General features: G+C 34.0%; 1 protein-coding gene across 3 annotated transcripts; it reads right to left on the bottom strand.

Annotated features, from left to right (window-relative positions):
- Positions 1-25275: 25275 nt before the first annotated feature.
- Positions 25276-54305, bottom strand: LOC101260910 (inositol hexakisphosphate and diphosphoinositol-pentakisphosphate kinase VIP1-like). Of its 3 annotated transcripts, none has more exons than XM_069294896.1 (30): positions 54214-54305; positions 54074-54133; positions 53960-54006; positions 53803-53886; positions 53657-53720; positions 53393-53546; positions 52912-52982; positions 52231-52335; positions 51198-51290; positions 50786-50860; positions 50309-50394; positions 49260-49466; positions 49080-49179; positions 48912-48982; positions 42342-42423; positions 37229-37387; positions 37096-37138; positions 36708-36790; positions 36433-36495; positions 36272-36346; positions 35433-35549; positions 34937-35178; positions 34725-34769; positions 34533-34599; positions 34239-34310; positions 33465-33724; positions 33258-33315; positions 26985-27152; positions 26236-26310; positions 25276-25728 (listed from the first exon to the last, which is right to left on the bottom strand). In XM_069294896.1, exons 1-30 carry the CDS (start codon positions 54286-54288, stop codon positions 25465-25467), a joined length of 3165 nt encoding a protein of 1054 aa, XP_069150997.1. In that variant the 5' UTR covers positions 54289-54305; the 3' UTR covers positions 25276-25464. The 3 variants fall into 3 exon arrangements, with proteins under 3 accessions (XP_069150997.1, XP_069150998.1, XP_069150999.1); XM_069294897.1 differs by having other exon boundaries at positions 54232-54303; XM_069294898.1 differs by lacking the exon at positions 51198-51290 and having other exon boundaries at positions 54214-54304.
- Positions 54306-72089: the final 17784 nt, after the last annotated feature.

The raw sequence follows: 72089 nt of genomic DNA on the forward strand, positions 1-72089 counted from the left end.
CCTAAACATTATAGTACTTGTCCAACACTAGCTTGTATCCCACATGATGAGAATAGGCAATAACCAACATAGATCATACTAGCTAGGCATGGAATCCGGAGTCAACCCTACTTTGATATAGGTGTTCTACTTGCCAATGGTAGAACTAGGACACAACCCATGTAGGCACATGGTTAAGGAATATCAAGGGTTTCTTTGTACTCTAGTCTCATATTACAACTAGAGCCACTCCCAAGATACTGACTCAGTGCTAGCCTTTGTCTCATAGTAATTCAATAAAGGAGCATATGAAGATGTCATGACCCGCAAGCACCCCCTAGAAGTTAGGAAGAACCCTTGGGTCATGACAGGGCGTACTTGACCCTTTGGGATCTTGTACAAGCCCTTTAAATATCGTTCATTATATAAGACATGAAAAGTAGTGTGGAATTAAAAAATTTCATGAATAATTAAATAAAGGAAACATTTTTCATAAAATACTAAGGAGATCTCATCGTCACAAGCCAATCTTCAAGAGATGACATAACGTCTTCCGGACAAGGCCCTTTACATTGAAAGAAAATACATAATAAGTGTTGAAATAAGAAACTAAGAGAATAGGACTATGTCCTCGGATATATAAGGACATACTTTGTCTTGAGAGAGTAGATTCCCAAGCTTCGCCTTCAATTCTTCAAAAGCCTCCAACCTATATTTATTAAGTATAGAAAAGTATGGGGTTAGTACAAATAATGTACTAAGTATGGCATATGAAAAAACATGCAAAAAGGGTCATTTTAGTGTAAATACATTTTCATGCCAGTTAAGTAAAACATTCATGTACATAGAAGTGAAACAACATAAGAATCATCATTTAACACTTAGAGAAGAATTCCCAAACTTTAAGCAAAAAGGAGCATTTTACAGTAAACTTCCAAACCTTATAGTGAATTCATTTTTTGACTTTACAGTGAACTATCCCTATTCCAAAATAGTGAACTCCCAAGGCCAAGAAAAGTGGAAGTGAACCCATTTCCCTAGGATTTTCTCTAACTATGTTAATCCTAAGACTCACCAAGGTAAGATATGATGGAAGTGCACATACACCTCCTTCAATACACACCAAAGTGATCCTCAAGACTACCCCTTTTGTCTTGCTCACCTTGCAAGAACAAGCCCCCACTCAATGAAAAGACATTCGAAGAAAACTTAAGCAACACACTAAGACTTCCCTTTCGGTATGTCTACTTAGTGCAATTAGTAGATGGCGTACCATTCCACCACCTACCCTAAGTAGTACCCTCTTTTATAAGGCATAGAACCAAGACTCCCCTTTCGGAAGGTCTACTTAATGCAATGGATAGATAGCATCCCATACAACCACCTACCTAAGTAGTACGTTCTGTTAGAAGTCTTAGTTCATTCAATTCACTTAAGGCTCTCCAAGACTCTCCTTTCGGAATGCCTACCTAGTGCAATGGATAAATAGAATCCCATTCCACTACCTACCCTAAGTAGTACACTCCTTTAGAAGACTTAGCGCTTTCATTACTTTTGTGGGGTTTATATTAACCGACATAGACCATGAGAGCTACACATGGAATCCTGACATTAGCCCCTATCGGATGAGGGATCCTCACTTGCCTAGAGTAAGGTCATTCTCTTAGCCTTTACATGGCTTACCCAATAGCTACACTGATGTGGGCGCATAGTTAAGGGATAAGGAGATTGCTATTAAGTAACTCATTCTCTGAGGAGTACTCATCTCAAGAGGTACTTTGGAATACAACATCTCAACTCGTGAAGTGTAACCACCCCTTCTTCATATCCTCTCGGTGCTAGGCATAATCCCCCACAGATTTTAAACATTATATACTATAAGTTAAGGATAACTAGTGAACACCACATCTCAACTCACGAAGATAATTCATCCTCCGACCTATTTTTGAAAGCTCTTAGGATGTAGTGAGGTTGCTACGAAACACTTCATCTCAATTCACGAAGAGAACCCAAAAACTCCCCTTTTGACTTAACTTAGTTTCATTCATTGATTCATCTGTGAGTGTGTGAGTACATGTGAGCACACCATGCACATCAACATCATTTCATTTACATTTAACTTCTATATATGATTAGACCTTCATTCATCATGTTACACACTTAAACATGCTCAACATATACACTAACTTTATTTATGCATAATCTAGGCAAAAAGATACAATTCAAGCTTCATAATACATATCAACATGAACCTCATCATTATCACTTCATCTCACACACTAGGACTTCAAGGCCATACTCACAATACATACCAAACATAACCAAATACAACAAGTAAACACCGCCACCAAGAAGGTGGACCATACTACTCAAGAGCATTTCATAATAAGAGTTAATCAACATAACCAACTTACCCTTTAATCTAAGCTCCCATCACCTATAACCTTTTACTCAATAATTGATAATAAATTAGCCCTAGGTTAGTATCTAAACAACAAAATCAACTCAAAGAAACCAAAGCTCAAAGACTACAAATTTATGCTCATTTAACCCATTCCTTAAGTCAAAATTTAACATAAAACTTTAAAATGTATTCATTGAAGTTTTAGCATTAAAATCACCAACTAACATTAGAAACATCATTTTTACATCATTCAAAATGTTTTCATGCAAGAACCATATTTAGAGTTAAAGATAGAAGAAGTTAGGGTGGAAAACCTTTTTAAAAAAATTCATTAGAGGAGACTCCTTGAATGGAAGGGAGTTCAAGGATGCATACCATACCTCAAATAGAATAAAACCCACTAATTTTTATGAAGAAACACATCCAAACCAATCTCCTAGTTCTCCTTACTTAAAAACCCTAAAAATATCATCCTAGGGTCATAAAAGACTTGGGTGAATTTACAAAACACCCCAAGCCCTCACAGTGAAAACGTTGTAGCTTTTGGCAGGACCCATCGACGGACCTAAGCAACCGGGCATCGACAGGATGATTGCCCGTGCCGCATGAGCGTTGCTTGTGTCTTCAGCTGGAAAATTTAGGGTTGGACTCCAGGACTAAGTCCCAAACTATGCCCCAAGACGACGGGGCATCGATTGACCCAAGGGGCATCGATTGCCTCCGTCATTTGAGGCTGGTTTTGGGGAAGTTTTGGAAGGCTTCCTAGGTGTTGGGGTCCTCTTCTAGGGCCCCTCGTGGGTTCTAAGTGGGATCGTACGTAGACTTTAAACCCCTATACTAAGTCATTTTGGTCTTAAGAACATCCAACATCAATTTAGATTAAAATGAAAACGTAAAATTCACTCAAACACATCAAGACACGTTAACACTTTCTAAGACACACCTTCTGAATGCCATGGACGTTCTTGAACATTTGATCTCCAAACATAACCAAACTTTACACACTGTCTAAGAACATCAATGTAACTCATTTTAAAACAAAATTAAATCAAGAAAAAATCACGATCTCTAGTTTGCCTTAGTTCATATTAGGGTGCTACAGAAGAGGTAGCATATCTTGTTCATAACAAAATCATACAACAACATACCAAGGAGGGTACACTAAGGTTGCCTACAATGGTTATTAAGATAGCTCAATGACTTTCCTAATGAATATTTTATACCTCTCTAGCCAACAAACCCTAAGTTCATCATTCACACGAGAAGGATACTACTACGACTTTCAACTTCAAGGATATACATAACCTTCTTTCTAAAAGGTTTCACATAAATGACCTTCTTTACCTTATTCAAGATCATATTCAAATCATACATTTTCACTCATGACAAAGGTTTTTTAGCCTACTAAGTCAAGGATCATATTCATATTCTTTCATGTATCAAGTAAGAGACATAGGTCTACCTGAACAAGACACACTTCATTATTATTTTATCACATGTACAATATCATTCATGTAGCACATAGGGTCAACTAAGTATACTTACAAGTCACCCTACACACTTCTATCGAATCATCAACATAACGCATCATAATGTTCATATAGTCAACTAAAAATATTCACACTTCAACATCAAGTATACACATACAAGGCATCCCTATAGTCTATCATGATCACATGTAATCACTTAGAAGAACACATACTTTGACTTCATCTCTACACATAATTCATCAAGATCTTCATGATACTCACATATTCAAGTTATAAAATGATAATATCATAATTCATAAAGTAATGCCGACGATGCCATATTATTTTACAATTCATAAAGTATTGTCGAAGAGGCCACATTATTCAAAAAGTATAGCACATATGCACCGCCACCATAAGTGGACCGTACAAAACATCATTATAATTCAAGACATATACTACACAATATAGAGAATATTAGGTCAACATACCACCAATCCAACCTCACAACTCCAATCCATAGTCAATTCAACCAACTCAATACACAAAGGTTCCTACCAATAACCTTGATCACCAATTCAATTAAATCATCACAATATACAATGAATACAAGATAATACAATATTAATTCATCAATTTAGGACATCCTATATATAATTCTGACATGATTCTTTCATAATTCAATATCCCAAAATAAACTACAAAAGAATTCAATAGTATAGACATGATGAAATCATCCATAATATAGTCAAAACTAGGATTGCATGGTTTGCATGGGTTCATAGAGTTTTTAGTCTAAAATCATAAAATGAACATCAATTCAATCATAATACATTTATTCAAAACGTTTTATGAAGAATCCATGGCTAGACTTCAATTTGGAAATTCATACTTTGATAAAGTCTTGGAAAACCACTTTGAAGGTTGGATCCTTGAAGAAAGATATTCAAGTATGAAAACCATACCTTATGTGAATCAAATCTCATGAAATTGATGGAGAAAATCTTGGAAATCAGTCTTCTCCCTTGGAGCATCAAACCTTCATCAATGCAGATTTTTGGAGAGGAGGAATGGATGGATTTTGTGTTTGAGTTAAGGTTTTAGCTTTGCTAGGTGAATTTAGGGGATTAAAAAGATTCAATAACATTAAATAATTAATCCCTAAGTTATCCAAAATACCCCTACACATAATGGATATTTTAGCCAATTCAAATTTGACTTAAAAACGAGCGACCAAATGTAGAACATTATTGCGCGTCGCGGAGGCACTTCAAGTTCTTGGTTCTAGAAAATTTTGAGACAGAATGGTTAGATATGTCCGCACTGTCGAGCAGCCATTGCCAATTCTTGGCTAGCATGGCAAGTTGCTTGACCCATGTTGGGGCCCTCCTTAGGGACCCCTAGGCAGGTCCCTAGGGTCGTTCTAAGAATATTCAACCCTTTACATGTCAAGATATGTGTAGGAACCATCAATACTCATTTTCACCCTCAAACCATACCCCAAAACTCCAATACAAAACACTACGACAGACTAGTTCAACTTCGACTAGTTTTCGGACGCCTTGAATGTTTCACTTCCAAACTCTTTAAATTGACTTCTAACACTATTATTAACCATTTTAGAACTTTATAACCATATTACACATATGTTAGGATCTAGATTCACCTAATTCATTTTAGAGGTGTTAGAGATATCTTATAAAAACTACTCAGTTTCAAGTATTTGAGGATTTGGTTGGATCATGGACACTTGGGCACAAAACAAAAGAAAAACGGAGAAAAAGAAATGAAGATGAAAAGGTGAGAATCTCCTAGAACATTTGCGATCCATTGCATAGAGAAGGTTAGTCTTCTATTACAGCAACTAAGCTCTGAAGGAAGTGAATCAAAAGGCAATGAAAAAGAGCAGTTGGCGTTTTGCTGATTAGTTCCGCAATGCAGAAGATTTTCGCCCATCTATCCAGAACACATAGACAAGGAGGTCAATGTGCAAGTGATAAACCAAACGAAGGGAGACTCACCGAATCACTCGGTGAATCATGACTAACTGCACTGAAAAGAGTCGCCAGCAGAATTCTTAAGTCTATAAACTATGAACTCTTTTATTATTAAGATATAAATAATTAGAGAATGAAACAATTTTACTTGATATTTTATTCTAGTATTGTTCTTAAGTTTTCTCTCAAGTTTGGAGAGGGTTTTTTATGGATGTATAAAGTAAGAAGCTCTTCTTCCAATTTCGGAAGTGGGTCTTCTCCATTTACCTTTGCTTGTTTTAAGGTTTAATCTCTTATAACCACTTGATTCCTTTATAATTTTAAGTATATTTGATTATAATTTGATGTGTAACCAAAAAAAACCATTCATGGGAAGTGATTTAGCAATTATGAGTTTATTAATTTCTTGGGTCTTGCTTAATTGTAGCTTAGATTGCATTTTAATTGTGATTTCACCTATTAGTTGTGGTTTACTCTAATGGGTTTGTATATACATATACAAATCCACCATATGTTTTCAACTTTACCGAGATAAAGGTCGTGAAACTAAGACCACTAGAATGATCTCCTATGGAGTGGTTCGACACGAGGTTTATCCCGAGAGGGTGAGCCCTAGTCCCATATCCGAGAACTCCGACCGAAAGAGAGAGAGAGAGAGTGGTTAAGTATTAGGCTAGATAATTTAGATGAGTGGGTGTCTGGGAGAAACCCATTTGATATAGGGTAAGTTGTCCAAGAGGGAACTTACTTTCACCTAAAGCTTAGCATAGTCATCATTGTCTTAAAAAATTAGCTACTGAAAGCATGTACCCACCACTTTTATCATCACATGTAACGATTACATACCAAGAATTATCTCACATACTTGTTTCTCATTTATTTATTGCATTATTCTACTTGTGACAAAGAAATATTAATATTTGACACGTTAATGTCACAAACTGAATTTAATTTGTTTTTATATTCAAAAATGGCTTAACGTATCACTACTTAGAATGGAATTATAAGTAGCTACTATTTTCACTACCACTCCCTTGGGACACGACCCCAACCTTTAGTTGGGTTACTAAACTAGCTTTGGTTAGTGGACACTCAGACTGTAGGCTAGTGACGTTGATCACAAGAAATAAATAAGAAAAGAATCAAAATGGCGCCATTGTTGGGGAGTGGTGTCACGTGATGATGTAGTTATTTAAAGTTTATAGTTCCTTGTAGTGTAGGTTTACTAACCTTAATTTTGATTTTGCTTTGCTTATTTGTTTTCTACAATAGGGGAACATCAATGGATGACCATTATGGATATCACACGGGCCACCCTCTGCTGAAGTTATTAAACTTCAGGGATAATAATTTGACTTTTAAAGAAGAGGGAAAAGAGACAATTATAGAATTGTAGTTGAGGTTCAAAGAAATATTGCAAACATGCCCATTCCATGGAATGCTAGATAAGACACTGCTAGATTGCTTCTACAGAGGTCTAGAGCTCAAGAATAGCAGAATAGTTGAACACATTTTTGGAGACAGAATGATGAGTCTACCCTATAGAGTTGTTGCAAACCTACTAGACAACAAGGTTGAAACAACCGAAAAGGCTCAAAAGAAATACGAGTGGGGTAAACTACTGATACATGTAGAAGTTTTGTCCAAATAGGTAGTGGGGTTGGAAGAAAAATCAAGAGGAAAGTACCAAAATTTCAACCTTTGAGAATGCACCCAAGGAAAGGATAAAAGTACTCGATCAAGTAACGATCCCCATTCAATCATTCAAAAGAAACTTGAAGAGAAATATAAAAAGTTCAATGACATGAAAGACAACATTAAGATGCTTAAAGAGACTACCACTGCAAACTACATGACAATTCAGCTACAAGATGCATAGATAAACCACTTAATTACATTTAATACCCATCATTCGCCGAGGATTCACCCAACTACACCATGGGTAACTCTGAGGATGAAGGGTAAATACTTAGTTGCATCATGCCACTACGTTAACTAAAGCATTATTTGGGAGGAACCCGAAATCCTTTAATTACTTTCCATTATATTGATAAAAATAATAGTGTATTGATTGTGCATGTGAAGTAAAGGAAGTAAGTGGAAAGTTGCAAGGTGACTAGAACAGGTCATTTTAGCGGAGTGCTTACAAGTTAGGCATTACAAATCACTTGAGCCATTTGATTTGATTCCCCTCAAATATAGAGCCTATAATATTCAGCGAAGGGGAGAGATTATTATTGTGTCGCCGATTTATTGGATGAACTCAATATAGACCGCTTACATGATACGGGCAACAGATAGAAATCATGTTATGTTTGGCGAATAACATAGACACTCGATGCCTTGTTGATCCCTTGTGCAAAAAAAATTTACATCGCCAAACAGGAGAAAGCTAGACAATCACAGGTAACAAGGTTAAAATTTCTATATCATGCCCTTCCTTTCGCTTTATCCCTTTTTCACAAACTCACACTGCATCTTAGTAGTCAAATTTCTTATATTTTCAATGTATTTTAAGTGTCAAGTTGTTCTCGAATTTGGATCGCATTGCTTCCTAGCACATCATTACAATATATTTTAGCAGCAATGGTTAACAATCATACCTATAAGTTATTTTATTGAAATTTGTACTCATTTAGATAATAATTAATAGTGTGAAATTTGCTAAGCCTTTGAGTTGATGGGATAGCATATATTTTCAATCATTACTCGATATTTCCTACGTAGTTGTTAAAATCCCTCTTGACTGTGATTTGAGTTGAATTGTTATGTGTTGGGATTGTGGAAATGTTATGGGTATTCGGCAAAATTGATGTTGAAAAGGTTTGAATCGCATTATCATGGGTTGTAGGGTTGAATTTGAAAGAAAAGAGTGAAAATAGGCACGTTGGGATATATGTCAATCTGAGTGCAGCTTATCGAAATTCTTAGTGGTTCTCCTTAACGTCACCATTTTGCCTTTAACTGAATGCTTTATGTATTGGCTGATTTTTAAATTTTGACAGTCAGATTGAGTTACGAATTACACTCGGTGACTCGCTAGAAAATTCCTTATTTGCCCTTTCTCTGCACCCTTATATCATTTATATGTCTTTATAATGAAGACCTTAACACAATCAACACGTTAAAAATTAGCTTGGCAAAGTAACTCTACATCAAAACCTCTCTTTCCCCCGTTCTATTTTATTTTCTAACTTATCATCAAAGTTTTTTCAGAAATGGCTAAACCAAAAGTCACAATAAGAATGATCCACCCAGGAACATAAGAGCACAAGAGCTTAAAGATAAGGAAAAGAGAGCGGAGCTAGCAGGATAGAGGAAATACAACAAGGAATTCAGGGCTAAAAGACGAACTGCCATCGACCTTAATATGCCTCCATGGGCTCAAAGGTTCATTAATGCTACACATGCCTTTAGGGCAGCTCATCAGATAGACATAATTATTGCAACTAATATAGCTGCAGAAGATAAAGCAAATAAAAAGGATTAAGAACAAGATGATAACGCTCCGAGGTCCCTTGTCGAGTTCCAGGCGGATGCATCAGGAACTGATGCCCCAGCAGGAGGAGAGGTTGCATAGAAAGAACCTTTCTTCACCCCTGCATGTGTCTTAACTTTATTCAATTCTAGATATTGTCGTTATTTCCATTTGAGGACAAACGTTTTCGCATATGGTGGGGTGAAGTCTACCCTTTTGACCTTGTTTTGGATTGTTTGCTTATTATGAATATTATCAGTTTTGTGAACATTTGGGTGGTCTATGTTTAAAATTAAATTTTATTGCTTTCACAATTGTTTGAGATCATGGCTCTCTTTTTGGGTCCTAATTTCATAATAATTTTGATCATTCCAAAAAATTCTCACTTTTGAAAATCTCACCACCTCTTGTGTTGAAAGTGGTTGTTCTTGTATAAATTTTTGTCTCAATTTCTATCAATGATGATGACTTGTAAAGTGCTCTCAATTGAACAAACATGAATGTCCGGCCATATGAGATGAATGAAGTTACATAGACAATGTGTAAACTCTTTGCATCTCGTTGTGATTAGCCAATTATTTAATTGGTTCTGTTTGCAATGACCATTGCACACTAGCGAAAGAGTGTACTCTTGTGTGAGTTAAGTGTCGATGCCTTGTGTGATGATCTTACTTTGAACTTTGCATAAATAAAGCTAGAATTTGCCCCATTATTCTGATTGATTTAGAAAGGTCCTCTCGAGATGATCTTAGGCAACATTCAAAGAGTGTAAGCCAACTATGACATATACCTCTTTTGTGGCCTACCCGTGAGCGTGTGAAACTTTGTTGAACACACTTTGAGCCTTACCTATTCTTTTGAAAACCTTGATAAAACCTAGACCTTACGTTATTCATCACCTATAATCCTCTTGAGATTTTATATAACTAAAAAGTTAACATAGGCCAAAAACCTAAGTTGGGGTTTGGTAAGAAGGTAAAGGAGAAGTCAAGAAGTGCAAGAAAAGTCTGGGAAGCCCATGGTATTGTAGGGAAATAGAAATCCTCCATATCTATAAAAATAAATAAGAAAAAGAAAAAGAAGTAAAAAAGAATACAAAAGAAGGTTGTGGAATAACAACATAAAAAGAAATCGGATTTCCAAGTATTCCATGGATAAGAATAAAAATATGACTTAAAGGCAGTTGACTAAGGATTGATAAAGGAAGAAAGGGGATTTTTTAGAAAGTCACATCTCATTGAGGAAAAAGTCACCAAGCCTAAATGACCATGCCCTTTGCACTCAATCCCCATTACAAGCCTTAGAAAGCTATCTTGAGTGAGCGGAACCGAAAGTCAATTGAGAAACAAGGGCAAAATTAAAGGTGAAAACATGCATTATATTCCTCTTTGTGAGTGTAACCATAGCATCAGATTCTTGATCCTAAGCTGATAAACCTATTTTTGTGAAAATGGAATCATTATTTGTGTAAGGGCATGTAGATACTTTTTGTTGAGCTTGAACTTGCATTTGTAAAGAGTATTGTGAGCTAGATAATCTTTGGTAATTGTGTGTCACAAATTAAATATTTGAGTATACAATTGAGCTATGCATGAGTAATTTGAGTATTGTTGTGCATATTCATGATTGTAACACTATTTCAGACATCCTACTTAAACGTCTAGACATGAGTTTTACTTGAGAACAAGCAAAAGTGTAAGTTGGGTGTGTCTCAAATTGGACTTATCTAAGGCCTTATTTTAATGCAAAAAATGTCTTCGGTTGTTTATTCTATCATTATATTTGATAAAGCTCCTAAGTTTCATGTATTTCAGGATTTAGTAGAATCATGGATACTTGGGCACAAAACAGAAGCAAAATGGAAAAAAGAGTTGAAGATGCAAAGGTGCGAATGACAAGAACACTTGGTGGTCTTCTGTATAGGGAAGTTGCGCCTTCTATTACAGCAAGTGAGCCTTGACGGCATTGGACAAAAGGCGACGAAAAGGAGCAGCCGGCGCTTTGCCAATCAAATCCACAAAGCAGAAGATTTCTGCCCATCGATCCAGAACACATTTATAAGGAAGGAAATGTGTAAGCGGGGATGAACTGCATGAAGGGTGATTCACAGAATCACTTGGAAAATCACAACTAACTCCCTCGAAAAGATTCGCCAGCACAATTCTGAAGTCTACAAATACTAAACTCTTTTATTATTAAGATATAGAAAATTTGAGAGTTAACCTATTACACTTGATATTTTATTCAAGAAACATTGTTCTTAAGTTTTCTCTCAAATTTGGAGAGGGTTTTTTTGTGTAAGCTCGAAAAAAGAAGCTCTTCTTCCAATTTTGCAAGTGGGTCTTCTCCATTTACCTTTGTTTGCTACTTTTAAGGTTTAATCTCTTAAACCCACTTGATTCCTTTATCATTTTAAGTATATTTGATTATTACATGATGTGTGGCTAAAACCCCTCATTCTTGGGGTGTGATTTAGCAATTATGGAATGATTATTTTTTTGGGTCTTTCATTATTGTAGCTTAGATTGCATTTTAATGGTGATTTCACCCAGTGGTTATGGTTTAATCTAAAGGGTTTGTAGTTACAAATACAAAGTCACCCGTGTGTTTCGGGTAAATGTAGGTTGGTGTTCTGTTCCCCCTACTTTTCATTTTCCCATGAAGATAATTGAATATCATCTACTAGAGGAGAATAGGTTTTAGACTTGTTTGAGAACATCAAATATTGTTATTAATTATTATAATTATAGTTATTATTGTTATAGATATATGTAAACAGACGCATAATTTTTTTACGCTAGCATTTTTTCTTAGTGTGACTATATAAAATGAGCTTAATGCACAAGTGGGATTTGTATAGCGTATCTAGACTTGTTTGGGACTGATACTTATAGTATTTCAAATACGTGCATGTTGAGATATTAAAAATAAAGCATGGTTTTGACAAAATTTTGCCTTTCTCATGCATTGATGATTTTATGCATAGGAACCATACTTAGTACAAGTGTTTTGTACTTTTGGATTGCTCGAGAAAGAGAGGTTGTGAAACTATGACAACGAGAATGATCTCCTAATGAGTGGGTTGACATGAGGTTCAGTCTGAGAGGGTAGCACTAGTGCCATATCCAAGCACTCCCATCGATAAAGCGAGTGTGGAAAAGGCGTGAGTTGGATATTTTAGACGAATGGGTGTCCAAGAGGAACCCATTTGATATGGGTTAAGTTGCCCCAGAGGAAAATTGCATTCACCTAAATCTTGTCCTAGTGATCATTGTCTTGCGAAATCAGCTACCAAAAACATGTACCCACCACTTTTATCTTCACATATAGTGATCACACCCTAAGACTCTCTCTCGTGCTTGTTTCTCATTTATTTTATTGCATTCTTCTACTTGTGACAAACAAATCTTGATATTTGACACTTTGGTGTCACAAACTGAATTTAATTGTTTTTATATTCAAAAATTTCTTAAGCTATCACTATTTAGAATACAATTCTAAGTAGCTACTATTTTCGCTACCACTCCCTTGGGACACGACCCCAACCCTTGGTTGATTTCTAAACTAGCTTCAATTTGTAGAAGCTCAGACCGTAGGCTAGTGTTAATGATCTCGAGAAATAAGAAAGGAAAGAATCAATGTTTCACCAGACGGTTTCATCAAAGCAAAAGTCACTCATCTCATGTCCTCCAACAAGTTGAAGAAGCGGACCTACAACATCAAAACTGAAAAAATAGAGCTTGATCCATATGACCACTAATTGGTACTAGGTTAGGACTATTAGAGATATATCTTAGAGTGATTGTATATTATTCATATTCCTTATTTACAGATTTAGTTTCATAGTTTTAGCTTATTCATAATAGTAAAGATCTAAATTTGTATCTTAGATTGATTGTATTGATTTCTTTTCGGATCTGTATGGATCCATCCTCTCTTATAAATACTCTATTCATTATTAATAAATCAACTTTTACCTCTTCAGTAAACTACTTTATGGTATTATAGATATTCCGCTTAAAAGCCAATACATCTTTTGGGCAATAACTTATTTTTAGCAGTCATGGCCCCTTCGAATAGCACCTTTGATTTCCTCCCTAACCCAACAAATGAAATCACTTAAAATATTTTAGCACCTTCTAACAACATCATCTCCTTGAACAATAATGACCAACTTATATCCATTAACGCCGCAGTCCAAAACCCATTGAAACTCACCACTACCAACTACCAATCTTGGCGATATCAATGGAAAACACTGCTTAATGCCAAAGATTTTCTTGAATTTATAAATGAACTACAACATCTCACAATTCGAAATAGCTAGGAGAAGCTTAGAGCTGGAAATAGTCATTTTCGAAAATAACTAAAAATCTAGAAATTTACTAAAGTTGGAAAAAAATGAGTTTTGTTCAACTTCAAATGGTCATAACTTCTAGCTTAGGATAAGTTAGGAGTACTTGCAGATATGGTTGGAATTTCTTTCGAATGATCTTTCCAACGTCGCTGAGTTTGCATGATTCTAGGTTCCTATGAATATGTTATACCCTTTGGAAGTTGGGTTGTTAGATTAAGGAAAGTATAAATCAAGATTTTTGAAGTTTAATTTAGTATTTACCTTATCTAGTTATCCTAATTCATTTTTAGGAGTTTAATTGGGGTAAAGTTAGATTTTGGTCTATTTTAAATAAGTGAATTTCAAGTTAGGGATTGGAGAAAGGAGATTAGCATTCAAGATTTGTTCAACATTAGTTGATATTAGCTTGTGGATTTTATCAGGGGAAATCCGTATAAAGTATATGAGATTGCATAAAGTTGGATTAGTTTACCCACGCACCAGTCATGATTCAATTTCAAAGAAGTTAATAGCTATAAAAGTAAGTCCTTGAATTATTGTAGGTTGTGTTGATTGGAGTTTTGTTGAAACTGATTCACGTTTTTAGTTGTTATTTTTAGTAGAATATGATGTACTTGATCATATAATAGATTCTGAGTGTTAGGGAAAAGAACCCATGGATTTGGAGGGTTTAGAGATGAAAATGAAAAAGAAATTTTGTCAGGCAAATCTGGGTTGTAATAGCACATCGCGGAGCTAGTTCCAATTTTGGGAAAACAATTTTCGCGTCCCGGGGACATCATGGACCGTTCTGTCTCAAAAGTTATTTTCAAAACTGAAATTTAAAAGCTTCTTCGCATCGTGGACCCACCCTCAGATTTTGATTAGGAACATTTACTCATGTTTAGCTATCTAAAATCATTCCAAAACATCATGAAATCATTCCTATCACGATCCTTGAATCCATAATTCAATTCAAGAAAATTTACGAGTCAAGTTAAGAAGTTAAGAGTCAAGTCAAGAAGTCAACATTTAAGTCAAGATAAGTTATTAATGTTTTAAAAGTCTTTAACAAATGTTTTAACTTTGTTTAAAGATTTAGTTTCAAAGTTAAGGAAAGTGTGATTTAAGTTTAATTTCTTCAAAGAAGTATATGGGAACTAAGTATTCCCAAGAAGTTTAAAATGTTCACATTTAAATAAGAATGAAAACTTAGATTTCCAGAGATCCTTTAAGCTAGATTTCAAAAAAGAGTATATTCTTTCATAATAAAGCAAGAAGAAAACATTGATTTCCAAGGTAGCCTTTGAGCTATGTTTTTAAGAACTAATCTCAAATCACAAAAGGTAGTATGTTTTTTTCAAATATAAGAGCTCATATAAAATTTTTGGGAGTAGTATTTAGCACCTATATGAGGGAGAATTCAGACAATTCACAGAATCCATAAACCATGTAACCACCATTGGTAGAAAAAGGTCATACTTTTTAGATGATTCCTTTAGTTTTTTATAGCATAGACTAGTGGATCCACTTAATAGTTCAGGTTCTATAAACTTATGGAAAGGTATAGAACGGTCTTGGTAGCATGAGGGAAAATGCTATATCATCACAATAGCTCTTACGTGATGGTTGTCTGTTTGAGAAACTTCCACAGAAGTTAATTGTATTTTTATATACACAGTTTATTTTTATATTTACACACATCTCATAGTTATATTGTATCATTTCATACATACATAATTGATATCATATTTTAAACAACTTTTTTTGTATTGCTCTTATTTTAAAACTACTTTATATTAAAATGAGTTCAGTTATGTTGAGTTTAGTCAAGCCAAGTAAGTTAGTTTGACTTTCAAGCCTATGTTGTGTTTATAATTCCAACTCGCATACTTGTACATTTAATGTACAGATGTCAGTTGGCTTGCATATTATTATGATGCAGACATCGGTAACTAGGATTGGAATCCAGCCTATCATTAATCCAGTGAGTAGGTCAGAGTCTGTTGGTGAGCGTATTTGCAGTCCATAGAAATCCATTTATTGCTTTTAGTTTTATTTTCAGTTCATTTCGATGCTATGGGGTTTATCCAACATCCATCTCAGTTGTTTATAGGTTTCATAGTTAGTCAGATACTTAGTTATGAGTCTTTTAGCTTTGTATTTCATATGTTTTTCTATGAGACTTGAATATTCATTTTGGCAAGTTGAATGCTTCTTTTAAGACATTCTCATTTTATTTCACAAGTTCTTTATTTAGATTATTCTTGTGTCTCAAGTCTTTCGCTGAGTAAGTAAGTCAAGCCAAGGGTTGCTTGGGGCCAACAATGGTTCTAAAGTTCCAGTCCCGCCCAAGGTGTAAGGTCAGGTAGTGACAAACTTTATATCAGAGCACAGAGTTTAGAGTCTTAGGGAGTTTATGAAATCGTGTCTATAGAGTCCTAGTTATCAATGTGAAGCGCGACACATCTATAATTTGGAGGGTGCAGCACTTAGGAAATTTTCTCACTTCTTTTACACTCATTTCGTGCGTTAGAGTTTGATATCTAAAAATTCTCTCTCTAATTCGTGCTTGTGCGTGTTTAAGATAATAATGCCTCCATGAAGAACTGTAAGATGTCGTCTTGCTAGACAAAATGCTGAGGAGCAAGGGGTACCTAATGCACCCAAAGTGCAACCCCAAGGAGAAGTTACTAATGTTGATTTTAGGTGAGAAATAAGGATGTTCATCTAAGGTGTGACTAATAAGGTTGGACAACATAGAGGAGCTAGACAGGAAGTGACTGATACTTCTAGGATCCTAGAGTTTTTAAGGATGTACCCTCCGAGCTATAGTAGTTCAAGCACTACAGAGGATCTGGAGAACTTTATTGAGGAGTTGAAAAAAGTATGTGATATGATGCATGTTTTTGATATTGAGAGAGTTGAACTAGTTGCATAACAACTAAAGAGTGCTGTTAGGACTTGGTTTGATCAGTGGAAAGGGCAGAGAGTTGCAAGAGTCCAAGGTACATAAGTTCCTCACACTTGAGAAGTATTCTCTAAATGTTCATGAATATGGGTTGAAGTTCATCCAACTATCCCGATATGCTCCAAAGATGTTTGCGAACATGAGGAGTAGAATGAGCATGTTTGTTGCTGGGCTGTATCATTTGTCGAGTAGAGAAGGTAGGGCTACAATGCTGAGAGGCGACATGGATACTTTGCGGTTGATAGTCTATGTGTAACATGTTGAGGAAGAGAAGCTAAGGAATAGAGTAGTGTTTAAGAACAAGAGGGTAAGACAAAGAATGAGTCCATGTAGTAGAAGAGTAATGTCAACTGGTCATCCTTCCAACAGAAAAAGAAAGTACCTACTCCATCATCTACTAGTGCACCTACACCTAAGAATAGATATGAGTACAATAGTTAGAACTTCAAAGCTAAACACACGTATTCTTAGGGTAGCATGGCACAAGCGAGTAGTAAGCCTCCTATATGGGCAAAGTGTGGTATGATCATTCAGGTACTTGTCGTGAGAGCTACACTAGTTGTTTCAAGTGTGGTCAAAATGGGCATTTCATGTGAGAGTTTCTAAAGAAAAAGCAGGGAAATGGTAATGGAGGAAATAGAGCCCAATATTCTTCAATTGATCCACCAGAAAAAGCTGCACCTATAGAGGCTACTGTTGGTATTGGACGGACAACAAACCTCTTGTATGTTATCAGTAGTCTCCAAGAGAAAGAGGAGTCACCAGATGTTGTTAATGGTATGCTCCAAGTCTTTGACTTTACTGTTTATGCTTTGCTAGATCCAGGAGCGAGTTTATCTTTTGTAGCTTCTTATATTGCTATGAATTTTGATGTTATTCCTGAGAAACTTAGTGAACCATTCAGTGTTTCTACACTTCTTCATGAGTCTATTCTAGTAGATAGAGTTTATCGTGATTGTCTCATTTCCACTAATCACAAGAGTACCATGTTGATTTAATTGAGTTAATAGTAGATTTCATTTTCATTCTTGGTATGGACTGGATTCACACATGTTATGCCTCGGTTGATTGTATGACTCGAGTTGGAAAGTTATTTTCCAAATGAGTAAGTCTTAGAGTGGAAAAGCAGTTAAGAAGTGTTGAAGAGTCATTTCATTTCATACTTAAGGCAAGGAAGTTAGTTTTTAAGGGGTGTCTCTATCACTTAGTCCGAGTTAATAACTCCAGTGTTGAGATACCTCATATTCAATTAGTTTCAGTAGTAAAAGAGTTTCCAGATGATCTTCGAGGAGTCCCTCCTAACAGAGATATAGACTTTGGTATAGACATTCTTCCAGATACTAATCTTATATCTATTCTGCCATACGAAATGGCATGAGCAGAGTTGAAAGATCTTAGGAGCACTTGAAAGATCTCCTTGATAAGGGTTTTATTCGATGAAGTGTCTCACCTTGGGGTGATCCTATATTATTTGTGAGGAAGAAGGATGGTTCCTTTAGAATGTGTATAGATTATCGTTAGCTGAACAAGGTTACCATCAATAACAAGTATCCTCTTCCAAGGATTGATGATTTATTCGATCAATTTCAGGGTACCACCTGTTTTTTGAAAATAGACCTGAGGTGTGGCTACCATTAGTTAAAAAATGAGGGAATGTGATATTCCAAAGATAGATTTCAGAACCCGATATATCCATTATGAGTTTTCGGTCATGTCTTTTGGTTTAATAAATGCACCAACAGTATTCATGAACCTTATGAATAGAGTCTTCAAACCTTATTTAGATATGTTTGTTATCGCTTTCATTGATGACATACTAATCTATTCAAGGAATAAAGAAGACCATGCTAGTCAACTTAGAATAGCTCTCCATACTTTGAAAGATATAGAGTTGTATGCCAAGTTCTCAAAGTGTGAGTTTGGGCTTGAGTCTCTGGCATTCTTAGGCCACGGTCTATTAGGGAATTAAACTTGATACTCAGAAAATTGAGCCAGTGGCCTAGACCCATATCTCCAACTGATATTAAGAGTTTCTTAGGTTTAGCTGGCTATTATAGGAGGTATGTAGAGGGGTTATAATATATTTCATCCCCTTTGACCAAGTTGACCCAGGAGACAGTTAAGTTTCAATTGTCTAAAGCTTTAAGCTTTCAAGAATTGAAAAACAGGTTGACTACTGCCCCAATTTTGACCTTACCAAAAGGTACTCAAGGTTTTGTGGTGTATTGTGATGCATCTAGAGTCGGCTTAGTGTGTGTATTAATGAAGAATGAAAAATTTATAGATTAGGCCTCCAGATAGTGAAAGTTCATGAGAACAATTATCTAACCCATTACTTAGAGTTGGTTGTCGTAGCATTTGCTTGGAAGATGTGGCGTCATTGTTTGTATGATGTCCATGTTGATGTATTCACTGATCACAAGAGTCTACAATATGTGTTCACACAAAAAGAGTTTAATCTCAGATAAAGAAGGTGGTTAGAGTACTCTTTACCACTCGGGTAAGGCTAATGTTATTGTTGATGCCTAAAACAGGTTGTCTATGGGTAGTACCATCCATGTTGAAGTATAAAAGAGATATTTAGCGAAAGATATGCATAGACTTGCACACTTGGGAGTCGGACTAATGGATTCCATAGAAGGAAAAATAGTTGTGATAAATGGGGCTGAGTCATCATTACTATCAGAAGTAAAAGGTAAGTAAGACCAAGATCACATTTTGCTTTAATTGAAGGCAAATGTTCATAAGCAAAGTGATGGCTCTTAAACAAAGGGGAGATGGCGTCTTGAAATACAAAGGCAGATTGTGTGTAGCAATGGTGGATGAACTCCAAGAGAGAATCATGGAGAAGCTCATACCTCTAGATATTCCATTCATCCGGGTTCCAAAAATATGTATCGCAGTTTGAGAGAAGTCTATTAGTGGAATGGTATGAAGAAGGGCATTGCAGAATTTGTTTTTAAGTGCCCGAATTGCCAACAAGTTCAAGTAGAGCACCAAAGGACCGGTGGTTTGGCTCAGAATATAGACTTTCAAAACGGAAGTGGAAGATGCTTAATATGGATTTCATTACATTCTTGCTAAGGTCTCGTAGGTAGTATGATTCTATTTGGGTAATTTTTGATAGAATGACAAGGTCCGTCCATTTTCTACCGATAAAAACTACCCATTCAGCAGAAGACTGTGTCAGGTAATATATTCAGGAGTTAGTAAGGCTTGATGGAGTCCCAGACTTCATTATTTCATATAGAGGTGCATAATGTACTACACAATTCTGGAGATCTTTTCAGAAAGGCTTGGATTCAAAGGTGAACTTAAATACTGACTTCCATCCTCAGAAAAATAGGCAAGAAAGGCGCAATATTCTGACCTTGGAGGATATGTTGAGGGTGTGTGTGATAGATTTCAAAAGGAATTGGGAGGATCACGTACCTCTCATCAAGTTTTTCTTACAATAATAGTTAATACTCTACAATCCAAATGGCTCCTTAAGAAGCTCTTTATGGGAGAAGATGCAGATCTCCTATTGAATGGTTTGAAGTTGATGAAGCTGGGTTAAAAGGACCAAATTTGGTTAATAAAGCTATGGAGAAGATGAAAGTGATTCAAGAGAGGTTGAAAACAGAACAGTGTCGTTAGAAATTCTACACTGATGTTAATTGAAGGATGTTGGAATTTGAAGTAGACAACTGGGTATATCTAAAAGTTTCACCCATGAAGGGTGCTATGAGGTTTGGTAATAAAGGGAAGCTTAGTCCCCGGTATATTGGACCTTATTGAATATCCAAGAGGATTGGCAATATAGCTTATGAGTTGGAGCTACAACAAGTATTAGCAGCGGTTCATCAGGTATTTCACATATCCATGTTGAATAAATGCATGGGAGATTCTTCCTTGATCATGCCAACTAAAAAATATTGAGATCAAAGATAGCTTATATTATGAGGAGATTCTTGTTCAGATTTAGATCGCCAAGTTCACAAATTGAGAACAAAATAGATGGCATCAGTCAAAGTCCTTTGAAGGAACCAATTTGTTGAGGAAGATATTTGGTAATTGAAAGAAAAAATTGAGGAAGACATCCAAATCTCCTTGAATTAGGAGAAAGTGCATACCAAAGTACTAATTGTCCTCCTAGAACTCTTTAAATTATAAGTGAGCATGTTGTTTGTTTCTATTTGCTTGTTGGATGTATGAACTTGATGTTATTCCCTCAATTATTCTATTCCTGACTATGGGTAATCAATGAGCCCTTAGCCTAGCAAGAGTAATCTCATTCGAGAATGAATATTTCCAAGGGGGAGATATTGTAACATCTCGCAATTCAAAATAGCTGGGAAGAAGCTAAGAACTGGAAATAGTCAATTTTAGAAATAATTAATAATTTGGAAATTTACGTCAGTTAGAAAAAAAGAGTTTTGATCAACTTCAAACAGCCATAAATTCTAGCTCAAGATGAGTTAAGAGCACTTCCAAATATGGTTGTAATGATCTTTCTAACGCTATCGAATTTGCACGATTCCGAGTCCATATGACTGGTTATGCCCTTTGGAAGTTGGGCTGCGAGATTAAAGAAAGTCTAAATCAGAATTTTTGAAGGGTAATTTAGTCTTCACTTCAACTAATTATCCTAATTCTTTTTTAGAAGTTTAATTGGCGTGAAGTCAGATTTTGTTCAGTTTTAGAAAAGTGAATTAGCACGCTAGGGCATGGAGAGAGGAGAAAGGAGAAAAACGTTCAAGATTCGTCGAGATTAGCTTGTGGATTTCGTCGGGGGTGATCCCTACAAGGTATGAGAGATCACATAGCGTTAGGTTACTTCACCCATGCGCCAATCATGATTTAATTTCAGCAAAATTATTAGATTTTAAAGTAAATCCTTGAATTCATGTGGATTACGTTGATTAGAGTTTCTTGAGATTGATTCACGTTTTTAATTATACTTTTGAGTAGAATTTGACGTACTTTGGTCATATAATCGGCTCTAAGTGTTTGGGAAAATAACTCATGGAGTTTAGAGGGTTTAATGCTAAAAAACAAAGAAGAAATTTTGTCGGGCAAATCTGTTTTACGGGTAGTGGTGGCGCATAGCACACCTAGTTCCCAATTTTGTGAAAAATCATTTTGCGTCACGAAGCCATCATGGACCGTTCGGCCTCAAAAGTTATTTCAAAACCACAATCTAAATGTTTCTCCGCTTCATGGACCCAACTTAGATTTTTATTTTGATCATTTTCCCATTTTCCGACATTTAAAATCATTCCTAAATATCATGAGATCATTCCAATCACAAATCACGATCCTTGAATCCATAATTGAATTCAAGGAAACCTAAGAGTCAAGCCAAGAAATTAGGAGTTAAGTCAAGATAAGATAAGTACTTAAAGTTTTCAAAAGTCTTTCACAAATGCTTTAGCTTTGTTTTAAGAGTTAATCTTCAAAGTTAAGCAAAGAGTTCAGATTTGAAGTTCATTTCTTCAAAGAAGTATATGAGAACTATGTATTTCCAAGAATTTTAAATTGTTTTCACATTTAAGTAAGAAAGGAAACTGAAATTTCCAAAGATCCTTTGAGCTAGTTTCAAGAAAAGAGTATATGCTTTCATAATAAAGCAACAGGGGAAACTTTGATTTCCAACGTAGCCTTAGAGCTAAGTTTTTGAGCACTAATAACAACTCATAGAAGGAAGTATGTTTTTAAAACATAAGAGCTAATATAATATTTTAAAGATGATTCCTTTAGTGATTTTTAGCATAGACAAGTGGATCCACTTCGTACTTCAGGTACCTATGGCAAGGTATAGGACGGTTCTAGCAGCATGAGGCAAATCGTTGTATCATCACAATAGCTCTTATGCTATGGTTTTTGGTTAGAAAAAGTCCCACAGAAGTTAATTGTATTTTTATATGCACAGCTTATTTTCATTTTTGCCTACATCTCAGAGTTATATTGTATCTTTGCATACATACAAAGTTTATATCATGTTTTAAACAACTTTTCTTTATATTGCACTTGTTTTAAAACTTCTTTATATTGAGATGGGTTCAGTCATGTTGAGTTCAGCTGAGCCAACTTAGTTTTCCAGATTCCTTTCAGCCTATGTTGTATTTAGCATTCCAACTCGCATACTCGTACATCCATGTATTGATGTCAGTTGGCTTATATCTTATTGTGATGCAGACACATGTAACTAGGATCGGCATCCAACGCATCGTTGATCCAGTGGGCAATTCAGAGTCTGTTGATGAGCCTCTTTTCATTCTGGAGGACTCCTCGTATTGCTTTCAGATTTACTTTTAGTTACTTAGGATGTTGTTGGGTTTGTCTCAACATACATCTAAGTTGTTTAGTTAATAGATAGTTAGACAGTTAGATGAGTCTTTTAGCTTTGTATTTCAGATGTTTTTCTATAAGACTTGGGTAGCCATTTTGGCCAGTTGAATGATTTTTTAAAGACATTCTCAGTTTATTTCACAAGTTCTTTATCCAGACTAATTCTTGTGTTTTAAGTGTTCCGCTGAGTAAGTAAGTCATGCCAAGGGTTTACTTGGAGTCAGTAATGGTTCTCAAGGGTAAGTCCCACCCAGGGTATTTGCTCGGGGCCTGACATAAACCACCATCCATCACAACTATCTAAGTCTATGAACGACAAGACCATCTTATTAGTAGTTCCATGGTTGCATCCCTTTCACCAGAAACTATACCATTTGTTACTGATGATAAAACTTCCTATGCGCTTTGGCAAAACCTTGCCACTACTTATGTGAAACAGTCGTGTGCTCACATAATAAGTCAGAGAGAAGACTTGAATACTATTTAAAAGGTAAATCTCTCTAATACTGTGTAATTGCATAAAAGAAAAGAGATTTGCACCAAGCTTGTTTCACTTAATGTTCACATCTCCGCTGATGAAGTTTTTCTTCATGTTGTACATGACCTTCCTTTCGAGTATGATAACCTTTTCTCTGCACTTTGTGCTTGTGAAACAGCCATAACCTTTCAAGATCACCATGACAAATTGATTGAGTCGAAGCTCATTTGACTCGTCGGTCATCCCAAACTGTGGCGCCAATCATGGTGAATTTTGTTGCTAAACCTCCTGCCTCTACCAACCGAAATTCCGATCGAGGTACCAATAACTCATGATCCATCAAAGGAATTTCCCTCCTTCCAATCATAATGGAAATGGAGATTATCGAGATCATTCTGGTGGTCAAAATATTCAACTCAGGGTCACCTATCAACTGTGCGACAAACTTGGCAATCACGTGAAGCAATGCAAGAAATTACTCTCCATTTTATCTGTTATCACAAATTCTAGACCCAATGGTTTTTTCAAGTAACTTCAACCGATCCAAGGATCAGCAACCCAAAGCTAACTTTGATACATAATCAACCAACGCAAATCCAAATTGGCTTGTCGATTCCGGTGCCTCTCACCATGTTACCCAAGAATTACAAAACCTTTCTCTTCACTCTGAATATTGATGATAAATCTCATAAGATAACCTATGCAAGATCTACTCTTATACCCTTTTCGTCTACCCCTCTCAATTTAAGTAATGTTTTATGTGTGCCTCATAAGAAAAAGAATATTATATTTACAAATTGTGCAGCGATAATCGTGTTTCGGTTGAATTCTTACCTTACTCGTTTGTTGTGAAGAATTATTGTACAGGGGCACCACTGGTAGCTAGGAAGCCTAACGGCGGTGTGTATCTATGGACTTCCAAGTACACTCTCCAAGCTATATCTAATGTTGTAGTCAACACCATTTCCACCACCATCGCTCACAGCTTGAATCGACTACATCCATGACAAGAAAGATCTATTTGAGAGGATGTATATATTGGTGTTGGTGTTAGTGTATTCCAAAAAAATCTATGGATGTAATTACACGAATGACAGCCCTCCGCGTCATTTTTTCAAGAGCATGGGTTCAATAAGAGGAATGACGTAAAAGATAAAATGTCAGTCAAAATCTTTTCCGATGAGGATATTTTGAGAATTCTTAGGAGATCCTCAACATTATTAAGTTGTTTGAATGAATTTTCAATGGTGTTTTAATGGCTAATAGTTGATTTTGAAAATGGGAATAAAGTAATTTACTTAATGATTTTGATTTTGTGGAGATTAGGAAAGAGAATTATATCTAGAAATTATGGTGTGTTAATAGAAAATGTAATTATGGTGTTTCCAGACCGTGATGGTGAAATTCGATGACTACCATGGATGCTCTACTAAGTTTCTAAGAAGAAGAAAAGAGATGTGATAAAAAAAAATAAAGAAAAAAATAAAAATGAAAAGAATATTTTACAATTAGTTTTGATATTTATTTTTTATCTTCACTCTTTGAGAGAGTGGAATAAACTCACTTTGCCACATAAGCATTTAGGGAGGTAATAATTTCCATTTTAAATAGTTCAGTGGGATAATAGGACTCCCGTAAAGTAAAAGTTTGTAGTTGAAAATCCGATAACAGATTGCGGGCTCATTTGGTCATTTTTTCTCTATAAATTTCTCTCAAGAACATTGGCATATACAGAAGAGGGTACAACCCAAGCCAAGACTATGCTAAAAATCTCAACTAAAGCAGTTTTATGCTGATTCACTGAACATTTATGTGATTTTGAGGTGGCGCTTCATTGCAAAACATTCCATTTTACTTGTGTGAATGAATGATAATGATGGTATCAAGGAAAAAAGGAAGACATTTTCAAAAAATGATATCCCACAACTCTCCAGCTACTATTGATTCCTCAATACCTTTGAGGAGACAATCTCAAACCTCGGTTATCAAATTGCCAATGAAACAGGAAATAATAAGGCACTACTTCCCAGTAGTGTTCCCATACTTGTGAAAGGGCCATAAGTTAGCGAGGCGCTCTAGAACTAATGCACTTTTTGAAAAGTAGCCTGAGAAACCTTGAGGGGTTGATGGTGGGGGGAAATCTTCAGCCGGCATGGCGAATGGATGAATCATATTTTCCATATTATCCCATGTAAGATGTGATCCCACTTCTTGAAGCCTTTCAGGAACCATAACTGGCAATATGTGCTCCTGATGCCATGAAGTCGCTTCCTTGTCATTTTTCTGCATGCAAACAAAGTAAATCAAACGACTCAAATTTCTACATTTAATTTTCTGCAAACTTATCAATGTGGTAATGATCCATTACTGTCACCACTATTCAGAAAATTATTAGTCCTTCAATGGACATGGTTTAGTTTCACATGCAGTCGCTAAACTTAGCCACAATAACAACAAAGTCAAACTCATTCTCACATATAATTTAACAGAAATATATCCACTATAACACCACAGAACTACTTTTCTTCACATTAAAACTAGTAAAATCACAAAATATTACCAGTTGTATCTGTAAAATCGCCTTGATGAGTACGTTTTGTTGTAATAGTGGGTAAATTTAGAAAATTTACTATTTTATAGTGGGAAAGTTCAATCACTTTAATGTTAAAAAATATGACCTTTTTGTTATAGTGGATACAGTTATGCGACCATACGTGCGAATAGCTCTAGGACTTCACAGGGTGGATATAGTAATCGTTTTTTTAATTACTTGAAAAGGATTCAAAGTACCTCTAATGATGATAGATCTGCTCCACGACTGAAAGTCATTTCTATGCGAAACCTTTTTGGATCTTCCAAAGCCACCTGAAACAAATAAGATAGGAAATGAATCCGGTAGACATTTCCCACACGAGTTTCTCATTTCCAACATAAGAAAACACAAATCTTGATTTGTACTTCACACATTTACTTCTAATAGTAAAAAAAATATTTCTGTCGAAACAAGTTGCCTTTTAAACACAGTTTGAATGGGAACACTGGAAGATGTAAAATCTGCTGGATTTATACTTGTATTAAGTTGCCTATTATAATCTATTCTTAGGTCTCAAAATAATGCATATTTATTTAGCTGCATTATCTTTTCCATTGATCCATACCCTAAGGCCATTAAAATCAAGAATCATCCCTAACTTTATACCAACGGAGAAGGCAGAGGGTCTTATTATGCTGAATGGGTTTGGAAAGAACACCTTTTTATCTAATCGAATATAAATGAAAAGGTTGAATGTTATTCTCAGTTATTATACATCTAACATTCAAGATAACACTTGTTATTTGTGGAATAGCAAGAACCAGAGGAAAAGGCAATGATGCACCATCACTACCTTCTCAAAACACAAAGTAAAGCAGTTTTTTAACTTCAAATCAATTCTGTGGATGCAAAAAAAAAAAAAGACAGGTATACACTTCAATAACTAGAAATACTATGGTCTTTTTTTTATTTGTGCTTCAGTTAAGGATCAATAGGGTGTACCAACCTCTGTGTTCTCAAACATCCTCAATACAATATGACTCATGTAGTCAAGCTCCTTGGTTCTGAACAAGCGATCTAAAGCATTGTCACACACAAGGCTGGCCTCTCCATGAAGAGACTCATCCAAGTTGCAGTAACGAATAACATTCATCAAGGAATGTATATGTGACTCCTGGCTCGTCAAACATTTGTAAAACTAGAATGTTAGACAAGGGAAAATGATGAAAACAAATTAAAATTAATGGTAAAGCTAAAACAGACAAGACAAGAAAAAAAACAAAAATTGAAAAGGGTATGTGACTCTAGGCCGTCAAACAATTGTAAAACTAGAATGTTAGACAAGGGAAGATGATGAAAACAAATTAAAATTAATGGTAAAGCTAAAACAAACAAGACAAGATAAAAAAAAAATTGAAAAGCATTATAAGAATTAAACAATAATTTAATCATAGAAGATTAGCAGAATTGATATTTTAAGGAAGGAAATACAAAGCTATGGGAAAATAGAGTTTGTAACATAACGTAAATCCAGTTGAAGAAAGATCATAAAAGGTTTTTGAGGCACTAGTCATGTAATATCATAACTTCATCCTGCTGCTGGCATCAAGTGTTTTTTAGACTTTAAAAGTCAGAATCAAGTGGAAATAATTCATGTTTGACCACATAAAAGTTGACTTGAACTCTTCTCCCTGCTATATCATCATGACTTTTCATAAATAAACTATCCGAGTCCACAAAACTGATTGTGTATCCTTAAGGAATTTAATCACATCGATGTACCCAAGGTCCTGGATTATTCCCTCCAGATAAAACGGATAAACTATTGAAGAACTAGTGGTACCTCAAACTTCGATAACTTCGTCGAACTCAAATAGCAGCAATGAGATCATAAAAAGACTCCATTTCGTTTTTAAGAAAATGTATTAAAAAAAGGAAAAATTTGATACAGAAATTTGAGAGGAAAATCTATTTATTTCTAGTCAACAAAGGGTAGTATGAAAAAGTGTTAATAAAGCCTTACCGGAGAGGTCACAACCCTTTGGAAAAGGGACAACCTTTTAGAAAGGTCACAACCCTTTGAAAAAGGCACAACCTTTGAAAACAATCACAACACTTCAGAATAGACACAACCTTTCGTAAAGGAAAAATATTTGAAAAAGTCACAATATTAGGATCGAATTCACGCACACACACTAGATTAATGAAGAACACATAGAGAGAGAGAGAAAATCCAATATTTCGTGGTAACACCCCGTGAGTAAACTTCCACGGCGGTGAGGTACATTTATATTAATAAATCAGAGTATTTTTGGTTACAGAGAATAAATAGAGAATAAATAGAAAAGCCTAAAATAGAGAATAAATAGGAAAGCCTAAAATTAGTCAGGCTCCACTACCTAACACACAACCGTTCATTTCTCATTCACACCTTTAAAACCCAACAATTTCCCACATAAATGGGGAATGACTACCGTTGAAACATATGCATGACAAACTATGTGATTCGTAAGTAAGGATTAATTGCATTTGGATAAGTAGGTTTTCCTTTAAACTTTCAATAATGAATATATATCAGATATACTCGGTCAATCAGTAGATTTGATATCTTTGAACCGTCGAGCTTTGGTGTGTATCTAAACAACATAACTCTCACAATCAACCCTTTAACTATTATTTGGCTCTCCTTATTTTGTTCATTTCAATCACGAACACATCTTGGTTTATAAGTGCACAAGGAATTGTCTTACCAAATTTTTCTTGAAACGGCTTACACTTAACACTTACATAGCTGATTTCTAAATGTGTTATCCCGTAGATACACCATTTGATATACCATGTATCAAATTTAGAAATCATTATAAAGTCTTAATGTGTTTATCCTTGTTACTGAACATTTCTTCATCATGGGAATGGACCATAAATAATTTTGATAATGTTGAACCGTCATCAATGACTATGTTTGATCTCCTTGAACCTAGATCTTGGGATCTCTAGTCTTCTAGGTAGAATCACCGTCACAATGACTTGTCCTTGACCATAGTCTCATTTCCTTTGATGATCTATCTATTCCTTCTCTAATTAGGCATTTTACAAGTGGATCTAATACATTATCCTTTGACTTAACATAGTCAACTGTTCCACTAGAGAGTTACTCTCTAACAATATTATGTATACGTCTTATATGAAAAGATTTTTCGTTATACATCATGCTTCCCTCCCTACCTATTGTAGCTTAACTATATTAGTGTATGCATACAGGTGCCAAAGCCTTGGGCTAAAAAAGTGTCTTCCAAGAAATTCCGAAGTCATTAAGTTTCTTCACCAGCCTTATCTAGAGCGATAGAGAGATAAACTCCAATTTCATCATGGAGCGAGCGATACATGCTTATTTGAAAGATTTTCAGGAGACTGCTTCTCCACTAAGAGAAAATACATACTCACTCGTGAATTTTACTTTATTTGACCCGATGATCCAATTTGCATCACTATATCATTACAATCGTGCTGAATATTTGTTATAATGCAAAGTACTCCTAAACTCTTTTCATTATCATCCAATTATTTTGATTTAAATTACTTATGAAACAACTCAATTTACTAATAACACATGTGATCGCATGCAGTTCATGATATACATCATACTTCTCATTATTCTAGCATAATCCAATTGTGAATCACTTTCATCTTCATTCTTTTAAAGTGCTAAACTCACATTTATTGGAGTCTTGATAGTATTGAAATTCAAATACCTGAACTTGTGAAGTACCTTTTCAATGTAATGAGAGTGTGAAAATGTTAAACCTTGTGGAGTTCTAAGTATTCTTATACCTAAAATTCACATAAAAAACTCCGAAGTTTTTCATCTCAAAGTTGTTTTCTACCTTATGCTTTTAGTAACATTTATGTCAGAAGTGTCTCAATTCATGATCAACATGTCATGTGCATATAAACAAACAATGACCTTGTGATTTGGAGTGTCTTTAATGTAAGTACACTTATCACATTAATTAACCTTAAATCTATTTGTCAATTTGATTTGGTCAAACTTTTCACGACATTGTTTGGGTGCTTGTTCTAGTCCATAGAGTGACTTAACAAATTTCGCACACTTTCTTTTCTTTAAAAAGATCACAAACCCTCGGGTAGCGGCATGTAAATTATGCCTCCAATTCTCCATTTAAGATAGTTTTTTTTTTCATCCATTTGACAAATTTGAAGATCCTACACCGCTACTAGTTCAATTGACATATGAATGCATGTAATCCTAGAAAGTGGCCATTATGTATCAAAAAAGCAAGACCTTCATCAACTTCCATTTTCCTTTTGAAGATCCACTTTAAATTTGAACCCAAAGGATTATTTCCTCGAGAAAGAGCAACCAACTCTCAGGTATGGTTTCTCAAGATTCAATCGATCTCACTACTGACAACCTCTTTCCAAATCAAATTCGAAGTAAGTAGACTATCTTTCAAGAGTTATTGTATGTATATACTTTAAGGGGCGATAAGCAATTCTCTATCAGGATAAAACAAGGTTTGAACATAAAAAACTTAGCTCTCTTTATGAACAGACAACTCTTTGTTGCTCCCAATCTGAACAGACAAAACTTTTTGTTCTTCCTTAATGATAGCTTCCTCCCACAAGTTTTATAGTAAACATGAACTTATAAGTACACTCAACATTTCCTTCAATCTTCAATTTTTCCTTATTGCAATTTCATTAGACTTAGGTGAGAACGGGTAATACTTAGGGGTGATTCCATTTTCAAAACATATTCCTGCAAAAGGAGATTCATATTTTCCACCTGTATCCGTTCTAATCATTTTTCTCTTTTTATCCAACTAAATTTTTAACTTCAGTTTATAGCCTATATGTTTCTATTGCTTCTTCCTTACCATTCATCAATATGTATAACAATATCTAGTGGTCAATAAAAATTATAAAATATTTTTTCTCACCATGTTGACTTGATATCACAAATGCGAGTGTGAATCAACTCTAAGGGATTTTTCTTTCAACAAATTTATAGGAAAGCTTAGCATATTTAGCTTCAACACAAACTTGATATTTTTATTTATTTAACTCGCAGTTAGGCAAAATTCTAAGTTGATCAGTTCGCAAGGTTTTGCAATTGACATGTGTCAAGTGTCCATGTAAAAACAGTTCAACTCAAGCCTGTAAGAAAAAGCAGAAATTTTGAGTTTGAAAATATCCTTTCTAAGATAACTTTTCCCCACAAATAATTGGTTCTTTACTTTTTTTATAAATTTGTCAGATATAAACATTGTTTAAAATTAGTACCTTATCACATGTCCTTTTCAGAAATTCCTTTACATAACCTTCAATTATTTATTATTTGGCAGTTGAGATCAAATGCCAAATCCAATTTGGTCTTTATGGCAAGCAAAGAACCCCACATTGTAAATATGATCTCAAAAATATTTTTCAAGTACTTGAAAATAATTTTCCACATATTTTATTTCAATGCTTTCATGTTGTATACCATCGAAATTCACATTGGCATCGTGAATTCTCTTTTGGAGATTATATTTTACAAAAGAACTATTAGTCCTTCAATTCTCTTTGACAATCTTTACAAAATGTCAAAGTATAATTCATAGAGACACTCATAGGTGGCACAAAATCACTAATTTTATCTCACTAATATTATTATGCTTCTGTACATTAGACAGACCATTTAGTATTTAGAATACTAACAATAAAGACTGAATCTTTTTACAACTTGTTTCTAGTTAACTATGAAGATTTATATGCTTCAAATTGTCAATCGAATGAACTTTCAATGCTGATGAAATTTTTATGACTTCAAATCAGTTTTAGATTCAGATGGAATAGAAAACCAAGAGGTTTTAATCTCCAGAAACCAAAAATATAACACTGTTTCTAGTTAATGATGAAGTTTTTATATTCTTCAAATCGTTTTTATATCCTTCAGGTCGGAATATTCATTCAAATAGCGTGTTCAATAAATTGATGAAATTTTTATATTTTTCGAATTAAATATACATTCTAATTTATCAGGTAAAGTTTTTATAACAAACCAAAGGAGTAAAAAATTAAAAGATTTTAGACTCCAAAAATCAGACACAATCAAATTTCACAATATTTAGAAAATTATAGTAGTTTCCAAACATAATACGAATTATTAATAATAAAAATATATTTTATGGTCATCACATAATGAAAAATAAAGAAGCCACCCAATTTTTACTGCCGTTGAGTCATATCTATCTGTCACCAATCATACCATACAAGTAACTTTTCTTGTTTGAGAAAAATGACAGCAAGGCCAAGTGTCAACCATAGCATCCATAAATTTCCCATAACCTTTCAAATCAGATTTGTACCATCTCTTGCTAAAATAAAATTAAAGTTTCCATCATACTCTATTTTTTCTTAGAATGCCTTGAATTCAATGAGAAACTAAACTCATATTCTAATATTGTTAGGAGACAACATGTGCTCATTTATTTCTCACAGTTAGATAAAAACAAAAATACATGAAAAACTAACTAAATTCATTAAGTTTGTTATATCCTGTATTCAGAATAGTAAACCAGAGACAATTAAGAAGAAAAAATTAACTATCCGAGTCCACAAAACTAAATGTGTCCTTAAAAAATTTAATCCACTCACTGTACCTGAGGTTGTGGATTATTTCCTCCAAGAGAAGACGGATAAACTATTAAATTCTTTAATGGTGCCTCAAACTTCGATAACTTCGTCGAACTCAAATAATACCAACAAGATCACACAAAAACTCTATTTCGTTAAAGAAAATGTGTGAAAGAGAAGGAAAATTCGATGCAGAAGAATGAGTGAAAACACCCTCTACTTATAGCCAACAAAAAGGGTAATATGAAAATGTTTTAATTATGTCTTACCAGAGAGGTCATAATCCTTTGGGAAACGGACAACCTTTTAGAAAGATCAAAACTCTTTGAAAAAGGCACAACCTTTAAGAACGGTCACAACCCTTTATAAAAGACAACCTTTCGACAAGGACAACTCTTCGAAAAAGTTACAACTCTTCATTTCTCATTCATACCTTTAAACATGTATCACCTCAATTATTTATATTTACAGACCGTCATATTTCTACGTGTTATGCTTTTTTGTGTGTGTTTAGCCAGTTATAGCTAGAAATTAAGGGTGTAGGGTTCACGATTAGAGGAAGAATGGAAGAAAAGCACTGGCAGTTGCAGCACAATACAGTAGAAATAATTACAACACTCAAATGCAGGTTTTCACTCACTGATGTAAAGTAAAGGCGTGTCCGCACATGTCTTTCTGGTGTCCTCACATTTGCATACCTGACAAAAGAAAATCAGAAAACATCAGAAATAATAAAGTAGATGTATTTAGCAGATTTTCCTTTATTTTTGGAGCAATGTCTGAATGTCCATAAGACGAATACGGATTCAGCAACTATCTTTATTTATAAATGATTAAGACCACATACTTTGGATCTAACCGGTACTTGGTCTCTTTGTCCTCATCATCATCCTGGTCTGTTGATTTTTCACTGGTGAAGCTACCTCTTTTTTTAAGTTTGTGATCACTCCTATTGTTAAGCTTGGGATGATATTCTGTATCTTCATTCCCCGTCTCATTCACTGATGAATCGTGGTCTTGACTACTCTTCAAGTCAGCAACGCTTAGAGCTTCTTCCCGAGTATTCCTCAGATCAATCAAAATTTTACCCAACAATCGTCGAGCAATCTAAAATGTCAAAATCTTAGATGATGTATTCAAGTCTCTATGTAGCTTTCATTTACAATAAAGCAAAGGTCTACCAGATATATGATTTGAATGTAATTGAAAGGGACTCCTGACTATTCAGAGCTACTTTATGTTAATTTTTAGCAGTCAGATCAACAAGCAAAAAAGCCATTCACATGAACTTGCCTGCATTCCTTGCCTCAAAATTCAGTGCTAAACCTCAACACTCCTTAACTCATGAACTAGATGTGCTAGGTTGTATTTGACTATAGGCATAGGGGCAGAGGATTCCATCTAGATATACCCTAACAGAAGCAGAAAGTAACTCTGCAAGCTACGAGAAATACCAAAACTTTTGTCTTTCAAAGTCCAGCCACTTCTTTGTTCACTCTTGAGACTAAAAATTAATTTTGGGTTATCAGTGACAGTACATGTAGTAGGTAGACAAGAAGTAGGTATAAATTATACACAGAGGAAAAATGTGAAAAATGAAAATATCTCTGAAGAACTTTACTTTTGATCCAATCTTCAGCTTCTGCTTTGGATTGATCCCATACTCATTGGGAATAACACCGTCTGCGAGGAGCTGAAATGCAAAAGCAGAGTAATATCTTATAGAAGTTAGACATGCTTACTCTTAAGTCAACACTCAAAATCTTCATTGTACGACAACATAGACAATGGACAAATGAAACTAGTAGCCTAAAGATAAGCCACTAAATCAACAGCACCATCACAGTTATTTGTCACTACTGAGAAAAAACTTGGGGAGCTCAAAACAGTACACTTTTCTCTAACTTGTTTGTACCTTTGCAACTTCAAAGAGTTCATCCAAATCCTCTAGCTTTAGATGTGAGTTGTGCACACGATCATACCTGTGAAACAATTCAGAAAATAACTAAAACAGACACTCTATGCATATTATGGTCTTTCAGTGGAACTTTAATGAAGAAAATCCTTCATCTTTTTTGCATTAAGAAAGCAATAAGGGCTGACTTACTTGCAAGAATCATAAACATCTGGAATTTGGGTGATATCATAACGACTGTAATAGAATAGTGTGTTAGGGAGAATATAAGCAATAAAGATACCACTTTAATAAAAAAATCAGTAGACAGATTCAATGAAGGACAATGGCAAAGTATCTACAGGTCTGAGTAGCTATAAAATACTCAATTATAAAAGAAGTTAATTCAACTAGAAACAGCTTACTCTTTGCGTTCATTATATAAATCTCTCTCAAGCTTTCTCCAACGCACATACATGAGTAGAAATCCCTCACTGCCACAAGGTAAGCCTGCAGCAATACGATCAACATCTATATTTGTTTTACCAAGTGCTTTAGCTTGATCATATGGAGGAATCACATCATAGGAACTTGTCTCTGCGAGTTCTTCATCTTCATCCTTAGCAAGCAGCTTCACTTGTTCTGTCACCTTCTTTGTCAATTTCACCTGATTGCAAGACAGATTTGAGATGATGAAAATAGAAAGGCCCAAAGCAACCAAAAAGAAAAAAGAAAAGAATACACCAAAAAAACAAATCCAAAAGCTTGAAAATAAACCATGTCACAGAGAAGGAAAGGAAGTGGAGCGGGGGCATAAACAGGATAAAAATGCAATAATGAGAATGAAGAACATGCTGCAGATGGTTGAGGTTTATTTTGTCAAGAAGATTGATCCATCAGGACATTCAAATTAAGACTTACCAACTTGGGCATAAGTTCAGATGCATTAGGTGGGAGTCCACCTCCATCAACCATCCAAGGCTTCTCTGAAGATCCACTAGTCTTTGGTCCAGAAGTAATTATGTCATTCAACCTCGCCTATGACAAGGGGAAAGTTTATCTTAACAATCACAAACTTGTAAAAATTCAAAGGTCCTAAAGATCCTCACTTTGGAAAAAATATGCTGGAAGATTTACTACTATCTATGACTTGCATCATTAAACTATCGAGTAATTTCCAAAAGCTAAAAGGAGGCTCTGACATTCAATAAACCACTCTGTCAAAAGTACCTTAATTCTGGTATTAGACCATCAAATTCCAATGGTTCTCGTATGCTTCAAATGCATCACAATTACACCATGATAGAGCAAATATTTGCAGCATGCACTTTGGGTTCTAATGTAATCTTTATATTCAGTTTAAATTAAAGAATACTTATTTTAGGTAGAATATAGAGGTAAGGTCATGTCCACAGGCAGATTGAAGTCAAATATCATAACACTCTTTGACAACAACTTCATGTTTTAATATGGAAGGGGAAAACTCAGTGGCCAGCTTTTTTTGAATATGACCACAGTATGTAAAAATTTGTCAAAAAGGTTAAGCTTATGTGCTCACTATTTTAAGCTTTCACTGGAGCCTGTGACTACTGCTAGATCATTTGAACTCTTCACTACTAAAATCCATATCAGAAAACGGAAGTATCCTCGAACACAAAAAGAACTAAGGATTAAAAAACAACCACAACCTCAAATAAGAACTAGTTATAGATCTTCAAATATGATAACAAACTTATAATTCAATGCAATAATAGAACAACCTTTGCTTCTTTTATCTCAACACTTGCATTGGCAAGCCCATCCAGCATAGATGAATCCTTGCTAACCAGTGATACCTTCAAGTGAAAAAGAAATATGTAGTTCATTTAATTTCAGTTGTGAATTCAATACAAGAAGCAGAGATTTGAACATGGATACAGACCAGGATAGGTGTTAATTGTCCTTCCAGGTCAAGTAGACCTTTGGCAAATGCAGCGGCGGACATCTACCAACAATATGTGTACAACGCAAACTCAACGATTAGAGAAGAAAATAAATATAGTTTTTTGCATATATAAGAGCTGAATAATCTAGAGAACTCATATGAGATAATTTGATATGCCAAAGAGTTAGATGGAAAAGAATTGGAGAACAAAGAGAAAAACAGTCGACACTTCCAATGTTCAATAATATATTAAGGCGAGAAAAGAAGAAAACCTGCACGCGACCTTCATCTGAGCTGTATATCTTTAAGTCATGACGATATGTACTATGGAGACGAAGTAGGCCAGTACCTTCACCTGTGGTTCAAAGCAGAGGGAATATAGTATATGCAATAACCATTACCTCATCCCACACCCCAAATACAAGATATCTGACTGACCAAAACGCAAAAAAACGAAAGTTCAGTCAAAAATTATTAATCATTTGCATCTACAGTGATTGGACACAACATTCTTTTACAAGGGTTTTAAGTAGGAAGTATTTTATCTGGAAATTTCTAAATGTCAAGTCAGAAAACATTATGAAAAGCCTGACATGATATGACTTTAGAGAAAAAAGTTTGGAAAGTCAAATGTGAGACGTCCAAGAATCCAAGCCAAACCTGGATATATGTCATTACGGAAGTATCTTCCAAGCTCTTCAGCCTGCCAAGAAATTTCAAAAAACAAGAAGAAAGATTTAACTTGGGAAAGACAGAAGGAAACATTAAACTAAATATTACTGTGTAGTAGAACCTGCTTTCTTCCAGCATGAGTGAGAACACCTCCATATTTTAGAACCATAAGAGCTTCAATAGGTCTTTCTTCTTCACCTTCACCATTAGATTTGGGCACTTTAACCCACTGTAGTGGCTTTAGCTGAACTTTTCTATAGATCCCAGAAAAATGGCCCCCCTGCAATCAAACTTATATCTTAACAATTGGTAAGAACTGAGCACTTGATAGCATGTCAATTTTGAACAAGTTAGCCACATAATCTCCAGTTTGAGAAATCAGTAATGGAGAAAGTGAAACAAGAATTCTGCCATATTAAAAATTATATTTGTCATCATTGTATACCATAGACCTCTACTCCTCTATCCACCCAAACATACCATCAATTCACACGTACCCAAGCTATCCCTACAAACTAGACTCCTTCCATACGCCTCTTGAAAACACACAGTAACCCAATTCCAAATTCCTCTCCTCAAACTACAGGCAAGCAAACACTAGCCCCACTTGGAATTATTCCATTACTAGTGTTAGAACATAAATAGAACAAATAGTATATACAATATTGTTTAGAATAGGGAAAGGAGTAGGAATATTATATAGAGTCCTATTTGGAAAAGGATTATAATGAAGTGTCTGGTTGGAAAAGGAGCCTAATGTAGTGTCTATAATATGGTTTCAATGTAATTCAATAATAATTTTTTTCAATATCTCACATATTATAAGAGCTTCTACAATCTTGGTAGACTTTTTTTTAAAAAAAAAAAAGGTTTCGTTGCAGGTGGGTGGCTATTACCCATATATGTCGCCCGTATGGCCATTGGTTATGTTAACAAAATTAGGGCCAATGATATATGCATGAACCCTATATTGACATATTCAGGGGAAGAAAACTTAGTTGAAGAGGTCACCGTGCATCAATTTCTGGCGACTTTCTAAGGTTGTTTTGTGTCAACCCGTATCCGTTAGTGTTTGTGTAACACCATGCCATCTTTCTGGCGACTACTTTCTCATATCTGTTTCGTGTAACACCGCGACATCATTTAGGTGACTACTTTCTTATATTTAATTTGTGTAGCACCGAGTCATCTATATTTAACTTGTGTAGCACCGTATCATCTTTCTGGTGACTACTTTATTTTGTGTAACACTGTGTCATCATTCTGGTGACTACTTTATTGTGTGTAGAACTGTACCATCATTTTGGTGACTACTTTATTTTGTGTAGACTGAGCCATCTTTCTGCTGACTACTTTTTCCATATTTAATTTGTGTGTAGCACTATGCCATTTTTCTGGTTATTACTTTTTCATGTTCAATATATGTAACACCATGCCATCTTTTCGGTGAATATTTTTTCATATTTGATTTGCACTACTTTCTTTTGTGTAGAATGGTGTCAGCATCTTGGTGACTACTTTATTTTGTGTAGATTGTGTCATCTTTTCGATGACTACTTTTTTCGTATTTAATTTATGTGTAGCATTATGCCATTTTTCTGGTGACTACTTTTCATGTTTAATATATGTAGCACCATGCCATCTTTTCGGTGACTACTTTCTTATTTGTGTAGGTTTGTGCCATTTTTCTGACCCTACCCAAAATTTCATTTCTCATATTGTGTCCACTTTTAGCCATCAAATCTAATACCTCGACGCATAAGCATGTTACAACCAATTTTTCGTTGATTTTCTTATTTACTATCGACTCATCTATTGATTCCAAGATGATCCATGTATCTTATATCAAATTTGGAGCACTTTTCGGCGACCAATGCATTGTGAAAAGTCTATATGGAGCAACCAATTAATATTTTTGCTCAGGGGAGTTTGGTAACCTGGTATATCAATTACGTAAGCTACTATATGGTTTGAAAGTCTTCTAAAGCTTGATTTGGGAAGGGCAACACTATAATTCAGGAATTTATCACTCTTGTATTTTATTGACACGGCGCATCAAATCTAGTATTTCATGAGAAGACTAAGCACATTGAGATTGACTACCAATTTTCTGAAGTCAAGTGATCAACAAGCAAATATCTCACCAAGCCCCTTATCGGTCCCTGTATTAACTACATTTGTATCAACTAGGTACATATGACTTGTATGAACTAGCTTGAGGGGGAGTGTTAGAATAGGAATCAGAACAATAATAGTACATAAAATCCTACTGTAAATAAGAATAGGAGTAGAAATAATATATAGAATCCTATATAGAAAAGGATTCTAATGTATTGGCTATAAATAGGGTCTCAATGTAATAATGTAGATAGACAATTTAATAATATTTTTTCTCCCATATTTCTCACAACCATTTTGTAATCTCGGACTTCAACGATGCCCTTTGAGTAAACCACAATGCAACACAAGAACTAAATCATTAACTCCCCACCCCCTACCCCTACCCCCACAGACACACCCTTTCACTACCCTAAATGGACTGTTAGAACAAGTACAAAAGGGCCAGCATTTCTGTGAGAATGGATAAAATATTTACACGCTTTTCGCTATGAGAACTATAGAATCTTGTTTTTCCACAAGGCAGCTGGTTAATCTTAACCACATATCATTACAAATAGCTTTTGATACACGTGTTGAAGCAATGATATTTATATAGAAGATAAAAAACACTCTTAGATCTTTGCACAACACTCATGTCCCCACTTCATTTAGGAGTTTATGGAAGTAAGTCCTCCATCTTCGTTTTATAAGAACCTTCTTCACCGATACTTAACCATCATCATCTTTAATGCACCTCACTTGGATCTAGATCACACGTCCTCCTTTTTATGGTCTTGGAGATCCTATACAACTTTTTTCCCTACCTATGTACTCTAGTTCTTCGTACAAGCATTTGAATAATGTCATTTTAGCCGTCATGACCACTATCTTTGCTAACTCTCCCTATTCAATGTCTTCTCCTCCTCGCATTTTGTCTCTACGAACTTTCCATAAGCATAATTTGTCATGTTTCTCTCCCCTGTCATTTTTCTTTGAATTGAGGCTTGACTTGTTCGAGCCGAGGATCTTTTAGAAACAACATCACTACCTCTCTGATGTAGTGATAAAGCCTATGTACATTCTATCCGCCTCATACCACACTTAGTGGGATTCCATGGGGTATGTTGTTGTTGAGCTTCCTGTAAGCAACCTTCTTGGATTTAATACTCTCTATTCCACCTCTTGTTTTCTCTATGCCCACCAAAATTTCTCTTCAATACCCCTACTCCTTCGTTTCTTCCCTAATACACGTAGGTCTCATTTGTTTACATTAAGATTAAGAGGTCTGAATCTGAATATACATCTGAATATTAAGATTTGTATTAAGATCCAGATGTTTTATTTTAATACATATCTGAATATTAAAATGTCTATCATCTTAATACATATCTGAATACTAAGATGTGGTCTCTAAATCTGAACACTAAATAATTAATGTTATTTATTTTTAATATATGAATGTGCATCTGAATTGAATATTATATTAATAAAAAATTATAAAAAAATTCATTTCAACAAAATATGACCTATTCAAGCTGAAAAACGGGGTTGCTCCCTCACTTTTGATTAAAAGAACAAGCCTTAAAAGTTATAATTATCATGATTTGAAGTACTAGTTTTCATTCAAAAACCTTGATAAACAACAATACACCAAAAATATTATTTGAACCAATGTTCTTGACACATGTCAATAAAAGAAAATAATTAATATTAAAAAAGTATTTGGAAGGATTTATGAAAACTTACCAGTTCAAGAGGGAAAAAATGGTGTTTGGTTGAGAAAAGAGAGAGAGTTTTTGGTTATGAAATAAAAAGGCATGCCCAATTATTTGATAACTTATTAAATGAGTCTGAATGTTGTTAAAAGTCTCCTACGGATCTGATTCGTTCAAACCTCTTCAGACACATTCAGTGGACTTCTCCCTCAACTGTTGGATTTTATCCTTAAGAAGTCCCCCAATCCACCCCATTCTTGATTGGCCATACAAAGCCCTCTTCGTCCTATTTCTTTTAATTGGGTTTTAAGGTTCTCACTCAATATAATTTTGCAGTCCTCGTCTAAACCTTTATTACTCTTCCTAAAGAGTAGATAGTAGATTTGGGTCTTGGCCACCATACTTCAAGAAGTGACCAAGTGCTCCTCCTCCTACTGAAAATATGAGTTAACTATCACCAAATCAAGGCTCTTGCAAAGTCCAAATGTGCGACTGCTAAATTTCTTTCCCCAAAACCAAAATTTCCATGCACATCATCGAAGACCATAGAAGTTGTCCCGGTCTAGCCATTGGGATCTCCTCCTAAAAATATTAATGTCGTGAGAAGGATACATCGTATGACCTCATCCAAATCCTCCAAGAAGTGCTTTTGACCTGCTCGTCCAAGCCCATTTGCAGTGCGTAAGCACTTATAACATTATAAGTAAGCCCTTCAACAACTAGCTTAATGCTCATCGTCCTGTCATTCACCCTCCCAACCTCTACCACTAGTTCCCAGAGTTCAATATCTACTGAATAAGCATAATTTCAATTATCAGAGGACAACTAAAAGTATTATTAATATTAACTTCCCATAGAAATGATTGGTGAAGAAAGAAGAGAATTCTTAAGAAAAAAGATTGAAAACAAAATCCAGAAGAAAATAATGGTCAAGTTTTGAAAGACTACTGAATAACTCATTCGAAATGTAAGATTAAATAGACAAGCAACGTGCAATTTAAAAAAAAAAATAGACTAAGTTTATTTAATATTGAAATTCACAAGGGAGGTAATTTGATCAGGGTAGGGTAATCCTCGATACCAATCATGTTATTAGAAGTAAGCAGAGGTTTCAAACTTTTTTCTTTTTGAAACGGGTGGGGTGGGGGGTTAAACCCCAAAAGCAAGGCAAAGGACAAAAAGGAATTAAAGTAGCAACAGTTACTTCTAAATAAATTATTATCTGGAATGACATAGCCTAGATATCTAAGAAAGTATAAAGAATTAAAAGTAAAATATATTAGAATTATCCTCTAGCTTATTACGATATTCCTTTCATGTTCTTTTAAGAAAAGAAAATGAAAATAATTTGCATTACAACATGAATTAACAATGACAGTATGACATGCTAAATGTATAGAGCAAGAAGATAGTGTCGACCTCCTCAAGAACTGCTTTAACTTGACGTAGCTTCTCAGCATGCTCAAAATCTTCTGCTTCACTATCACTTCCCCTACCAGGTCTATACAAAAGAGTGAGTAACAAATTCAGATTGGTCTTTTCCAATTAGTAAATAACAATCATTTTTTCTTTGTAAATTACAGCATTTTATTCTATAAGAATGGAAGAGACTGAATAGAATCAGGACAAAAATAGCAAAAATTGATCAGTAAAGGGTGTCATGCATCAGATAGCATATTCCAACATACAAGGAAATCAACTCTTTTTAGGGGCAACAGTCGAATTCCCATTATTTAAGTGGTCCCAAGAGTTGAAATAACCAAGTAGTTTCCCATAAGACAGGAAACCCCTTAGGCTTTTTCAGAAAAGGAACATGATACGTTTACTTGGAAAACACGTTGTACACATATGATCCAAGTAAACATTTAGTCTAAAGCATTTTGTTGTTTTACTCTTAAGTCTTTCCTTTACTTTGGGCTTCTTGAGGGAACAGGATTTCACATTATCAGGTCAAGAAAGGTGAAAAATGATCATTATAATTAGAACACTTCCTCTCTAGTTATCAGAACACTGAAAGCAACAATGACTATCATATATCATCAGTATGAGTCTAAGAGATAGACTGAACCCAACCACAACAAATTCATTAACTACCCAAAGTGCGTTGTATTTTGAGAATAAGGACACAAACAGGATTATTCCTTCTGTTTATCATTACACCCATAGTATAAAAACACACAATCCTGGAACAAACAGAAGCCTTACAAATAAATATATTCTAATAAATGATTGAAAAGAATTGAGAAACAATGATCAACAATAATTTGCAACACACATATTACAGTAAAAGATGTGTAAAAAAAATGCTAAATAGAGTGTATTAATAATGATTGATTAATTATTTTGTACTAATTATGTATAAAATATTTTGTGTGCATTGTTTTGTTTGGAATATTAAAAAAAAACATGCATTGCATAAAAATATGTATTTAATCAAATGTATCCTCCACAATTATTGATGGAAAAGATGTAAAAGGGGTTTGAGAAGTAATTGGGTCTTTAATCATGCTAATGCATATATTATATCTCATTGCATTACTAATACCAATGCATGCATTAATTATACATAGCATGAAAAGGTACTAAATAAGGTACTACTAATACACAAAGTTAATGCATGTATGCAAATATTTTTATTTCAAAGTATTATTTTATTAAATATATTTACAAAGCCAAATAATTCAAAATGTATTTGATAAGTTTCTTGGAGAAATGGCAACTACATTACACTTGGCAGTAGTTTGCCTTTCTCTTGACACCTCCTTTGGCACTTGTCAAGGACAAGGTAATTTTTTGGCCTATAAAAGGCATGAATTTTGTGAGCAGAAATATAAAAAAAAAAACTTGCTAATATGTTTTATTGTTTCTCTCGCCCGCCTCCTTCTATAATCTTCTCATTTTAAGTTTAATAAATTTTGGCTTTGTTATTATATCCCCTCTAACAACTTGCTAATGTTAATTAATTTGCTGATTCATGTTGCCTTTATTTAAAATAGGGAAGTACTTGTTTAATTTGGGAAATATTGTTGGGAAAACGCGGACAAGCACAAAAGTATATATGGTAAAAGTAATGGAAATAAAATGAGAAAATAACGACACCAAGAATTTTACGTGGAAACCCTTCTGAATAAGGGAAAAATCCACTGGCCAAGAGAAGCAACTGATATTACTATAGTAAGAAATTTTACACTGTGTAGTCACGAATACAACACTCAAAGTGACTACTACACACTCAAAAGGAACAACACTCTTTTGGTTTCCGTCTTACTAAAATATCGCTCACACTCTATTTTTCTTCATAGACTATATTCTTATATAGTCTATGGAATACCTCACTTTGCTCTCAAAATGGTTTTTTTCTCTAACTTGGTGTGTTCTACAAATGAGCAAGAATGCTCTATTTATAGAAAGATAAAACCATGCTTATGTCACTAATGACATATGTAAACATAGCAAAGTCAAGAATGGTTGCAAATCTTACCGATTTGCCAACTAGCAAATCTTTTCTTTTCAACTCCAATTACTATTCCTTTTTAACAAATGCTTGTACCAATTGAATAGCTAAAGTTGACAAACATTTCACATTGTTGAAATAATTTCTTAGGACAGTGCCCAATACGACTCAATTATTTATCAATTTATGCATTATTTTTATATATCGTCATAGTAATATTTATCTTATTTTCAGGATCATTGTTTTGCTATAAAAATAAAGTTGTTGTTGTTGTTGTTGTTGTTGTTGTTATTATTATTATTATTATTATTATTATTATTATTATTATTATTATTATTATTATTGTGAAATTCTTAATATTTTCCCAACAATGCATGCATTTTATTTTATGCCTGCGTTATTTTTGTTAATACACTTTACCACGACCCTAAAGAGTGTAAATAAAGTCCTTCAAAGTGAGGTAGGGCCAAAAACAGATCACTTTGATAAGCTCAAGATTTTATCGGGTAAATTTCATAGATGGTCACGTAACATTCACTTTTTTTGCCAAAAGTCACTTAATCCTTTCTAACACAAAAATCACTAAACAAGCACACTAACACAAAATCCCACAATAGGTAAATACTAACTTTTGGTGGATAACTCACTTTTGAAGAAAATAAATAACCCTTCATACTAGTTAATCCTTTTTCCCTACCAGTTTAACATGTTTGGTTTGAATCTTATATATATAAAAGAAAATTCTATGCCAGCCTACGTGGCATCCTTAAAATTCAGGAATTTACTTTTTATGTTTTTTTCGTACTTTGGATTTTTTTTTACCCCTATCGTATTATTACCTTTAACCCCTTTTCTTCAACTCTTTCGTTCTTTAATATGAAAATGGTTCTTCTTTTAATATATTTTATACTATATGATAAATAAATATAGAATGTATATTGAACTGAGTATTTTAAGATGAATAAGAAAAAGAATACACAATTAGAACATTTTAAGTTTAAAAATATGAGTTAACCATTTATTTATAGCCAATAAAAGTAATATGAATATGTGTTTATTGTGCCTTATCAGAAAAAACACAACCCTTCAAAAAAACACAACAATTCAATAAGGTAACAATCCATCCAAAAATTTACAACTCTTTAAAAAAGTCATACCACTTGGGAAAAGTCACAACCCTTTGGAATAATCACAACCCTTCTGATTTGTTGCAACCCTTTGAAAAGATCACAATTCATCGAAGAAATCAAATTTTTTGTAAAAGTCAAAACTTTTTGAAAAAATCCGAACCTTTAATGTGAAAAATTATAGGCTTTTGATATATATTATAATATAATAAATGTAAGATAACATAAAATATAAAAAGATACACTAAATCGGATATTTTAAGTTGGAGGTATTATAGTAATTAACATTCACGTAAGAAAGTTCATCCTTTTAAGGTAGTATAATAATATATATATATATATATATATATATATATATATATATATATATATATATATATATATATATATATATATATATATAAATAAGAATAAGTTTATATAATCATATTGAAATAAAAATAAATTTATACAATTCTATTAGAATAGTTAGAATAGGAATATGTTCATACAATTCGATTAGAATAGGAATAGGAATATTAAATAGTATCCTACTTAATAAAGGATTGTATTCTATTGTTTATAAATAGGGTCTTGTGTAATAATGTAGACACAACAACAACTCAATAATATTATTTCCCAATATTTCTCTCACATGGTATCAGAGCCTCTACGATCTTGGTAAACAATCAAAGAGCTTCCGTTGTTGGTGGGCGATTTAACTCATATATGCCGCCCGTCTGGCCAATGATTATGTTAGCAAAAGTTGAGTCGCCGTGTATCTTTTTAGTGACTATTTTTCCATATCTAATTTTTGTAGCATCGCCCCATTATTCCGATGACTGCTTTCTTATATCTAATTTGTGTAGCACCGTGCCATCATACCGGTTACTACTTTTTCATATTTAATTTGTGTAGCACCGTGCCATCATTCCAGACAACTTTTTCATATTTAATTTGCGAAGCACCATGTCATCCTTCTGGTGACTATCTTTTTTTTTTCATATCTTATTTGCGTAGCACCATGCATCTCTTCAGACTTCTTTTCATATTATATTGTGTAGTGCTGTGGATTTTTTTTCGAACTACTTTTTCATATCTGAGTTGCATAGCACCGTGTATCTTTTCGGTGACTCCTCAGTTTGATTTGCGTAGTTTCATTCGATTTTCGAGTGACTCATCAAATCTGATTTGCGCAGGGTTATGCCATCATTCAAATCCTACATATATAATTTCTCTTTTTCATTAGGGTCGTGCCATCATTTCGACCCTACCCATATTATTTCTCTTTTTCAATGGGGTTATTTCATCAATTCGAACTATTCTATTTAATTTCTATTATCTAGTTGGTTGGTGACATCATTTCGATCCTACATATATAATTTTATTTCTTAGATTGTGACTACTTTAGCCATCAAACCTAATACTTCGGCATATGAGCATGTTCCAGCCAGTTTTTCGGTGACTTGTTTAATATCGACTCATCTAGTGATTCCAACATGATCCATATACTTTACACTAGATTTTGCGCACTTTGTTGCTCAGGGGGAGTTTAATAGCCTTGTATGTCGATTATGTGAGTCACTCTATAGTTTGAAGCAGTCTTTGCAGGTTTTAGTTTGGGAAGTTCAACATTGAAATTTTATCTTTGTGTTTACTGACATTATGCATCAAATCCAGTATTTAATGAGAAGACAAACACATTGAGATTGACTGTCAATTTTGTGAAGTCGACTGATCAACTTGCTAATATCTCACCAAGCCTCTCATGTGTCCTCGTGTTAATTGCATTTGTAACAAACTAGGTACATGATTGTATGCACTAGCTTGAGGGGAGTGTTTAAATAGAAATAGGTTTATACAATCCTATTGAAATAGGAATAGGTTATACAATCCTATTAGAATAGGAATAGGTTTATACAATCCTATAGAACAGGAATAAGTTTATACAATCCTATGAGTAGGAATAGGAATACTAAATAGTATCCTACTTAATAAAGAATTGTATTCTATGGTCTATAAAAATAGGGTCTTGTGTAATAATGTAGACACAACAACTATTCAATAATATTCTTTTCCTATATTTCTCACAATATATAAATAGGTATATACATAGATGTTATCATGTTCTTTTCACATACTACATTTTAATCTTCCACATTCTTTATTCAAAAAAAGTTTAATGCTTCAATCACTTCTTTCTAGTCTTGGTTAACGGTTAATATTGGAACTAGTTGGATAACCTCAACTATTATAACTACTGCTACTTTGCTATATATGTTTCAAAATGCATACTACTCTATATGTCTTGCAGGAACGTATGATACGTTTAGTACTCTGGAGAATCTAAATACGTTTAACATATAAAATTTACTAGCATCATATAAACCACTTTTTCATATAATTCTTAAGAATTTAATTTATCTAACTATTTAAATTTATTTTTATTTGATATTTTCTGTACTGGATCAAAATTTTGATCATCACCTTAATAATGTTTGTCACTAATATTATAAAATTTTAAATTAACATCAACATTCCATGTCCAATTATATATCGACAAAAAGAAAAGGCATATATGAATAGTATTCTTATTCTTTGACTCGTCTCTTTACCTGGAGTGGACAAATGCAACATTGTAGTTTGATTTAGTTGCAAGCTTTAACGAGATTATCTTTCTACTGTTTTATATATTAAAAAAAAAAAGTTACTTATTTTGTATGATGGAAGTCAAATTTAAGGTAAATAATTTAATAAGGAAGGTATTTTCTAGTATTCGGTAGCAAATATTTTCACATGGATGGAAGTTATTTTCTTACCATTATCTTTTCAAATATATCCTTGAAACTTTTGAGATAATATAATATCAAAAATTTAATGAGTCAAGATTTTACGAGCAAACATAATCAATTTAACTTGGAGCCTCTCCGACCTCCTTTAACCATGAAATGTGTGCACTAGTATACTAGGGTCTTTGTTACATCACTTACATATGAATGTCTTTTTTTTTTTTTGCCCCTTTTTGCTCCTTTGGTGACTAAAACTCACAATATTAGGACTGGAAGTGACGGGTATGAATGTCCTTTTGTTTGAATGATATGCCTGCTTTTTAGAACTCTAGATATCATCTCCAATAAATTAAAGCCTGGATGATAATCAGTATAAACATTGTTTAATAGTCAGTCCTCTTTGATTGATCTTAGAATTAATGTAGTACATCTTTAAAAGCAAACCTCACAGGTGAGGTCCAGATAAAAAGTACTATTATTTATCAGGTTAATATTCTTCATAATTACTCTTGTAGGTGAAACGTGTAGATGTTATCCAGGTTAGGGGATGAAGATCAAAAGCAGAAGGCAATAGCAAATATGAGTTTAAGAAATTAATGAGATACTGCTTCTATTAAGAATGAAAATAAGTTTTACTCACCTAGTACGTGGTACTAGAGCTCTGGTGGCATCCAAAAGATCTTGCAATTGCACGGCACTCTTAAGCTTTGTCTACAGCAGATTGTGGAGAGTAAATAACAATACTTTACTCTAAAACATTGGGAATATAGTTAAAAAGAAGATGGGACAGCGAAAATCAAAGAAGTACCTCAGATCTTGGTTTACCCCCATTATATTTTAACATCAAATTTAAGAGCTTTTCCTCAGTGACCTTGAACTTCACTTTCTGTTTTGGAGTTCTATCACCACTGCACAAATTGAGAATAATTAAAGAGGAAACTAAAAGTTTTTTGGCAAAAGAAAATGAAGAAAAAAAGTTATGTCTTACTGCCGAATAATTGCAATTACACATCGAAGCTCCTCTGATTGTCCAAATGTGCCAATAAGCCCACTTCCTTGACGTGTTAGTCCCTCAGAAGGCTGAACAGGTTCATTAACCTTCCATGGTAAAGTTGGTGGTATCGTGGATGAAAGATGTGGAGCTTTTGCATCTAGAAACATCTTCCTCAACACACACGCCGCATCATCATAGTACCTGTTCTCAGACATCATAGCAATAACTCCCTTTTTAGAACCGAAATAATAATGTGGGTACCAGCTGAAGACACTATAGTGCTACCACTTCTGCTGTACTCCATGACAGTAATGATAATGTTAATAATGAAAACACGACCACAGGAAATATTACTTTAACTTAGAACTCATGATGCAGGTATGAATGAAATCTTCAACTATAAAATCTAGCTCTTACCATTGGGAGTACCACTGTGAGAAAGGGATGTGCAGTCAAAACATATATGGGGCAGAACAAGAGGTCTAAAACTAATTAAGCACATAAATAAATCATTGTTCAGGATGAAAATTACAAGTGAAGATATTGATATTGACATATTCTCTTAACACATAAGTTAGATTTCAACATTTTTTTTTATCTTTTTACCTGTTTTGGGGTGTCAGTTATCCTACTTAGTACTGGTCACTCTTGTACTCCATTTGGTAGGATTATCATATCTCTAGAAGGAAATTTTAAAAAATCAGTTACATTACAGATGTACAGATTTAAGTTCTCTCTGATGGTTAATATATCTTGAGCTCTCAGATTCAAGAGGAAGTAGAAGATTACTTTCACCTTTATTTCAGTTATCTTATCCCCAGTAAAGGCATATTTTATATACCCATCCAGTCATCAATTTCTCCCTTCCATTTTACTTTCTCCACTTTCTTTTTCTGCCAATTAGGGCATAAGATACATGTTCCATTTTGTATTAAGAAGCTGAAAGGAGTAATGCTGAAAAGTGAAACAGTAAACAGACTGGACAGGAAGTTTCCTCATTTTCTTTCTTGTTAGTGAAGAATATGAAGCATTGTAAACATTACTTGTAAGAGTTCTTCACAAAGCTCCAGCCATTCACATCACAAACATAAGAACGCCCCTCACAACGCAACAGATCAAAGCCACAAACCTAAACAAAAGGAAGAGAAATTGTTATCCTTCTCTTTTCCATCAATGTAGTTTACAATACCATCAAACAAAAATTGCCAGTACAATATGCCTCAGCTTAGAGGTCCGGGGAAACAATTCAACAAAGATTCATGTATTTCTAAATAATATATACAGCAAAGTAAGAAATCAGTCAAGTAACTGTATTATAGCTGGGGGGACTAGTATCATCTATCGTCAGCAGTTGGATGATCCTTCACATGCCACCAATTAAGGCTCCAACAATGGTTAGAGAGAATTGGGGCAAGTTTTACCATATACACCCACAGTATAAGCATGAAGACCAGATGAGAAGTATTTAATTTCATATTTCCAGATGTCGTGGAAAATATTGGAAGACTTAAGTGACTTACAACTTGCCTGAAAGCTATGCAAACTTCTCTTGCCATTTGCTTCTCTGAAGGGGTTAATAGAACAGGATACCTGACCTGCAAAATGAAGCTAGTTTGAACGTGTAGCCAAATATAAGCACATATCTGCTGCTAGAGGAAAAGATCAGTACTTTGACAAATTTACTTATATACAGAAGATATTTAAGTGGGACATGATACATTTCTCCATGAGCCTTGTATATGGGGAAATTTTCCACATCAGTAAGTTATTACTTTGTCAAAACTACTACTGTCTCCTGAGCCAAGTGCACACAGTACATAAAAAGATGATAACACCGTTATTTTCCTTTTCTTCTCTGACTATGTGCCGTACATGACAAAAAAAAACGAGAACTTCTAAAGTTGCCGACGATAAGTTGAAGAAATTACTAACTTCTTTTCCATCAGGATTTCTCATCACAACTCCATCAACAACCGGAGACTTCCTTGCCTCTGCATGTGCATATTCTGGGCCAACAGTATACACCTACTTAAATTTAATGAAAAAAAAAGATCAAGGATATGCGTACATCACGAGAAAAGTTGTGAAAAAGGATTTCCATGGAGTTTTCTATAATGAAGATCCACTATGAGTCCAAGAGGTAAAAACATGGGAGCTAAGATCTAGATGGAAAAAGTTGCTAGCTCTTACTATAAATATATGAGATCAGTATAGGAGGTATGATTTTCTGTCATTATACGTTTCCTTTTTGGGGGCTGTGCGGGTTGGGAAGAACTAATAGGAAAGAACATATCGAAGGAAACATGGAAATTTAGAAAAGTCAGTATCTCATGATGGAAACAATTATTGGACTTGCATTTAGCTCTATGAGACCAGTAACATGGAAATGTTGAGAAGTTATTATCTCCACTATAGACATTCCCGTAGTCCAAAAAACATGAGTTCCTTTCTCCATCGACTATTCAGAATATGTAACCAAAAGTTCCACCCAAGTTCTTAAAAATTAGCTTTTCACTATTCTATCTCCTACTTTTTTCATTATCCCTTCTTTTAGTTTTTCCTCGAGACTTCTTTATAGCCTATGTCCCTCAAAAATATTATAGCATCTTTAATGTTTGTTTACTTCTCAAATTTTTTTCACAATTTAGAATTAATGAAAAGCTAACAATGCTCATTAAACATGTAAAGAGGGATCAAGTGTGCCACAATTTCAAGTATGATAAAGTATGATTAACTATATCATCCCATGTCATGCATTACATCAATGTTTGATGTAATTACAATTTCTCGAAACAACATCTACTATCTAACAAAAAGAATTCAAAAACTTATGGGCCCACTAACATCTTTATGCTAGACATAGTAATACCTGAGTTATGCTACACACCATAAAAAGAAAATCAAGTTTAATTGTCAATTACAGTTAAGCTCATTCACTCTATGAAACCAAAATAAACTTAGGAACCTTAACATCTGTTCCTCCTGTAGGCATAAATTCTTCGTATATGTATGATCCTTCACGTCTCACTCTTCTAACATCTGGATGGAACTCACTTGAGCGGTTACCAACCTGAAGAAAAAGAAAGAAGTTAAAGAACATCAAACCGAAATGCATGTACAACATACTATTAAATCTATCGTAAAATAGACATAAACTATGGTGGAGGATATGGATCATTTAATAAGAGAACTTCAATTGTTAAAAAGTTGCAATGTTTTTAAAAGATATGAATCCTGCTATTACAGATAAGCAACTGACAAAGAGACGCTCGCTTCAGGATTAAAACTTTTTTCCTCTCATAATTTTCAGTACAAAAGAAATGTCACAAGTAGACACCTGGAAGTCTATGAAAGCAAAGGAGAAGCAGGAAACTGAAATAAGTCTTGACACTATCCCAATGAAAGAAATGACAAATCTATCTCTCTTCAGTGATGTTGGAAGAAAAATTTAAGTTGCGGAAGATATCTCTCAATCATACCTATTAGGATATAGGGGTTTCTATACAGGAGAGTGGTTGATTAAAAAATACAAGAACATTTGCAGAATAGTCATAACAGAGGAGCTGCAGTGTCTGACTCAAAAAGAAGTTGGCCAAAGCAATTTCAATTTTTGTGCAATAAACAATGTCATTTTTTTAATTTTTACCTTTCGGAACAATTCCTTCATTCCGCTGCCTGCTGAACTAGGGTAATATATCATTATTCTGTGATCATCACCTACTCAAATAATGAGAGACTGAATAAGACACGGTAAATGGTAAATGCGGCAGGTGCCAAAGCAAATTCTACCAATTAGAGAAACCTGCAGTCCGATAGCAGTCATAAGATAAAAGTAGTAGACTTGAGGTCTAAGCTCAAATCAAATTAAACTTTTGAAACTCCAATAGTAGTTACAACATAATATGGTACAGTTTTGAATTCTTGTCAAACCCAAACTTAGCTAAGAGGCATCAATGTGTTGAGTTCATTATTTATTTCTCAAAATTTAAAGGAACTCAAAAATATGAGTTTTTTTACTTTTGATCTATTCCAGTCTATTTATTTGCCGTTCGAATGCAAATGATATATTAAGCTAATCAACCAGACAAAATATACTTCCACAATCCTGGCAAGGCAAGAAAACTCACCGTCAACAGGCTTTTCCACAAAAGGTTTCCAAAAGCGATTCCCATGAACTTCGACAAAGTCATCTTCTTCTTCAAAATAATCCAGTTGTTGATAAGGCACTTCTCTATTAACGCAAGCATATCTGGGAACGGGGATCCCAAACATCTCTAGATGCTGAAATCCCACAATCAAACGCAAAAATGAAGAAGTGTCAAAATTATCTCCTAGAGGGGGTTGTCAACAGGATAATAGGGAAACATGAATATGAAGTTAAGAATATGAACCTCATATACTTTTCTGCGATCATGAAGAAGGTGTTGGGGCTCCAATTCATTGACAAGGAAAGGCCTAAGAGCGAGGAGCAGATAGATAGTTTATATTTGACAAGGAAATTAGGAAGGAGGAGAAAATAGTGGAGTTAGGTACATACTTTCTCAATGCAGCATATTGTTCAACCTTGTCCAAAGGATATCCAGTAGAATGGAAGGCAATCAAGCAATCACAACAGGGCCAGCTGCAAATACAGAGTAATTGAATTGAAGTAGTAGTAGTAGTAGTTGAGATTGTAGAATGAATAATTAAAGTACCTTTGAATTGGATCGTTGAGAATAACTTTGTCCCCAAAATGCACTACCTACATGTATGTACATGTAAATAGAAATGTCTCCGGATGAAAAAAAGAAAAGGGAAATGTAAATTACCTCAAACTCGCCAAATGAGTTTAATCTATCGAGAATCTGTCCCATGGGAGCAGAAAATACCTGTGAAAAATGAGTATTAATAATGGTGTGCATGGTGGTGGCCACAAAATTGAACCAAAAACAAATTAAAGAAAGAGAACCTCCGGGCCGCTTTTCACCTTCTTTTCCATTACACAAACCCCAATCTTTATCTTCTTCCCATCATTCAATTCCATATCTCGTGTCTCAAACAATGAAAATTCACTTCACGTACTAACTAATACTAGAGTACTACATGAATTATATGATATGAGTATGATGATAATAAATAAAGAGTTGTTAGAGATTCAACAATCCCGCAACGTACATATATATATATATAGAAACAAACAATTTACAAGGAACAAACACCGAAGTTGACTCGCGTACCTTTCAATAAATAGTAGTATATCATATTGCTGCATATTCCTCCTTTCCCGTATATTTATTTCTTTTTATTTTTCGTTTAAACATTATTTTATTATATTGACTCCTAAAATTTCTATTATACAGAAGATTTCTGAGAAGGACGATCAATAACATTTTAATAATTTTAACATTACTTTTAAAAATAAAATAATAATTGTATAATTAATTGTCAAAATGAAAATCTGGAAGAATCTATATATGTCTTAACTTTTGTTATGGGCCCATAAGGATATTATTGTATTTTTGTTTAAATAAAATCAATAATTTGATAATGTATTCATCAAAAGATTATAAAATATAAAATTTTAATTTTTATATTTTTTTAATATCAAATATGATAAACTATTTAACAGAGGAAATTTGACAAAGTCAACGTTTAACATTCAAATCCTGATGAATATCGAAACGTAAAATAAAGTAAATGAGTACTTAAAAAATAAAGAAGAACAACAAAAGAAAATGTCAATAGAAAAAAAATTGTTTAGATATATAGAGAACTAAAAAATAAATAAATTTGAAAAAAAACTCGTGAAAAAAAAATATATTGGTTATTTTGTGGGGGGTAAGTTTTAGAGTTTTCTTTACATCATGATATTAATTGTAGTATAAAAAAATTAATTAATGTAATTTAGAATATAACATTACGATAATTGTTATTATATATAGAAATAAAATTTCTTTTATGATTGTTTTTGTTTTGTGGAGGCAAAAATTATTTTTTTGGTAAATACTTTCAATATTTAGAATATAACATTACGATAATTGTTATTATATATAGAAATAAAGTTGCTTTCTTGATTGTTTTTATTGTTGTGAAGTTAGAAATCAACTTTTTAAGTATTTCTATTTATGGAAGACAATTATAAAATGCATCATAAATTCATCGATGAAGTCAAATACAAACACATTATACTTAAGTTGAAGCTATAGAGATTTGAAAGATTTAAAAACAATCTTTACGAATTAATTGATCAATGATTAGTATTTTATTAGATGCAAAGCTTATGGTGCAAATATCACAAAACGAAGATAATAACAATGTGAAAAATAGATACCACTTGTGAGTATATATGAAGAACGATGAATTTTTTCAAAGATATCATCATTGTATATATTCCTTGAACATGAAATATTTTAACTCATATTCTAACGCAATTGTAACAATCCTAAAAAAAATCGAATAAATAGGTACTTAAGGTGATTTAATTATTATTTAAAAATCTGAAATTTTAAGGGCATAATGGTCCTTTCACGTATTAATTAAAATAAATCAGATTTTTTTATTAAGTTAATTAAATCTTATTTTGACTAATTCTTGAATTTAGTCTCCTAATCCTAATAACTCTCTCCCTCACGTTTCTCAACTCACTTCCACATCTCTCAACTCTCATTCTCTCACGCTCTGACTAACAAGAAAAGCTTGGGCACGCAGGTAAAGCTTAGCACTGCCTTTCATCCTCTGACAGATGGGCAGGCAGAGGGCACCATTCAAACATTGGAGGACATGTTGAGAGCGTATGTGATTGACTTCAAAGGTTACTGGGATGACCATCTGCCTTTGATAGAGTTCTCGTATACTAATAGTTATCACTCCAGCATTGGGATGGCGCACTGTATGGTAGGAAGTGTAGATCTCCCGTTGGGTGGTTCGAGGTTGGAAAGTCATCCATTTTGGGTCCAGAGATCATTCATGAGGCCTTAGAGAAGGTTAGAGTGATTAGGGAAATGTTGGCTACTACTTACAGCCGACAGAAATCATATGCAGACAACAGAAAGCGGCCCTTAGAATTTAATGTTGGTGACCAGGTTTACTTGAAAACATCACCTATGAAAAGGGTGATGAGATTTGGTAGAAAAGGGAAGCCGAGTCCGAGGTATGTGGGGCCATATGAGATCCTACAACGTGTGGGTGAGGTGGCCTATAAGTTAGAATTGTGTGCGGAGCTATCTTCTGTCCATCCAGTCTTTCATGTCTCTATGTTGAAGAAATGCCTAGGTGATGCAACATCGATTCTACCTGTGGAAGGTTTGGGGGTTGGTGAAGACTTGTCTTATGAGGAGGTACCTATTGAGATCTTAGACAGACAGATCAAGCGGTTGAGGAACAAGGAGATTGCCACAGTGAAGGTATTGTGGAGAAATCATCTTATTGTGGAGAAATCATCTTGTTGAGGGTGCTACGTGGGAGGCTGAGGCCAACATGAGATCCCGCTATCCTCATTTTTTCAGCTCTTGAGGTTAGACTTCCTACTCTTAAGGATATATTTCCTTACCTCTCCGTATTTTATGTTAGGTAGTGGAGCCTGATTAATTTTAGGTTTTCCTATTTATTCTCTATTTTAGGTTTTCCTATTTATTCTCTATTTTAGATTTTTCTATTTATTCTCTGTAACCAAAAATACTCTGATTTATTAATATAAATATACCTCACCGCCGTGGAAGTTTACTCACGGGGTGTTACCACGAAATATTGGGCTTTTCTTTTTCTCTCTAGATCTCTCATCTCTTTCTCTTGAAAGTTCTTGTGTTCTCCATTCATCTAGTGTGTGTGCGTGAATTCGATCCTAACAACTGGTATCAGAGCTAAGGAGATTCAATACGATCATAGAAGATGGATAGTTCGAAGCTTGGAATCGAGATGTTTGATGGATCCGATTTCAGTTTCTAGAAGATGCAGATCGAAGAGTATCTGTACCAGAAAGATCTTCACGAACCGTTGACCGTGGTAAAGTCGGAATCCATGACGAAGGAGAAGTGGAAACTCAAGGATCGCCAAGCTCTAGGGTTGATCCGGTTGACTTTGTCAAAAATGTGGCGTTCAACATCGTGAAGGACAAGACTACGTCCGATCTGTTGAAGGCACTGTCAAACATATATGAAAATATCGACTATGAACAAGGTATATTTGATGCGTAGATTGTTCAATTTACAGATGTCTCAAACTGGATCCGTCTTTGATCATATAAACGAGTTCAATATGATTGTGAGTCAACTCAATTCTGTGGATATTAATTTTGAAGATGAAATTAAGGCGTTGATTTTGATGTCATCTCTGCCCGAGTCTTGGGATAATGTTGTTGCTGCGATTAGTAGTTCCTGTGGATCTAAGAAACTGAAGTTTGATGAAATCCGTGATGTTGTTCTTAGCGAAAGTATTCACAAACGAGAAGTGGGAGATTCATCGGGCAGTGCTCTCAGCGTTGATCGAAGGGGGAGAAGTAAGACGAAAGGTCAAAATCAACATGGTCGATCAAAATAAAAGAATTGGGGAAAATCACTGAACAGATCAAACGTGACTTGTTGGAAGTATGTAGAAAAAGAGCACTTTCGGACGAACTGTACAAAGCCGAAGAAGAAACAGAATCAGAAATTTGGAGATGACAATGATTCTGTAAATTCAGCAGAGGATATTGGGGATGCTCTAATCCTTAGTGTGAACAGCCCGGTTAAATCATGGATTTTGGATTCTGGTGCATCTTTCTATTCGTCTCCAAGCAAGGAGTTGTTCCAAAACTTCAAATCTGGAAATTTTGGAAAAGTATATCTTGCTGACAATAAAGCCTTAGAGATTGAAAGAAAGCGGGATATTTGCATCGAATCTGATATATTCTTGGGATCAAGAAAAATCTGATCTCTGTTGGTCAGTTGGATAGCACCGAATATGCATCAGAGTTTGGGAAAGGTTCGTGGGAGATCGTGAAAGGTGCTATGGTAGTAGCTCGTGGCACCAAATCTGGAACCTTGTACACCACTGCAGGGTGTATAAACATGGCCGCTGTTGCTGAAGGTGCTTCCGGTTCGTGTCTGTGGCATAACAGACTTGAACACATGAGTACTAAAGGAATGAAGATGCTGGTTGCAAAAGGAGCATTAGAGGGTCTGAAGTCTGTTGATATGGGTCTTTGCGAGGGCTGTGTTATGGGCAAACAGAAAAGAGTAAACTTCACAAAGACTCCTAGAGAGCCAAAGAAAGTGCGGTAGGAAATGGTCCATACAGATGATTGGGGACCATCTCCAGTATCATCACTTGGAGGATCCAGATTTTATGTTACCTTCATTGATGATTTTAGCAGGAAGGTATGAGTTTACTTCTTGAAGCATAAGTCAGATGTGTTTGAAACTTTCAAGAAGTGGAAAGCTGAAGTTGAGAATCAGACCGGTTTGAAAGTAAAAGGCCTAAGGTCTGACAATGGAGGAGAGTATGACAAATTAGAGTTCAAGGCATTCTGTGCAGCTGAGGGAATCAGATTGATGAGAACAGTTCCTGGTAAGGCAAGACAAAATGGAATTGCTGAGAGGATGAACAGAACATTGAATGAGCGTGCAAAGAGTATGAGGATACACTGTGGGCTGCCCAAAACACTTTGGGCAGATGCTGTGAGCACAGCTGCATACTTGATCAACAGGGGACCATCAGTTCCTTTAGGGTTCAAGATTCCAGAGGAGGTGTGGACAGGAAAAGAACTCAAGTACTCACACTTGAGGACTTTTGGTTGCACTGCTTATGTTCATGTTGATCTAGAAAAGAGAGACAAGCTTGATGCCAAGGCTGTGAAGTGTTACTTCGTAGGATATGGTTTTGATTTGTTTGGTTATAGGTTTTGGGATGACAAGAACAGAAAGATCCTGAGACATTGTGACGTGACATTTGATGAGGCTGTCCTGTACAAGGACAGAGAGTAGAAGGTTCTAGAGATTACAAAGCAAGTGGGAGTTAAGGTTGAGTTGGAGAAGAGTAACCCCAGAGATGTCGAAGCAGATACTCAACCAACTCCTACTGAAGAATCTGAAGTGGAGCAAGTTACACCTGAGCAGGTGTTAAGGAGATTATCCAGATCCATTAGGGCACCAGATAGGTTTTCATCTTCATTACACTATCTATTGTTGACTGATGAGGGGGAACCAGAGTCTTTTGATGAGGCCCTACAGGTGGAGGATTCGATCAAGTGGGAGCAAACCATAGATGATGAGATGAGGTCACTTGAGAAGAATGACACAAGGGTGTTGACTGAGTTACCTGCAGGGAAGAGAGCTTTGCTGAACAAGTGGGTGTTCAGAATCAAGACTGAACCAGATGGCAAAAGAAGGTTCAAGGCTCGTTTAGTAGTTAAAGGATATTCACAAAGGAAAGGTATTGATTATGCTGAAATATTTTCTCCTGTTGTGAAGTTAACCTTTATTCGAATTCTGTTGAGTGTTGTTGCATCGGAAAATTTGCATCTAGAGCAAATGGATGTAAAAATAGCATTTTTACATGGAGATCTGGACAAAGAGATCTATATGCAGCAACCGGAAGGATTTGTGGTTCCAGGCAAGAAACACATGGTTTGCAAGCTCACCAGGAGCTTGTATGGACTAAATCAAGCACCAAGGCAGTGGTACAAGAAGTTTGACTCCTTCATGGCCAATAGTGGATTCTACAAAGCTGAAAAGGATCCTTGTTGTTACTTCAAGAAATACACTGATTGATATGTCTTTCTACTCTTGTATGTGGATGATATGTTGATTGCAGGATCTAGTATGAGGGATATTAACAATCTGAAGACAAGGTTGTCTGTAGCGTTTGAGATGAAAGATTTGGGTCCAGCAAAACAGATTTTGGGGATGAAGATTTCTCGGGATAGATCTGCTGACACTTTAAATCTATCTCAGGAGTTGTACATTGAGAAGGTGCTGAGCAGATTCAGGGTTAATGATGCAAAACCCAGGACTACTCCATTGGCAAATCACTTTAAATTGTCAAAGGAGCAGTCACCCAAGACTGCCGAGGAGCGTGATCACATGGCACTTGTTCCATATGCTTCAGCAGTTGGTAGTTTGATGTATGTTATGGTCTGCACTAGACCTAATATAGCACATGCAATGGGAGTTGTTAGCAGGTAAATGGCGAACCCTGGGAAAGAGCATTGGGAAGCTGTGAAGTGGCTTCTGAGATATCTGAGAGGTACATCCAGTATTTCACTTTGTTTTGGCAAAGGCAAGGTGACTCTACAGGGGTTTTGTGGATGCTGATCTTGGTGGGGATGTTGACTCGAGCAAGAGTACATCCGGGTACATTTACACCATAGGTGGAACAGCAGTGAGTTGGATGTCCAGGCTTCAGAAGTGTGTTTCTCTTTCATCTACTGAAGCTGAGTATGTGGCAATAGCTGAAGCTGGGAAAGAGATGATATAGCTGGCAGATTATCTTGAGGAATTGGGCAAGAAGCAGAGCGAGAAGATTCTTTACTCAGATAGCCAGAGTGCCATACAGTTGGTGAAAAATCCAGTCTATCATTCGAAGACAAAGCACATCAGAAGGCGATACCATTTCACTCGCAGGGCAGTGGAGGATGGTGATATGTGCTTGGAGAAGCTAGAGGGTGCAAAGATCCCGGCAGACATGTTGACGAAATGTGTTGATGTTGGGAAACTGAGGTTATGTAAAACCTCGGTTGGTCTTCTGTAGTTGTTGCTACAGATGTTGCAGTGCGGTAAAGATGTTGATGATGAAGAGATTTTTTTTTTGAGAATGTATTTTTTGGATTAATGAGTCAGTCTCCAAGTGGGAGAATTGTTAGGTAGTGGAGCCTGATTAATTTTAGGTTTTCCTATTTATTCTCTATTTTAGGTTTTTCTATTTATTCTCTATTTTAGGTTCTCCTATTTATTCTCTGTAACCAAATATACTCTGATTTATTAATATAAATATACCTCACCGCCGTGGAAGTTTACTCACGGGGTGTTACCACGAAATATTGGGGTTTTCTCTTTCTCTCCCTAGATCTCTCATCTTTTTCTCTTGAAAGTTCTTGTGTTCTCCATTCATCTAGTGTGTGTGCGTGAATTCGATTCTAACATTTTATTGCTATTTCTTGACTGTGCATACTGATTATGTTATGATCTGATTGGCATTAGGATGTGCAGGGGTAGTGTCATTTGGGGGTGAATGTTCCTAAGGTGGGGATAATGTAACAATTCTAAAAAATCGAATAATAGGTACTTAAGGTGATTTAACTATTGTTTAAAAATTTGAAATTTTAAGGGCATAATGGTCCTTTCACGTAATAATTAAAATAAATCAGATTTTTTTATTAAGTTAATTAAATCCTATTTTGACTAAGTCTTGACTTTAGTCTCCTAATCGTAATAAAACTCTCCCTCACGTTTCTCAACTCACTTCCATCTCTCTCAACTCTCATTCTCTCACACTCAAACTAACAAGAAATTTCAAGAACAATTTAATAACAATTGTTCTTCACACTTGAAAAATACACGAAAAGTTTTTTGAAAAGCAAGGTAATAAAAAACGTCAAGGCAAAAGGAGGTTGTTCGTCGAGTGATGTGTACGTAGAGGAGAATCAGGTGTGGTTGGAGGAGTTTCTGGGTAACAGCTTCACGTTTGAACAAGAAAATTAAGGTATGGATTTCTTCTCTCTTGGTTCCTTTCCCAAGAGTCCCCTTACGATTCAAACTATTCACCTCGAAACTAAAGTTTTTTCCTCGTTGCATGTCCCTGTCACTAGCTCCCTATGATCTTAGGTTGGGTATTCTTGTTGGTAGAATTTACGGATACTGTGTTTGTGGTGATGATCTCGTTTCGAGTATGTGTTCATGATTATGTGTTTATATTTTGTGTCTTTCGGAATTATGAATGTAAATACGTATGTATTTGTGCAAGATTGTGACCATGACTTTGAGTCTTTCTTTAGTATGTTAATAGTATAGAGATTACTCGTGTTTTATGTGCAATTAGAGGCTCTTAAAATCGTGATGTTCACATGGTTGAAATGCTAGAGATTCTAGTTAAAACAAATGACCAAATCATACCTTTAACTTGTCTTAAGAATCCTAACGAACGACTAAGAAAGAGGTGCTCAAATGTCCCGTAAAATGCTGCATAAAAATGTGTAACAAAGTTCCAGAATCTAGAAATCGGCTGCATATGATTTCTGGAAATTTTGGGTTTCTGAAAATAAAAAAATAGGTGAGGTCTGCAAGGATCGAACACCAGACCTCACTATAACATACCTTAATATATTAAATAAAAAGGGGTGTGCTAAGTGGGTTCGAACTGGGGCTAGGTTTACAGCAAAACTCGGCTGAAAAAGGGAAAAATATGTTGTTGTGGGGTTTTGATCCCACAATGCGGAGGATACCCCAAGCAAGCAATTAAAAATAAGTGAGGCGCACGGAAATCAAACCCGTGTGTCATGAGCCAGATTTTTCTGCTTACAACGTATAAATATAAATGAGAGGAGTGGGATTCGAACCTACGTCCTCTAGGTAGGTAGCGAAGAAGAAGAGAAAAAAAATAAAAGGGGGGGGGGGGATGTGGGGAATTGATCCCACAACCCCCGACCAGTAGCGAGGAGAAGCAAAAAGGGGGGAAATTTATTAAGGGAATAGCATGGGGCCGTGGGGTATCGCCCCGCGCCCCTTAGTTTTTGCTGAGCTGAGGTGTAACAAGAAAAAAAATCAGGAGGCCGTGGGGGTTTGAACCCACAACCTCTTGGTTTAGGCAAGAATGGGTAATAAGACCAATAAAATTTTAAAGAGGGATTGTGGGGGTTCGAACCCTCAACCCTTCGGTTAACTAAGAGTAAAATTAAAATAGAAAATTAATCCTTTCATGTAAATGTTGAGATTTAATTTAGAATTCTAATTAAAATAGAAAATTAATCCCTTCATGTAAATGTTGAGATTTAATTTTGAATTCCAATTAAAATAGAAAATTAATCAATTCATGTAAATGTTGAGATTTAATTTAGAATTCTACTTAAAATAGAAAATTAATCCTTTCACGTAAATGTTGAGATTTAATTTAGAATTCTAATTCAAAATAGAAAATTAATCATTTCATGTAAATGTTGAGATTTAATTTAGAGTTCTAATGTTATGAATATTAGAAATAAAATCAATGAAAAATGTAAATGATATCCAAGTGATTCAAGATTTGGGTTCCCGTGCCCAAACTTCCGTATTGATACATAAGTCATACGTGAGTAAAATATCCAAGATTAATGCCATCTACTTAGATCAAAAATCAAGATCTTTGCATATATACAAGATACATAAGTCTTGTAATACATAATCTTAGGGAAGTAAGAATCACTTAGCGAACTATGAATGAAGCCCCGTGGCTTGTATGTATAGACACATAAGTCTAACATTACGTTCAAAAATAAGTGAACCTAAGATGTACGTAATGAAATGATGAACCTTAGGAGGGTTAAGTATGAGTGTAAGATGCACTAAATGGCCAAGTGCATTGGCATATGATGAGACTATGAAAGAAGAAATGAACATCCACGTAATAAGAGGTGAGTAACTATGAAAAGCAAGGGTGCTAATAATGAAGAATGTGGTGACAACATTATATGATGCTAATGTATATGATGAGATAAATATCAAATGAGCCTACGCAAATGTTTCCAATACGTACTGACCAATAAGAGTGTAAAATAATGAAGAGACCAGTCTCTATGAACACTCTAATAAAAGTATTGAGTTTAACACATTTAATACTAATGATGATATGAGAAATCATCTAATGAGGTATCCCGTCCTCATAGTAGAAGCAAGCTTCCTTGATGTATGAGTTGAATGTAATGGAACTTTATACTGAGCAACGATAGGCTAGCTATGAGCGGTGATGCCTTCTTTCGGGAAGGGCGAAGGTTCGCGTAACTCTCATGAGATGAGACTGTCCGGCTTGCCGAGTATGTGTATCCATACATCTCCTAGTCTTTGAACCTATTGTGTCAATATATGGATCTGGCAAGGTTAAATTCCCATATACTCTAGCATGTTATTGAGTCACTTTGGTCGGTGATTCCACCTCTTTTCGGTGTGGGAAGACATTGGATTTTATGATGCTCACATGTTCTATGTCGTTTAAAGTTAAAGTTCCCAATGAATGAATGAGGCCAACCTCAAATGAATCATATAAAGAAATGAATGATACCAAGGTTTTAGGATAAGATAATCAAGAGGTGAGCTAGACTTAGGTAATGACATTAGGTTATTCCTGGTCATCGCGGAGCAAACCCGATGAAAGTCTTACTGTCAAGTCCATGGTAACAAGGTCTTATGGCATATGACTGAATAATATGAAAGCAGCTATGTGTTATCTGTTATGTGCTATGATATGCGTTATATGAAGATGTTATGTGTTGTGCAATACGATAATTATATTGATGCATGTTACTCTCATGGAATGAACTTCCTAACTCAATTTGGAAAGTACACTAACTTTCCTAATCTCAATTTGGCAAGTATACTGACTTGACTTCCAAAAATCATTTCGTTAGATAAGATCTATTTTTTCTCATGCATGTTTCTGGTGTGTGCTTGCATGTACCCATACTTAGTACAAGTGTATATTAATTCCATACAAATATCTACTTTTAGGTGCAGGCACAGGTGGGCGATAGAGCTACAAGTTAGTTGTTGCAGCTATCCAGACATCAGCATTCATCCGTAGTTTGGTAGGTCCTCATGCTTTTGAGGATGCTATTGTTTTACACTTTAGCGTAGTTTTTAGAGTTGAGCTAGTGGAGTATGTTCCACTAGCGTTTCTTTCCTGTTTTGATTCAGACTTTGTATTGGTGCCATTTTGATAATTATACAATTAAGACTTAATGAACTATTTCTTTCAGTTGCTTATCTCTTTAATGTTAGATGGTTGATGATGAACGATTAGGAAATGTTAAGAATGTTTAGCAAGTATGTTTAACGAATCAAAAGTTTCAAATTTTCCGCTAAAATTAACCTATGTAAAGTAAGGATGACGTAAGTAGGCTTGTTTGCGACCTCTGAGAGGTCAACGACGCCGGTCTCCTCTGGGTCTAGATTCCGATTGTGACAACAACTCTCTATTTTCTTACTGCAAAGAATTTTTTAGAATTAAACTTTTTCAATTTAGATTGTAAACGACGCATTTATGTTGTCTGACTATTTGAAATAGATTATAAAGTATATATTCAAGTTGTTTACTAAAGAAAGGGATAATGCACAAGTACCCCCTCAACCTATGCCCGAAATCTCAGAGACACACTTATACTATACTAAGGTCCTATTACCCCTGAACTTATTTTATTAATAATTTTCTATCCCTTTTTTTGGCGTACGTGGCACTATCTTGTGGGTCCAACGATGATTGAATTTTTTTCAAACTAGTGACACATAAGCCGAAAAGGGGTAGAAAATTACTTAAATAAGTTCAGGGGGTAATAGGATGTTAGTATAGTATTAGTGTGTCTCTGGGATTTCGAGTATATTGAGGAGGTACTTGATCATTTTTCCTTAAAGAAAAAAATAGTATAAAGCACTGAAATTTCATATCTTTGGTGGCTAATTACATCATATCCGAGAAGTTTTCTCAATTACAAAAATCTCAAATTTTTCATTCCTCTCGAATATATTCATTGGTTGTCCAATGCATTGCAAATGACATATTACTTCGGGAAAGGGATGGACTCGAGAAGGGATAGATATGTATCCGAGAGGATATAAATGTATCCAAGAGAAAATAGGGATGCATCCGAAAGGGACTGTAATATCTTAAGTTGTAATTTATCTAATTTTTTCAACAAAATATGTAAAATTATATTGGGCCCGTAATACGGACCTTAAATTATCTAGTTATATATTATAGGACTGAATAAGGAAATATGACATAAATGACCATAAAATTTAAAATAATTATATTTTCAAACCTCAATTAAAGTAATTTGAGAAATACACCGTCTCTCAAAAAATAATTAAATGTTTATATCTCAATCCAAAGAAATTCAAGAAATATCCTAAATCAATACTAGTTTTTTGATATCTGAGTTGCACGTGATTACCAATTCAAAAAATATATGTTATAGTAAATAATATTGCTTCTTCAGGTGAAGATTTGAATACTAAGTTTAGCACAAATAATACTACAGATTATTTTGTGGCTGCTCATTGTGGATTGTCATATGTATCTTATTAACACAAACCTATGAAAATTGTTAATGAAAATTTTTATTAGTTAAATGCAATAATGTATATATTATTTCAATTTGATGAAGTTCAATCATGTAATTAGTCGCATCTCATTAATATTACCTTATAGACAATATTTAATCATCTACTGATCTGCTTTGCATGTCTATTCCACATTAAACTTTTTAAATGTTGTATGAACATGTGAAGAGTACAATTACACTTTATCTTATAGAATTATTTATTGTTTATTAATTTTATTTTATAATTTAATTAGAATATAATAAATGATGTTCTAGTTGTTGGCTCTCATACTTGACTTCTCAATTGACTGTGTACATAAATCAAAGATAGTTGTCTGGCTGTTCATGGTTAACTGAAAAAAGGTTTTCTTTTTTTTAATTGGAAAAAACTAAAAATTTATATTTAGGAATATGTTCTATGTTGAAACCATACATATTATCTTACACTCAACAAAGACATAATTCATATACTTATATATGATTTCAATTTATTGAATCAAGTATGATTCATCAAAGAAAACATAACAACATAATATTATCATATATATAGCGTCAGTGTAATAATATGAATAATTATTAGTCAAAAGTTAATATAAGGAAAGATGAAAGATAGAAACAATTAATGTAATATCTATGGAATTCATAATATTATATCCAGAATGTAAAAGAGTGTGAGTAACATTTACAATGTTTAGTAATGACTAAAAATATTTATAATGTTATAAATAAATAATTAATGTGTAATACCTGAATTTCTAATAAATTATATACGTACAAAAATAAATAGGACTTTTAATTAATGTTACTATTTTTAGTTAGTAGATTTAAATTAGTGTAGGAACAAAATATAAATGTTCATTCCATATCAATAAATACAAAATTTATTTTGTAAATGAAAATTTTTAAATGATTCATAGATATTCACATATTTTCACATTTGTTGTGAGTAATATTTTAAAATAATATATTTTGAAGTTAGAAGATATTGTTAACTTGATAATAAATTAGTGACATATATAATACTTTAATTTGAATATAAATAACTATCCAAATGTAAATATGTATTTGCATTAATAAAAATAGTTATATCATAAAAATTAGCTATATAAATAATAAAAATTAAATTACTACAAACTTTAACTTGCATTATTATAAGTCATATGAATTTCTCTTTGTCTAAAATACCTAAATATCAAAAAATAGTAATGAGTAAAACAAAAGGTCAATACTTATATAATAAAATTAGAATTATTTTGCAGCAAACTTTTTCATAATTGAAATCATATAAGTAACATTTATAAATAAAATCATTCTCTTTGTCTTGAGCATTAAAAAAATCATGACAATTCTCTAAATTTTAGAAAAAATATTAAGAAGCATATATCTACGTCGCAAGAGAAATTATTAAGCAAAACAAATGAAATTAGACTACATCATGTTAACTTCTAAATTGGAACAATACGTATTAATGTATATATTAAGAAAAAAAATAATTATATTTTAATTAAAGTTACTTTCCTCAAGTACTCGAAGTTATGAAATATTCCATCTCGATTTACTCCATCAAAATAGTGCCCCACATTTCACTATACTTCAAACTCACTCAACGAAAATAAATCACACACAACAATTTAAAATTCAACAACAAGAAGAATAATATTATAAAATGAAAGTAATAGTATTGAAAATAAGAAGAGTAGAGATAGAAAGACACAAAGTAACAGTAATAGTAACTTTTATATATATATATATATATATATATATATATATATATATATATATATATGTATGTGTATATATAATAGAAACTTGGCCACAAAGTGTTTTACTTGGTCACAAAGTATATTGTGTGCACATGCATTTTACAACACTCCCTCAAGGGTGTCCATGTAAAAATAAATTTAGTGAAAGAAAAGAAAAGGTCAGTAATACGTATTATTTTCTTCCACATTAAAAACCTTTATCAGAAAAATTCAATGGGTTAAAACCTGATTAAGGAAAAAAGAGTGAAGCGAGTATTTACTCCACCTGAAGAAAATATTACTTAATATCTTCAAGATGATATATCTTGATCTTGTAATTCAGCTTCTCAAAGATTGAAGTTGGCAATGTCTTTATTTCATCTTTATTTTGAAGATCATGAGTAAGAAAAAAAACTTTGATGGAATATATTTTGAGTAGTCTCCATTGATGTGTCCTCCTCTTAGTTGGGCACATGATGCATTGTCTTCTTGTTGGAATATCTCGTATCAAAGGAAGATTACATATTTCCTGCATATGTTTATATATCTCATCCAAATATATTTTCTCATTTGTGATCTTGTCGGTTTGGACAAATTGCCCATTTGAATTTTTAGTAGCAACCAAGCACTGATTTTTGTATAACAATAAAATTGATTGTCTTGTGGAATGATTTGATATGAGAGTATTCCAACATGAAAATAACTTTCTTCAAATAAGACTTCATAATCTCTACAATTTTAGGGTTAATAAATCTTGACAATTGATCTAGTAATTTAATTATATTGTTATTTTATTCACACTAATATCTCCACTAACAAGAGTAGTGTTATATTTTGCATGCATATTAATAAAATCATTTAAAATAAATAATAGTAGCAGGATATATAAGTCCACCAATTATACTATGACATAGTATTTTCTAATCATTTTAATAAGACCTAAATCAATCTTTATGCTATGCAATCTTACAACCATTGGGGTACTATTCAATAGAATCACTTTACAACCTTTTAAATCCTTTAGAATTTTCCATAAAATATTACATTCTATCTAGATATGATATTCATTGATTACGAGTATTCTAGTTTTTCATATATTGTCAGACAAACAGAAACTTCATCACCTCCACCTTAGGAGAATATATCTCTGTACAATAATGTCAGGACTTTTGCGAAAAGTCTAAATTTTTCAATGCACAAGCCGTACTTTATATTTTACGATTTTACTTATCGTACAATAATTTATTTGTATGTCACTGACATTAATTTTAGTATATGGACAATAAGTCCAAAACATCACTTTTCCAAGTGAAATATAATATATTTGAATTGTACTTTCTTTGGCCAACCATTTATCTGTCAACTTTCGACAGATTTAATATCAAGATCCTCGTCACCATTTATAATTTTGAATGCTAAATTATATCAAAGATATCGTCGTTGATTTTATTATGACATAACTTATCGATCTCTCTTTATTTTTTATCTATTTGAGGTACTTGAACCTTTACCAAGGTTTTTATAAAGTGTTATGTTATAGTGCTTTTTCTAAAGCGCTTGTCTCATTATTATGACAATCTTAATCATTTTCTCATCTTCTTTGTCAAGAAATTAATCTTTTCAATCAATTTATCTATCACACTTTCAGCGTGTCATAAATTATGTCCTTCAAGGACCTTTTATATGAGCATTTAATTTATAATTGAAGTATAACATATGGTCAGTGCATATGTCTGACAATTGACTTAAGTTATAATTTCAACGAGGATCATATCAATTATATGTCAATATGCATAAACTTATTTTTCAGTTGTTTGTCATCTCACCCTAATGTTAGAGAATCTAACATTCAACTCAACTTTATTTGGAAACTCATCTTTATGTATTGTATAGTGGTGGAACAATAGAATAATATATCACACATTTAAATTTATAGGTGAGAATTATTTGGTTCCTGACCCTGAACCAATTTTGAAAGGGGATCCTTGTTGGCTTGATACATACAAGTGTTGTTATACTTTAAATAACACATCTCGTACCAAATTTCTTTTGAGAGTTTTGTTCTCATAACTAATGATTTAGCTATAATTTGAGGCATATAATTTTTTTCTTTAAACCACTTGGATATAGACCAACATTATCAATATAGTTTATTATTTGAAATGTGTTATTGATTATCAATTCGAGCAAGCTATCTTTGCAAAAATCAAATTGCAAGTTGATGATTTAGCACATGCGACCATGACATAGATGCATTTATATAATAGTAAATGCTCCACATGGCAGGTGAACGGACCCATCTTCATCTTTTTATGCATTTCAAAATGTAAGGAGATATAATCACAACATTTGTTGGTACAACAATAATTTTATCATGAGAACAAACAACACAAGAGAATTCTTGAAGAATTTATTAGTTCTTCAATATATATATATATATATATATATATATAACCAGCGGCGGACAAACGTTAGTGTCAGAGGGTTCACCCGAACCCCTCGATAAAAAAATACACGATATATATATAGTAATCCTCTGTATTTTGGTGGATATATACAATTTAAACCCCCTAAATGACAAACTGAAATGAGTAGCCTAGCGGTATTTCCTTTGGAAATTATGCTTCACGTCTAGTGTTTGAATCCCCTTTATAATGTTTATTTTTTTTGTTTTTCAGTTTTAGTGTTTTTTTTCTAGTTTCAGATCCGGATTTTCACTTTTCTTTCTTAGTTTTTTATTTTATACAACATGTTGTTTTTTAGTTTGTGTGTTTTTGTTCTTAGTTTCAGATCTGATTTCACTCTCTTTTTTTAGTTTTATTATTTTATAAAACATGCTGAATGCATGGTTTTAAACCCAATAAAATTTATTTTTTCTTTTTCAGTTTTTTTTTTTAGTTTCAGTTCCGATTTTTTTTTTAGTTTTTTTAGTTTACAATAGCATGATAAGAGCGTGATTTAAATTCAAAAAAAATCGAGGGTCCGCCACTAAAATTATATACTAGTTTCTTGAAATTTAATTTTGTTTGCTTATATTTTTTAAATTCCGTGAACGAAAATTCTGAATCCGTCAATTTGTGTAACCACATAAATTTTTATTTATTTTCATATCACAATTTAATCGCGATGGTCATCAACGGGTCATGCCAACTAATATTTATATTAATAAACTTCTAATTTATTTTGCATGTAATTCCATCATCATGTCCATAATTAATTGTCACAAACAATATGAAAAATAGGTAATCTTTCACATTTATATCCACTTTAATTGTAGTAATATGAGGATCTAATCTTTTCATATTTTATAGTCTCAATTGTGAAAACATAATTTTTTATCAAAATGTAAAGATTTTACACTAATTTTTAAAAAAATTATATTTAAAATAAATAAAAAATAAATTATAAATTACTACAAATTATAAGCTCTAGTTTAATAATAAAAAGTAATAAAAAGTTGTGATTTTAAGATGTTTGTTAATTCTTCAATTTTATCTAATCTAAAAATAATAATAATAGAATATGCTATGGAAAAATATTTTTTAAAAAAGGTAAAAATTAAAATCCTAAAAATTTCAAATTACCTTATCCTTTATCTAATCACCTTCAAACTTCCCATAACCTATTTTCCTAAAAAATCTCCTTCCATTCAATTTTTTAAAAGTGCACCATTTTATTTTTTTAATTTTTTCAATTTTTTTCCAATCACCCACGTTTTCCTCAACTTTTTTTAAATTTGTCTTTCTTTTGTTTTCTTTTGTTTTATTTTATTAATATATTTTTATTTTTATTTTATTTTCTTTCTTTATCTCAACCCTAATTTTCTCAACTAAATATTAAACTAAA

The sequence above is a fragment of the Solanum lycopersicum genome, chromosome 3, assembly GCF_036512215.1.
Source record: "Solanum lycopersicum chromosome 3, SLM_r2.1".
NCBI classification, from domain to species: domain Eukaryota; kingdom Viridiplantae; phylum Streptophyta; class Magnoliopsida; order Solanales; family Solanaceae; genus Solanum; species Solanum lycopersicum.

Bases quoted from the DNA above. Each gene is read 5' to 3' on its own strand.
- LOC101260910 (XM_069294896.1), bottom strand. From the start codon at position 54,288: ATGGAATTGAATGATGGGAAGAAGATAAAGATTGGGGTTTGTGTAATG. The intron at 49,467-50,308 runs GTAATGTTTACA...GTCTGAGAACAG, and splicing joins TTTGTGAAGAACTCTTACAA to GTACTATGATGATGCGGCGT. The intron at 27,153-33,257 runs GTGAGTGAAAAC...TTGACGAGCCAG, and splicing joins CACGCCTTTACTTTACATCA to GAGTCACATATACATTCCTT.